This window comes from Panicum virgatum, chromosome 6K (genome assembly GCF_016808335.1).
Source record: "Panicum virgatum strain AP13 chromosome 6K, P.virgatum_v5, whole genome shotgun sequence".
NCBI lineage: Eukaryota > Viridiplantae > Streptophyta > Magnoliopsida > Poales > Poaceae > Panicum > Panicum virgatum.
The window spans coordinates 7759650-7831523 of NC_053141.1; the positions used below are offsets into that span (position 1 = coordinate 7759650).

General features: G+C 46.0%; 4 protein-coding genes and 1 pseudogene across 6 annotated transcripts in view; 1 reads left to right on the forward strand and 4 right to left on the reverse strand.

Annotated features, from left to right (window-relative positions):
* LOC120711542 (desmethyl-deoxy-podophyllotoxin synthase-like) overlaps positions 1-1318 on the reverse strand; it is a 1835-nt gene extending 517 nt beyond the window's left edge. The window contains exons 1-2 of the mRNA XM_039997098.1: positions 363-1318; positions 1-269 (exon numbers count right to left, since the gene is read on the reverse strand). The exon at positions 1-269 is cut by the window's left edge and continues 517 nt beyond it. Coding sequence (XP_039853032.1) covers positions 1-269; positions 363-1265 — 1172 coding nt within the window. The 5' untranslated portion in view covers positions 1266-1318. The remainder of the gene's footprint in view (positions 270-362) is intronic.
* A 21575-nt stretch (positions 1319-22893) lies between these two features.
* Positions 22894-26835, forward strand: LOC120711546. Its single transcript, XM_039997104.1, has 2 exons — positions 22894-26397; positions 26505-26835. The coding sequence occupies exon 1, from the start codon at positions 23195-23197 to the stop codon at positions 23942-23944; it is 750 nt and encodes a 249-aa protein (XP_039853038.1). The 5' UTR covers positions 22894-23194; the 3' UTR covers positions 23945-26397; positions 26505-26835.
* On the reverse strand, positions 24396-26726 carry LOC120711544. Of its 3 annotated transcripts, none has more exons than XM_039997101.1 (4): positions 26475-26726; positions 26091-26333; positions 25096-25898; positions 24396-25017 (listed from the first exon to the last, which is right to left on the reverse strand). In XM_039997101.1, exons 1-4 carry the CDS (start codon positions 26695-26697, stop codon positions 24433-24435), a joined length of 1854 nt encoding a protein of 617 aa, XP_039853035.1. In that variant the 5' UTR covers positions 26698-26726; the 3' UTR covers positions 24396-24432. The 3 variants fall into 3 exon arrangements, with proteins under 3 accessions (XP_039853035.1, XP_039853034.1, XP_039853033.1); XM_039997100.1 differs by having other exon boundaries at positions 26091-26351; XM_039997099.1 differs by having other exon boundaries at positions 26091-26387.
* Positions 26836-27046: 211 nt separating the features above from the next.
* Positions 27047-28822, reverse strand: LOC120711545 (desmethyl-deoxy-podophyllotoxin synthase-like). Its single transcript, XM_039997102.1, has 2 exons — positions 27920-28822; positions 27047-27826 (listed from the first exon to the last, which is right to left on the reverse strand). Exons 1-2 carry the CDS (start codon positions 28820-28822, stop codon positions 27197-27199), a joined length of 1533 nt encoding a protein of 510 aa, XP_039853036.1. The 3' UTR covers positions 27047-27196.
* Positions 28823-70868: 42046 nt separating this feature from the next.
* The window catches only part of LOC120711547, a 1798-nt pseudogene continuing 792 nt past the window's right edge, over positions 70869-71874 (reverse strand).

Genomic DNA, 71874 nt, shown 5'->3' on the forward strand with positions numbered 1-71874 from the left:
ACGTCGTAGCCCAGCACGCGGCAGGGTTCCTGGCACGCCTGCGGGATCAGGAACGGCAGTGGCGTGTGCAGCCGGAGAGTCTCGCGGATGACGAGGGGCAGGTACTGGAGCCCCGCCTCCACGAGCTTCTCCTCCCGCACCGACCCGTGCGCGGCGAAGGCGCGTCGCACCTCCGCCGTCGCCCGCTCCATGACCTTGGGGTTCTGGACGAGCTCCGCCATGGCCCACTCCAGCGTCGGCGCTGTCGTCTCGCTGCCGGCGAAGATGTCCTGCGAGCAATCATACGGAGTGTCGATCTCTAAGTAATCGGTAAAGAACTAACGGATCGGATTGAATTGATTGATGAGTTGAAGATTGCTTACAGTGATGGCGACTTTGATGACGTCCGTGTCGAGGGGGATCGGCAGCTCACCATCCTTCTGTACCTTGAGCAGCACGTCGAGGAGGTCTTCGACCTCGCCGCCGTCGCCACGCTCCATCCTCTCCAGGTGGTCCTTGATGATTTCGTCGAGGATCCCGAACGAGGTTTGACGGATCTCCTCGCTGCGGCGCACGGTGCTGCTGAGCCAGCTGACGATCCGGGATGACGGCCACAGGTCGGCTGGGTTGAACCCGGCGGCGAGCACGATGGCTTCGTCGAGCGCCCGCAGCAAGACCTCGCGGTCCTTGATCCGGTCGCCCATCGCAGCGCGCATCGTGGTGTCCGTGATGAGCTCGGACAGCCGCTCGCGCATGTTCACGGCGCGAGACTCCGCCGCCGCGGCGGCGCACACGCGCAGCATGGCGGCAGCCTCCTCCTCGCGGACGGCGCGGAAGGAGTTGACGCGGCGCGCGCTGAGGAGCTTGGTGATGGTGATCCGGCGGAGCTGCCGCCAGTGGGCCCCGTAGGGCGCCATGATGATCCCCCGGCCGCCGTCGGTGAGCGCCCGCATGGTGGGGCTCATCGGCCGCGTCGCGAACACCGCGTCGTGCGTCCTCATCACCTCCCGCGCCGCCTCCCGGGACGACACCACCAGCGTGGGCACCTCGCCGAGCTGGAGCAGCATGAGCGGCCCGTGGCGCCGCGCGAGGTCACGCATCGCGTGGTGCGGGAGCTTGCCGATCATGTGGTGCAGGCTGCCGATGATTGGCAGCTTCCATGGCCCCGGTGGTTGCCGCAGGCCGTGCTCGGGCGCCGCGGCGGAGCGCCGGCGCTTGGCGAGCAAGATGACGAGCAGCGAGACGAGAGCTAATACGAGGTAGAGGCAGTGCTGGTGGTCTTCCATTGGTGTTGCTCCCAAGTCCCAATGCAAGCTCCTGGTGATTGGTGTGGCTTTGCTAGCTTAGTAAGCTGCAACTTAAATAGCAGAGCAGTGAGTGGTGGTTCTCCGTAACCTAAAATAATAAGCACTGAGGCTAAATTGTTTATTGGTGATTGTTTGCCAGGTGGTTTACGTGGAAGTAGCAGTGTAGCACCCAACTCCAGCTATCTTGGGGTCAAACCATGTGCCAAACTCGAAGCAACGTCAGGTGGCAAAACATCCACCAAACAACACAATCACAGCGGCAAAGCATCCGCCAGGGCCAACGAACCACCATCTGCAAGCAATCCGCCACAGCCTAGGCCTTTGAGATGACAGTGTGTAAAATGAAGCAAGGCAGGTACACAGGATGAACCATCGACCAGGCGACCAGCCAAGGGGGGCACGAAGGGGGACAGAGCGAACGATTGATGCCTCCAAGGTGAGAAACGGCACCCAAAGGCATCGCCACCATCGGCCTGCAGACAGGCAAAGGCTTTCACCTCAGCTCCACCCCAGAGCAACCACGCCAGTGACGATGACCCACCACAAGCAAAGCCGAGAGGACGGAAACTACCACGTCGGCGAGGCAGAAGGACCACGACTCCCAAGACAACACAACAACACCTCCAGGGAGGGGAACGACGCCCGCAAGCGCCGCCGTTGTTGTCCCAGCACAATACTGGACATAACAGTATTGTCCAGTAATGATCTTCGGTACATAACAAAAATATGATCTTCGGTCGGCTTGCCTTCCTCCAATAATATCTCACCTTCAGTTGGTTACCTGGTGGCCACAGACAGTATGAAACCATGAGCAGCCAGATGTGCCGTTTGAAGTGAGAATACAAGGAAACCCAATTTCATCCACTGGAAGAAAGAAAGGAGCTTCCTCCAAATTGTTTGTTCGTTCACCCAACCACCAATCTAGAACGAAGCTCCCCATGCAGAGGGGGTAAGAGTGCGCAATAGCTATGTATCGCGCGCGCGCGATGCTGTCGCATGAAGGATTACTCGTGGGCTGATGGTGAGAATAATTCGGCCCATTAATTAATTTGCTGCATAGACAACAACGCGAGCGCGGAGCCCGCTGGTGGGGCTCGCTGGGCAACTGGCGGCAGCTTCATTCGTCTCTCATCTCACATTAATTAATTTTGTTTTCCATTTCTTTTTCCTGCTTTGTATTTATTTTTTTATTTTCCTCTATCCCTCTTTTTCATTCTAAAGTTCATATACAATCAAATGTTCTGTGGCATTGTTCTATTTGTTCGCTTTGTAGATTAAAATTGTTCTATGATGTTGACCTATTTGTTCGCGATGTTTAGTTTTTTGTTCGTTGTACATTATTATCTGTTTGTTATGTTTAATTTTTTGTTCGTCAAAGTAATTATTTGTTTGACTTGTTAAATTATTTGTTCCCAGAATCTAAAATTAATTATTTAATGTAAAGAAAATATTTTGAAAAGTATTGTGCAAATATAGGCGAGTGTGGTCTTGTTTTGAAAATTTTATCATAAGAAAGGCAATGATGTAGTCCAAATTTAATTTAAATTTTCAGTTTAATACTTATAGTTTTTTTTAGTTTCAAATTTGCATGCACATAGGTGACATCATCTTTGCTAAACAATCCAATTGTTGAGCTGATCACGATACATTTAATATCCTTTAGGTGATGGCTTCTGTATCTATCACCTTAAGCGATATATAGCCACTCCCGTATGAGTGCCTGGTGCCCTGAGATCGATTCGTGACACTTTGAACCAATACTCTCTGCTGAACGCACATGCTAGCAAGAGGTGGTCAATCGACTCATCATGCTCCTGGCAACAAAGGGCACAATTCCCGTGGTTGGGCAGGGCATGGCACAACAGGCGCTCCGACATCCAGCAACGTTAGTAGATTGCCAACCAAAAGAAAAAATTGCATTTTGCCAGGGCGCGTGTCTTCCAAAGGGTCTTGCCCCGTTAGGTAAGTACACACTACTAGAAAATGGGCCTTCGATCCAGCACAAAAGTACCAGTTGCCATATCACCCGGTACTAATACATGCATCAGTACCGGTTGCAACGGCACTAGTACTTTTAGCTCGGACCAATGGATCAAGGTGGCTAGGGAGAACCTTTGGTACCGGGTGATGGCACAATCCGGTACCAATGATCAAGAATTGGCACTGGGTCGTTTCACAGCCCGGGATCAATCTGCATGCTGATTTTTGGCACCGGTGAAAACTATCAACCGGTACCAATGGCCGATCTCTCGCTGGGGATATTGATTTTTGGCACCGGTGAAAACTATCAACCGGTACCGATGGCCGATGTCTGCTCCAGATATTTTTAAGTCGCTGCTGCCGACTTCTCTTATCCTCTACCTCTCATCTCTCTCGCTACCTTATCCTGCTCCCGCGCGCCGCCGGCGTCCGCGTCGCCCGGCGAGCCCCAGCCCCCGCGACGCCCCCCCGCCCGCGTGCTGCCGTCGTCCTCGCCGCGCCGGCGAGCTGCAGCTCCGGGCCCCGCGGTTCCCTGCCCGCCGTGCTCTGCGCCTGCGAGGGTCTGGGCCGCCCGCCCCCGCGCCCGCCCCGGTGAGTCCCTGCGCCTCCGCCTCCTGTGCCGGCCGCCGATTTGAGTGGTACCCCCGCCTGCTACTCCGGCTAGTGCCTGCGCCGCCCTCCACGTTGCTGACGACGTGTCGATTTTTTGTCCCGTGCTGACCCGGCCAGCTCCAGCGCCGAGCCACCCTGATGCCCTCCCCGATCCACATCTCCCAGATCGGCCCCCCTCCCCTCAACCTCGTGCTTCCTCTTCGGTTCTCTCACGCCGTCTGTAGACGATTGATTTGACTTGTTTGGTTTGGTTGCAGGCGGTGGATTACGGAGTCCACAAGCTCTGGGAGATGAGCTACCTGAGTCACCACCCGGGTTCTTCGAGGAGGAGGGCACGGTTTGGTGGCACGCGCACAGCGACTTCGACCGCGCCACCGTGCACGGCGCCATCGTCGTCCACCCCAAGCGCGGCTCCGCCTACTCTTACACCAAGCCGCACAAGGAGATGCCCATCATTTCTCTACTACTAGTATGCTGATTTGGTACTATGTGGTATTGTATTGAGTGTATTAATTTTGTAATTGATTCTTTGAATGATTTGTGAGATTTATAGAATTTGTATCAATTGATTTAATATTTTGTGGTTGATTCTTCGAATGATTGTTGGCACTAGCTGGAACGGAAGAAGATCGGAGAGATTAGAACCGGAGAGGATACATGAACGGGAGAGATTCAACGGGAGAGGTAGCTGTTGGTGGTACCGGTTGGTCTTTCCAACCGGTACCAATGGATGCTTAAGGCACCAGGTGAAAAGCCCGGTGTCTTAGACCGAGGCCAATGGTCTCGGTTGGCGGGTACCGGTTGCAAAACCGGTACCTATGGGCGTTTTCGACCGGTTCTCATGGGTTGTTTTCTAGTAGTGACAACTTGCTGAGTGCTCCCCCGAGTTCGACCATTTCAAATCATGGATGAAACTCACCCCACAATACATTATTGTTTTATGTTTGCTGTTTTTCATAGGCTCTCATCATATTTAATTCTAAGGCTCATCAAGTATTGGTAACTGTACATACATGATTTCATTTAGATGAAACTCATTTTATCTCTTTTCTTATTAAACCAGTGTCACATCATCTAAAACAGTAACATGACACCCTATTTAATATACATAAAATTCTCATGAAACCTTCACTGGAAATGGCCTAACTTTTTAATCGTGTCCCCGTTTAGCCACCTATCTAACCAAAAAAGCGCTGCCTTCCCATCTCCGACCAATATATATAAGGAGGCCTCAAACATCGCGACCACTTCCCTTTTAGAATTTGCTAACAGATCGGCCCAGCACTTTGAGGAGGCACTGATCCTCTCCTGCTGTTCGCCGGCACTGGCTCCACTAGCAGCTCCATGCCAGTGCGCCGCCCATGTGCGCCATGCTCTCCGGCATGCAATCCACGAACAGGGCCGTACCGGCAAATCTAGAGACTATGTGTGAAACTATGAACTAGGGCCCTAGTGCCTAGCGAAGTCTACATAACTCCCAAACTATTCAAGGTGGACTACTTCACCCCCAAACTATAATAGGTGGCTTTGGATTGTGGTTTTGGATCATAGTTTTGCTACACTAACATGGTTTTGTCTTTTTCTTTTTTATTATTTATTTTTTCCTCTAAAATTTTGAAAAATTACAGTAAATCGCAGAAAAATCATAAAATGAAAAATCTAATTTTTTTGGACTCCACATGAAGATATAATATGGTATTTTTAGTGCAAAATTTTTTCTGTAGTTTTAAATCTATGCTTTCCTATAATTAATTGAAACAATTCATAGGTGTAGCTTCTATGATTCAATTGTGGTAAAATTTTTATGATTGTCAAACTATTGTACTATGCCTAAACTGTCATAAAAATTTCATATTCATTCACGGATAATTTAGTTATAGATAAAGCAGAGATTTAACAAGCATAAACCTAAATAAATCTATAATTAAGCTATATGTGATCCAATAAGTATAAATTTTTTACTATAGTTCAAGTATACAATAATATGCCAACCATAAAAATTTCACCACAATTAGAACGTAGAAGCTAAGCACCGGGAGCTTACATTGGGAGCAACTCCAATGGAAGGCCAGCACTACCTCTACCTTGGATTTGCTCTCGTCGCGCTGTTCCTCATCATGCTCGCCAAGCGCCGGCGTTCTGCCATTGCATGTGTGTAAAAAAATCAAAACTCAACATATTATTGTATCATAAATTTCAGAAAAAAATCTATCATGCTTGTGTGTAAAGATAGAAAAAATAGCTTCCATAAATCTAGGAAATTATTTATTTAGAAATAAGGCAAACATTTATAGATCGAGTCCAAATTATTATATAATCTTGTTCTCATACTAAAATAGCACAACTTCATTCAAATATTTGAGGCAAACAGTGCCTCAAATGAAAAATCCACAGCATAGAGATCAAACCATGTGAAAAATCCACAGCATAGAGATCAAACCATGTGAAAAATCCACAGCATAGAGAGGAAGCCATGTGCTCAAATTTTAGATTTTTGTGAGAAACTCCATTAAGGATTGAAGCCAAATTTCAGAATTGAAACCACATACGAAGCTTATGTCGGTTGGGCCGAACCAGTGGTCGACCAAACCAGCACCGACTCCGTTTCCACTACCCTTCGGTCAAAACCTTGTGTGACGATGGCATAAGGCGTCCTTTTTCCCATGCTATCATTCCACTGCATTTTTCAAACTTCGGTGGATGACAAACAATCGATTGAAGAAGTCGAAGAGAGAACTCTTCGATGTAATTTTATTTTCTTTATGTCGTTGTCCTTCTTTTATGCCACCAATTATTTACTTGATATGAATCAGATATGAGACACCTTATTGGTGTCTTTCTAAAAAAATAAAGAAGGCGGCGAATATGAGGGTAAAGTACGTATCCATGCTGCCACGTATGCCCAATATTAATTTTGGCTTCGAAGTCACGGGCACATAAAAAGAGAATATTCTTGCCGCTGTCTTTGCATCATCCTGTATGTATACTTCTGATATGGCAGCTTCTTAACGCCCCGGCTCGAATGAGGAAATTGTTTGAGCTGGCTTCCGTTTCTCATAACTTCCTATGATATTTGTTACTTAAAGAAATATATATATAAATTTTAATTATCCGCCATTTAACTTTTCTATAGTTAAAACTATGCATCTACGTATATATTTATGCCTAGATGTATAAGTAAAATCTATGAATCCTGAAAAACTAAAGTATCGATATTTCATACACCGGCTAGTAAATACTATACCCTAGGATTCTCCGTAGCTTAATATCTAACAGTCAAGACAAAGGGATCGGTTGGGATATGTTTTGCAATCATATTTTAGGTAGCCGCCAGCACCATGTTATATCGGAAGATTCGTGTTTTGTTCCCCTAATAGTTAGCTAATTTATTTTGAATACAATATCAGAGCGGGCAACACGCGCGCTCGGCTGTTGCAACATGTGTCGGGTCTTTTCCTTTTATTACTAGCCAATGACGCGCGCGTTCATATTTGATGACAATGATTGTGGTTATCATATTCAGCAGCCTAAGAATTCTTTAATTAGGAGACGCTTTTGTACGGAAAACACATAAACGTGAAGAATTCAAAGGCACCGAGATAAACGTGAAGAGTGTAGTTATTGCACGTTGCGTTCTCCCCGACGACAGATGATACAATAATCGCACAAAGCAGCAGCAGGTCAATACAGAAAAGAAGAAAACGATTTAGAAGTCCTCGGCCCTGGAGGGGGGAGCCTATTCAATAGACGTATCAGAAGCTTGGTAAATTTTACAATTAACCATTTATTTTTGGATTGGGTACTCATACTTTTGCAAATCTCCCTCTCACTCCCCCTGCGTCCCCCTTGAATGTCGATTCGGTAGTTCAGATTAAAGTTTGCATGGAGAAATTGGTGATGTAGATATATATCGCTGAAGATTTCAAAGTCTACAGGAAGCCACTACTATACTACTGTTTCCGTTTGCTCGCGAACGGAAGGTTGCCACCTTCCTGTCACCATGGTAGTGCTTGGCTGCTTGCGATGCCTTCTCTTTACGCGCGTGGAGTGCTGGCGTGTGCTTCCTCTCATTCAAAAGCGGCGTCCCACACGTGGGCCCAACAGGAAGCAGCCAGCGTGTCGTCACTGCGACAGTGCCTGCGGAACTAATCGCTATCATCGGTGGCGGAGCTGGTGTATATCCACGGCTAGGGCCACTATTTGATGAGCGATCAAACACGTATCGGATTTCTTAAAACCTACTGCCTCGTGTACGCACCGCAGCTCACGGAGCTTCTCAGCTCTTCGCGCGCCGCCAAGTCGATCCATAAAGCCAGCTAGAGTCAGCACGCCCAAGAGCATGTCCAAATACCATGTGGTGGGCCCCATATTTGCATGCAATATTTTTATCCAAACAAAAAAAATACTCTATTTCACAAATTATTCATCTAAACTGAATTTCGATTGCACCGCTGTGTTTTTTACACTGAGATCTTCCAAACTAGACCATACTTAACTATATTTAGATGATATTTTGTATAAACTATTTTTAGTTTATTTCAAAATAATGTTTTCTAAAATATTTTATTTTGTTCTGAAATATTTTTTTAAGTCTCCGACCAACTTCTATTTTTGACAGAATACATTCGGAATGAAATTTTTCTTTCCGTTGAACCTTTTTATTTGTTTTCAACTTATTTATATTTTTAGGTGGAACAATATTTGTAATAAAATTTGTTCTAGCTTCATCAAAGTGTTTCAATTTAAAAAACATACAAATATATTTAAATATTATCTTATTTTGAAGATATTAAATATAATAATGTAATTTAAATAAAATTTTGAAAGTGTTTTTTATGTTATATGCTTCTTTTACTGAGTGCATATGCTAATCTTAATTAATATGTCCATACGCGGGTCATAGCAATTCCCGCAATACGTGCATGCAACAGTGATGGTAGTCGTGATCTGCAATAACGTGGCAGGCTAGCAGCAGGTCGTGCGCGCTAAGAATAGAAATCCTCTTCTCTCACAGTCTCACCCCGGTTTCCCATCCCTATCTATGCCACTACTCAGGCTCACTGCAATGAATGGATGGAGGCGTCGGCACGAGGTCGAGCACCAACAAGCAGCTCGTGCGGAGATGCGCGGGGGAGAAGGTGGAGGAGGGGCATTGGTGTGCAATGGCAATGCCCGGTCCTTAATCCAATGCCTCCTCCTCTAAAACCCTACACATTTAGATCTCGACGCCGCAACGGGCTTCTCCACGGTGATGCGAGGTACTCTTTTGTCCAGCATCTACGGAGTTTGCTTCTGTAACATCCTAAAAAAATTCACCAAAACAAATCACTTGCTAAAAATAATTTTCAAAACTTTTTCGTCGCTGAGCTCGACTCGTTTCAGAATCTTTTTCCGTCCGAGCTCCTAATCTCCCAAAATCCTTCCCGGCGTTTCGCCGCCCGACACCGAAATCAATTGCTGTCACTTCTCTTTCTTTTCCTCGTCCCGCGCGTTGCGCTGCGTGCCGCCCGACCGCCGCGCGTGCTCGATCAACCCCGCGGTCACCGCCGTGCGTGGTCGACCGTCGCCGCGAATCCCGCCGACAGCCGCTCTCTCTCTTTTTCCTCCCTCTCTTCTTTTTCTTCTTCTCTTTCCCTTTTTCTTTTTCTTCTTTTCTTTTTCTCCCTCCTTCTCCTTTCTTCTTCATTCTCTTTCCTCCTTCCTGCTTCCTGTCCACGCGCACGCGTGCCCCTGCTCCCACGTGAACCACACGCCCGGATGCTTGCCGCGCCGCCCGTCGCCAAGCACAGCGCCGCCTCCCCCTCTCGCGCCAGCCCGAGCCGCCCCGTCACCCTGTGCCGCCTCGCCGCTCCGCGACGCTCCGAACGCCATTAATGGCGACGAGCTGCCCCACTGGTCGCCCGACACGCCCCGTCCTCCCCACCGCCTTACCCCGCCTATAAATAGGCTCCTCGCGCAGCCCTGACCGCCATCACCGCCCTCGCCACCGCGTGCCCCCTCCCCTAGCCCGCAGCGCCGCCGCCACGCATGCCTCCGCCCGCCGCCGCAGGCCACTGTCGCGACGCCTGCTCGCTCCATCCCAGACCAAGGTGAGAAGGGCAATAGAATGCCCTCGCTCCCCTCGTCATTTCCCCCCTTGCCCTAGCCGCCACCGGGCCCCGCAGCGCCGCCGCCACGCACGCCGGCCGCCGCCCGCCACCGTGGCGCCGCCTCTACAGGCTGCCACCACCCAAATCGAGGAGGGGAATCGATCGCCCATGTCGCCCTCCGCCTTTTCCCCCTCCTCCCGGCCGCTGCCGTGCCCAGGGCCGCCGGCAGGAGCCGCCGCCGGCGCCCCCTCCTCTATTCCCCACGGGAGGGAGGAAGAAGAAGGGCAGATTTTCCCAAAACCCCCTCCCTTCCTTTCTATTATATTAAGAGCCCCCCTCTCTATTTCCTTTTAAAAGAAGCCCCCTCCATCTTTAATTATTCCAAATCAACCCTTCCACCATTCAAGATAATTACCAATCGGTCCTTGCACATTTCCAGAGTAGCTCGGATGTTTTCCAAAATTATAATCAAGTCCTTTCACTCTCAAAACTAATTACAAATAAGCCCCTAGATCCTTATTTAACCCTAAACCCCTCCCCGACCTATCATTTCATGCGCCTAAAATCCTCTAATCACCCCGAAACTTTACCACACCATTTCTAATATATTTTTAGCCGTACCATTAGAAAATCTCCTGAAGATATTATTCCCATCTCCATATATTAACCTTCTCCGATTCAAGGTCAACGATAAAACATTTATTTCTTTTTCTTTATTGTGTGTTTGTTTGTGTGTGCCGTAGATACCGGTGCGAACGAGGGAGAACCTGTCGAGGAGTTCGCCGAGCAGTACCGCGAGCCGGAGGCTGAAGAACCGTACCGTGAGCAAGAACTCCCGGAAGGCTTTGAAGACGGCAAGTTCAATCTCATCCTTTGATTACATATTTAACCCGGTTTTATAAACACAACCTATCGGCCGTTTTACAAACTTGCATATGTTTTGATTGCTGAAAACATGGTTGGATAGCCACCCCTTGATTTGTTATAACCATTCATTGGCCACCTAGATTAATGTCTAAATACGAGTTAATCTATTTGGATGTTAATCGTTGCTAGAATGCCGATTAGGATCTTGTGCTCATTTTAATTACACTAAAAAAATGGTTACAACCTGTTTTATAAAAAGGAAAATGTGTGAGTTTTCTGAAAGGTAAGTGGGTTATAAAAGAATAGAATTGTTAAGATGGGATGGGTGGATGGCATTTCTGTGTGAACTGTCATATAGGAGGCTCGTACCTTTATGGTTGAGCAAGAAGGTTGGGAGATATCAATCCCGTCATAATTAAGGACCGAATTGATGTGTCATCTTGCCTAACTCAACTATCGTGCAAACCACTCGACCGTTGTGTGTGGCAACGGCTTAGCATAAACCCCACTAGTTAGTCTGATAGCCATCAGGAGAGCTGAGAGCAACGGGTGACCAAGGAGAAGGGATAAGGTCGTGGTGACTTATGCCCCAGTTAAACCTCAGTAATAGGTCAATGGCCTCTTGGTGAAGTCCGTGTTGGCTAGTCAGGTCTAGCTAAGGTGGGTAATGGCTTTGTTGGAATCTACACCGACACTAAGGTGATCGTGCTGTGGTACCCCACTTGTGGGTAAAGTTGTACACCTCTGCAGAGTGTAAAACATATTCGAATAGCCGTGCCCACGGTATTGGGCGAGTTACGGTTTGGTCACACAACTAGACTTTTGGGAGGGATGTTTCCGTGGTGTGAGTTGTTTTGGGAAGGTGTCTGACAGTTGTGCCGTGAACTACTACGGATGGGGAGTCCGGTAGCAATAAAACTTGGATCCTTTGTGTAGGACCAACCCCACTCCTTATTCGGTTAAGTAAGAAACTGTTTTAAGAAAACTCTTTTCGAAAATAAACCCTTGCATGTGTAAGATCTAGCTTTACCTAAAATAACCCTCAGCTTTATGCTTGATTTATCCTGTGCATATCTGTGTTACCCCCTTCGTGGATGGGGTTGGACTTGTTGAGTACTTTCGTACTAACCCGATATATATTTGTGGTCTTTCTTCAGAAGAAGATCCGGACTTCGCAATTTAAGACGTTGAGTAGAGGTTGTGTCCGCGCCCAACCTTGCCTGTGGTGTTTGCCCTCTGCAAGATGCTTCTGCTAGCGCATTACTCGGAGTCCGAGCTGGAAACCGTCTGGGTCGTGCTTTGGTGTATCACTGTAGCTGTTTTATTACTTATTATCGTTTGTATCGAGTGTCCGCCTCCTCGGAGGTTTGTACGGTGACTGAACCATCTGTTGAATAAATGTGTTATCAGCCTCCTGAGACTGATATTTGTATCACATTTAGTCTCTACTTATGTGGGGACGCCTCAGGTGGTATCAGAGCCGTAGGTTGGCTGTAGGACGTGACCCTAAGGATCGAGGACCTCTTCTAAGCCATTTTCCCTAGGACTTTCCCTGCCTAGCCCATCTTTCCACACAACATTTACCTTTGGCCTTTGCCTGGTTCCAGATGGCTGACGACGAATGGAGTGGCGGAATCTGCCCCGCAGAGCCTGGCCTCCCTAAGTTGTTGCTACTCAACCTGGAACGCGTCGGAGTTGTGGACCCACCGGAGTATATCTACCGGGAGTACGACTCCAAGAGCACCCTTCGGTGCGACATGATGATCTTCGTGGGCAAGAGCACCCGCTATCCCAACGTGGAACTCTGGTTCATCTCCACCACTGGCTTTTGCTTCCCAGACACCTACCGAAAGGCTGCCCGAAAAGCCCTGCGACGTCTGCGTGTGGTTTACAAGCATCATCTCCAGCAGACTCCTATGGGATTTTTCCCACCTACTAGAGGAAGAGGACGCACATGGATTGCTCAGATGAGAGGACTTGGAAGGGAAGAAGAAGAATTTGAAGATACGGTCTCCCCACCTATGCATCTACCTCACCGGCTTGGACCAACTCTACCAAGAACAAGCGGCACAACTGAAGCACCAAATCCGCAGGGCAGAAAAGGCAATTCAAGATATGGAATTACAACGAAAAAGAGACATACAAGCCGAGAACTCCCTAGCCGCTCTCCAAGCCCAATGGCAAAACCATGAGGCTCCCAGGACAGAAGCTGGGATGCTAGAAGAAGAACCCGAAGAAACCCATTGGGATAAGGGTACTCAGACCGAAGATGAAGAGCACTGCTTTCCACCAAAGAAGCGCCGCACCAGGTTTGAGGAAGCATCCCCATGAGTAGAGAGTAGTATGTCCAGGCTAGAACCGCTATCTTAATAATGTATCCATGAACCATGTACCCAACCCTGTGATGAAATAAAGACCGTCTATCCCCTTTTGTATCTAAGTATTTGTGAAAAGCTTGTTCACCCTATCTTTGTTTTTAGATGGCTGAGGATGGTTGGGCCCAGGGCATTTGCCAAGCTGCACATGGCTTTCCCAACCTTTTGATCAATGCCCTAGAGAGCCTTGGCGTTACGAAACACCCAAGGTACTACAGCAGGGAGTACAAGCACCACGGTACCCTCCGCTGCATGGTGATCCTGGTCATCGCCAAAAGTGACCGCTACCCCGACATCCAGCCATGGCAAGTGACTGCCACGGGATTTATTTACCAAGACACTTATCCCTTGGTCATCAGGAAGGCACTCCGTTACCTGTGCCGGATTTTTGAAGGACATCTCGCCCCTACCCCAATGAGATTCTTTCCTCCGGCCATCAGAACCCCAGTTTGGGAAGCTCGCATGAGGAGCCTGGAATGGCGCCGCCATGAAGAGGATCCCCTGTACCAAGTGGCTACTTACCTAGCCTCCTTGGATCAGCTCTTTGACGAGCAAGCCAGCATCCTCAGGGAGCAGACCCTCTGGGCCGAGCGAGCAGAGCTCGCGGTAAGGATGCATCAGATTAGGGTGTCCCAAGCCGAGGCAAGAGCCGTAGCCACGGTCAGTAGCGAAGCAGTTGCCCAGGAGAGCCTCAAGCAGGCCCGGGACCGACGTATGCAAGAATGGACCAGAAGTGAAATGCCAGTCCCGGCAATTGGGGAAAACCATATCCTACTTGGGATGCCCATCATAGGATGGGGACCACTCTTGCGAAGCCCACAAGTCCCACCCGAGAATACTGAAGTGCCTACTGCCGCCGTTGAAGAAGAAGCTGTTGAGCAACCCCGAGAAAATGGAAACCTAGAGGACGGCGAGCAAGGACTATTCATTCCCCTAGAGGCACACTCCATCTCGGAAGAAGGCTTGCCCGGCGAGTAGCATGCCCCGAAGCCACCCTAGAAATAGCCCCCAGCCCTTTGGTTTAAATTGTACCCTTAGTGGTGACCTTTGTACCCAGTCATGTAGTACATGTTTCGGTCTCACCCCAGTGTTGTACCCCCTTACAGTAATGAAGTTGTTTGTGTCTGTTGTTTGCTTGTCTGTGTGCTTGTTGCTAGCTAGTGTACTTTTCGGCAGGAGAAAGATTCTGCCTTTTTTTAAAAAAATTACAAATTAAATAACTTAAACATCACTTAATCCTAATCCCAGTCTCACAAAGACTCTATCCAATCTACAGATGTCTTCCTGACGTGGTTCAAGAGCCTCTCACAGTCAGACCCCTGCAGCCCCTGGCGCAGGAGGGCCGCAAGATGAGCATGGACAAGACCGAAACCAGAAGGAGCAGGAGGTAGACCAGCAAGGAAAAGGAAGCCAAGGGGAAGTGCCACTGCCACCACCACCATCCCTTGGGGACCTGGCACAGATAATACACAATCAGACTCTCATACTGGAAACCCTGGCCAATGCCCTCGTCAATAAGCGGCCAAGAGAGCAGACCATGAATGACAAGCTGACAGCTTTCCTGAGAACCAAGCCACCAACATTTGCCGGATCCAGCAACTCCTTGGAGGCAGATGACTGGCTGCGTGTGATCCAGAGGAAGCTCGAGCCGTTCGAGTGCCAAGATCGAGACAAGGTTCTCCTGGCCGCTCACCAAATCACCGGAACTGCCTTAGCTTGGTGGGAGAATTACTGTGCCACTGTCGAAGATGCCTCCACCATCACTTGGAAGGAATTTGTGAAGGAGTTCCGCCACTATCATATCCCCCCAGCCACCATGAAGCGCAAGGCGGATGAGTTCCGTGAACTGCAGCAAGAAAGCATATTAGTAGAAGAGTACACCTACCACTTCATGAAGCTGGCCCGCTATGCACCCGAGGAAGTGGATAAGGATGAAAAGAAGTAGGACATGTTCAAGAAAGGATTGAGCCCAGAACTCTGGACCTTGCTTACCCCTCAGATATACCCGGACTTCAATACTCTGATGAACATGGCCATTCTCACAGAAAGGGCCAAAGCTGAAGAATGGAAGGAAAACAAGCGCAAGTTCCTAGAAAGCAAGGCCCACCAGCAGGTCTGCTTCCAGAAACCAAGAAGCTCCAGCTATACTGCACCAAGATCTCAGGCCCCAATACAGTATAGGACCCAGTCCCAAGTGACAGGCCCCCAGGCCCCTAACACACAGTTCAGAAACCAGAACCCCATGAAGGCCCCGTAGAGCAATGCAAGCCAAGTCACCCCCAACAACAACAATGCTGGAGCCTGTTTCAACTGCAGTGAGACAGGACATTACATTGCCAACTTCCCATATGCCAAAAATAAGCCTGCTGCATCGACATTCTCCAACTCGGTGAATGGGCCTAGGCCACCTGTATCCAGAGCCAACCGTGTCCCCATCGGCAGCAACAACAAGGGCAACAACAACAACAGCCAGCAGCCTTATGGACGAGCCCGCGTCAACCACATCAACGCACAGGAGGCTCAGGGTGCACAAGGAGTGGTACTTGGTGAGTTCCTAGTCAGCTCAACTCTGGCAACAGTATTATTTGATTCTGGAGCATCACACTCATTCATATCGTCAAGATTTGTGGATAAACATAAAATACCTACGGTACTACTAAAACACCCCTATTAACCCGAACGCCTGGAGGTGACATCAAGTGTCAACTGGGTTGTTCCCGGGTAAGGATCAATTTAAGTGGGGTAGAATTTCTAGCCGATCTAGTAGTACTTAAGTCTAAAGGAATAGATGTGATCCTTTGAATGGACTGGTTAAGCCTACACAATGGTCTCATAGATTGTGCTGACAAGGTAGTACACCTAACCAACTCAGATGGGATACAAGTGACCTGCCATACTCGGACCCCGATGTTTTCCCCGATGAACTCCTGGAATGCCACCAGACCGGGACATAGAGTTCTCCCTTGACCTTGTCCCAGGGACCTCTCCCATAGCCAAGAGACCCTATAGGATGGCAGCCCCAGAACTAGCAGAGCTGAAGAAACAACTAGAAGAGTTACAACAAAGTGGTTTTATCAGACCTAGTTCATCTCCATGGGGAGCCCCAGTTCTGTTTGTCAAGAAAAAGGATGGAAGTATGAGGATGTGTGTGGATTATCGCGCACTGAATGAGGTCACCATCAAAAATAAGTAGCCTCTCCCCAGAATTGATGATCTATTCGATCAGCTAAAAGGAGCCAAGTACTTCTCCAAGATTGATCTGAGATCAGGATATCACCAGCTCAAGGTTAAGGAAAGTGACATCCCAAAGACAGCTTTTGTCACCCGTTACGGGCAGTTTGAGTTTACCGTGATGTCTTTTGGACTCACGAATGCGCCTGCTTATTTCATGAATCTCATGAACAAGGTGTTTATGGATGAGTTAGATAAGTTTGTTGTAGTCTTTATCGACGACATACTTATCTACTCCCAGAGTTTCCAGGAACACGCGCAACATCTGTGGATAGTTCTGGAAAAGTTAAGAGCGCACAAACTCTATGCAAAATTCAGCAAGTGTGAATTTTAGCTAGAGAAAGTGGCTTTCTTTGATCATATTCTAACCGCAGAAGGAGTAACAGTCGACCCTGAGAAAGTCGAAGCGGTTTCCAATTGGCAGCAACCAACTAATGCTAGTTAAATCAGAAGCTTTCTTGGATTAGCTGGGTATTATCGGAGATTTATTGAAGGATTCTCCAAGATAGCCCGGCCCATGACAGAGCTGCTTAAGAAGGAAAAGAAGTTTGTTTGGACAGAGTCCTACAAAAGGAGTTTTCAGGAATTGAAGAAAAGATTGACAACTGCTCCAGTACTAGCCCTACCAACCGGGACTTTGTCATCTATTGTGACGCATCCTACCAAGGGTTAGGATATGTCCTCATGCAAGACGGGAAGGTAGTAGCTTATGCCTCCCGACAGCTCAGGCCTCATGAGCAGAATTACCCAACACATGATCTAGAGTTTGTAGCCGTAGTGCGTGCCCTTAAGATTTTGAGACATTACTTGATTGGAAATAAGTGTGAGATTTACACCAACCATAAGAGTTTGAAGTATATCTTCACCCAGCCGGATTTGAACTTAAGGCAAAGAAGATGGTTGGAATTGGTTAAGGATTATAATTTGGAAATCCATTACCACCCCGGGAAAGCTAACGTGATAGCCGATGCCTTAAGTCGGAAACCTTATGGACCCAAAGATGCCCATCTGCAAGAAGAAATGGGACGATTGAATGTGCACATTGTCCCTCGAGGCTCCAGCCACAAGCTGAGTATCCAACCTACCCTGGAGGACAGAATCAGAAAGGCCCAAGGGTTGGACAAGGGTTTAATGAGAATCCGCAAACATACTGGAAAAAACAAAGCACCAGATTTTCGAGTGGACGAAAAGGAAACCTTGTGGTACAAGGATAGAATTTGTGTGCTCAAGGAAGGGGACTTCCGGCAAGTGATCATGGACGAGGCTCATAACTCAGCATATTCCATTCACCCAGGGTCCACCAAAATATATTTGGATTTAAAACAAAAGTACTAGTGGAATGGAATGAAGTCATACATTGCCCAGTTCATGGCCCATTGCAACCCATGTCAAAGGATCAAGGCTGAGCATCAGAAGCCAGCAGGATTACTACAACCCCTACCTATCCCAGTTTGGAAATGGGACGAGATAGGAATGGATTTTGTGGTAGAATTGCCCAAAACCCAGAAAGGTTATGACTCCATTTAGGTATTAGTGGACCGGCTCACCAAGGTCGCTCACTTCCTACCCGCACGGACCAACTATGGAGGAGAAAAGCTAGCCCAGCTTTGTGTTGATAATATAGTAAAGCTGCATAGTGTGCCTAGCAGAATCATTTCAGATCGAGGGACCTAGTTCACCTCCAAGTTTTGGAAAAGTCTGCACAAGGCCATGGGGACCAAATTGGATTTTAGTTCGGCCTATCACCCGCATACTGATGGACAGACTGAGAGGGTAAACCAAATTATGGAGGATATATTAAGGGTATGTGTCCTGACTTATAGTAAAGATTGGGAACAGAGTTTGCCCTGTGCAAAGTTCTCATACAACAACAGTTATCATGCAAGCTTAGACATGTCGCCATTTGAGGCTCTCTATGGGAGAAAGTACAGAACCCCTCTGATGTGGTCAGAAGTAGGAGAGCGTTCATTAGTTGGACCAGCCCTCATAAAGGAAGCAGAAGAAAGAGTAACAAAAATCCGCGAAAAGTTGAAAGCAGCCCAGTGCAGGCAGAAGAGCTACGCGGACAAGAAGAGACGAGAAATAAGTTTCAATCCAAGAGACTTCGTCTACCTCAAGGTTTCACATATTCACAGGATCCGAAGGTTTCAAGTACATGGAAAGTTAGCCACCCGGAACATTGGACCGTACCAAGTACTAAAGAAAGTCGGAAAAGTGGCCTACCGACTTCAACTACCAGAAGGAATGTCAGACATACACCCAGTGTTTCATGTCTCACAACTAAGAAGGTGCTTGAGGGTACCCGAGGTAGAACATGTGCCAGTAAAGGCAATAGATTTGCAGCCCGACCTGCGATACCAGGAGATACCAGTCAAAATTTTGAACACTGTCACAAAAAGAACAAGGAACTCAGAAGTACAGATTTGCAGAGTGCAATGGAGCAGACACGGACTAGAGGAAGCCACGTGGGAACGCGAAGATGCCCTGAAGAAGGAGTTTCCCCATCTCTTTAGAAACCAGCCGAATCTTGAGGATGAGATTCATTTTAAGTGGGGTAGGTTTGTAACATCCTAAAAAAATTCACCAAAACAAATCACTCGCTAAATATAATTTTCAAAACTTTTTCGTCGCTGAGCACGAATCGTTTCAGAATCTTTTTCCGTCCAAGCTCCAAATCTCCCAAAATTTTTCCCGGTGTTTCGCCGCCCAACACCGAAATCAATCGCTGTCACTTCTCTTTCTTTTCCTTGTCCCGCGCGTTGAATTGCGTGTCGCCCGACCGCCGCGCGTGCTCGATCAACCCCGCGGTCACCGCCACGCATGGTCGATCGTCTCCGCGAATCCCGCCGACAGCCGCTCTCTCGCTCTCTTTTTCCTCCCTCTCTTCTTTTTCTTCTTCTTCTCTTTCCCTTTTTCTTTTTCATCTTCCATCTCCTTTCTTCTTCCTTCTCTTTCCTCCTTCCTGCTTCCTGTCCACTCGCACGCGTGCCCCTGCTCCCACGTGAACCACGTGCCCGGATGCTCGTCGCGCCGCCCGTCGTCAAGCACAGCGCCGCCTCCCCCTCTTGCACCTGCCCGAGCCGTCCCATCACCCTGTGCCGCCTCGCCGCTCGAGCTGCCGCTCCGCGATGCTCCGAACGAAATTAATGGCCGCGAGCTGCCCCGCCGGCCGCCCGACGCACCCCGCCCTCCCCACCGCCTTACCCCGCCTATAAATAGGCTCCTCGCGCAGCCCCGACCGCCATCACCGCCCTCGCCACCGCGTGCCCCTCTCCTAGCCCGCAGCGCCGCTGCCACGCACGCCTCCGCTCGCCGCTGCAGGCCACCGTCGTGCCGCCTCCTCGCTCCATCCCAGCCCAAGGTGAGAAGGGCAATAGAATGCCCTTGCTCCCCTCATCGTTTTCCCCCTAGCCCTAGCCGCCGCCGGGCCCCGCAGCGCCGCCGCCACACACGCCGGCCGCCGGCCGCCGTCCGCCACCGTGGCGCCGCCTCTACAGGCTGCCACCACCCAAATCGAGGAGGGGAATCGATCCCCCGTGTCGCCCTCCCCCTTTTCCCCCTCCTCCCGGCCGCTGCCGTGTCCAGGGCCACCGGTAGGAGCCGGCGCCGGTGCCCAGGAGCCCCCTCCTCTGTTCCCCACGGGAAGGAGGAAGAAGAAGGGCATATTTGCCCAAAATCCCCTCCCTCCCTTTCTATTCTATTAAGAGCCCCCCTCTCTCTCTATTTCCTTTTAAAAGAAACCCCCTCCATCTTTAATTATTCCAAATCAACCCTTCCACCATTCAAGATAATTACCAATCGGTCCCTGCACATTTCCAGAGTAGCTTGGATGTTTTCCAAAATTATAATCATGTCCTTTCACTCTCAAAACTAATTACAAATAAGCCCCTAGATCCTTATTTAATCCTAAACGCCTCCCCGACCTATCATTTCATGCACAAAAAATTCTCCAATCACCCCAAAACTTTACCACGTCATTTCTAATATATTTTCAGCTGTACCATTAGAAAATCTCCCAAAAATATTATTCCCATATCCATATATTAACCTTCTCCGATTCGAGCTCAACGATAAAACATTTATTTCTTTTTGTTTATTGTGTGTTTGTTTGTGTGTGCCGTAGATACCGGTGCGAATGAGGGAGAACCCGTCGAGGAGTTCGCCAAGCAGTATCACGAGCCGGAGCCTGAAGAACCGTACCGCGAGCAAGAACTCCCGGAAGGCTTCGAAGACGGCAAGTTCAATCTCATCCTTTGATTACATATTTAACCCAGTTTTATAAACACAACCTATCGGCCATTTTACATACTTGCATATGTTTTGATTGCTAAAAACATAGTTGGATAGCCACCCCTTGATTTGTTATAACCATTCCTTGACCACCTAGATTAATATCTAAATACGAGTTAATCTATTTGGATGTTAATCGCTGCTAGAATGCCACTTAGGATCTTGTGCTCATTTTAATTACACTAAAAAATGGTTACAACCTGTTTTATAAAAAGGAAAATGTGTGAGTTTTGTGAAAGGTAAGTGGGTTATAAAAGAATAGAATTGTTAAGATGGGATGGGTGGATGGCATTTCTGTGTGAACTGTCATATAGGAGGCTCGTACCTTTATGGTTGAGCAAGAAGGTTGGGAGATATCAATTCCGTCATAATTAAGGACCGAGTTGATGTGTCATCTTGCCTAACTCAACTATCGTGCAAACCACTTGACCGTTGTGTGTGGCAACGGCTTAGCATAAACCCCACTAGTTAGTCTGATAGCTATCAGTAGAGCTGAGAGCAACGGGTGACCAAGGAGAAGGGATAAGGTCGTGGTGACTTATGCCCCGGTTAAACCTCAGTAAAGGTCAATGGCCGCTTGGTGAAGTCCGTGTTGGTTAGTTAGGTCTAGCTAAGGTGGGTAATGACTTTGTTGGGATCTACACCGACACTAAGGTGATCGTGCTGTGGTACCCCACTTGGGGGTAAAGTTGCACACCTCTGCAGAGTGTAAAACCTGTTCAAATAGCCGTGCCCACGATATAGGGCGCGTTACGGTTTGGTCATACAACTAGACTTTTGGGAGGGATGTTTCCGTGGTGTGAGTTGTTTTGGGAAGGTGTCTGGCAGTTGTGCCGTGAGCTACTGCGGATGGGGAGTCCAGTATCAATAAAACTTGGATCCTTTGCGTAGGATCAACCCCACTCCTTATTCGGTTAAGTAAGAAACTGTTTTAAGAAAACTCTTTTCGAAAATAAACCCTTGCATGTATAAAATCTAGCTTTACCGCAAATAACCCTCAGCCTTATCCTTGATTTATCCTGTGCATATCTGTGTTACCCCCTCCGTGGATGGGGTTGAACTTGTTGAGTACTTTCGTACTCACCCGATATATATTTGTGGTTTTTCTTCAGAAGAAGATCCGGACTTCGTAATTGAAGACGTTGAGTAGAGGTTGCGTCCGCGCCCAACCTTGCCTGTGGTGTTGGCCCTCTGCAAGATGCTTTTGCTAGCGTATTACTCGGAGCCCGAGCTGGAAACCGTCTAGGTCGTGCTTTGGTGTATCACCGTAGCTGTTTTATTACTTATTATCGTTTGTATCGAGTGTCCGCCTCCTCGGAGGTTTGTACGGTGACTGAACCATCTGTTGAATAAATATGTTATCAGTCTCCTGAGAATAATATTTGTATCACATTTAGTCTCTATTTATGTGGGGACGCCTCAGCTTCGCAATGCAACCACAGTTGAGGCAGTCGTCTGCTAGATTGCACTGTTTGAAGCCTTCTCCTCCTCCAGACCCGTAACGAGAACATGATGCTTGCTTTTGTTTTGTGCCCGCTCTACTGCCATTTGCATGAGTTCGAGCGCCATTAAACAGCTCATGCCGAAACGGGCGGAGGAGAGAAAATGCGCCCGTGTATGCCCGCGGGCCGTCAGCAACATATAAAATAGATAATAAGCTACAAAGACTCAAAAGATAAGGAATCCATGTACGATGATGTTTGTTTGTGCTTCAGCACGAGATGAGTTTTTTAAACCTAATCAATACATAATTAGATATTATTTGTCAAGTAACAATAAAATGTGTTACAATATCGAAATTCAAATTTTCCATGAACTCAATAACCCTAAGGGCGTACACCCACGACGCATTTTCCGACAGAAAATTAAAGGAGCACTGCATGGCCATACACATGCATCTCAATCAAAACATCCATATCAGCAGTCAACCAAAGATCGCCTTCGTGCTTGATCATCATAGTTTCAATTCTTGCTAACATGAAATCTAAAATTTATGCCCGGGGCCTTATTGCAATAATTTTATACTCCCTCCGTCCCAAAAAGGATGGAATCCTACTGTTTAAATCTTGTCCCAGAAAGAATGAAAATATGAGTCCTCGTCAGGCTTTTAGGTGGGGCCCTAAAAAAATGGGCTGATCACCACACGGAGGACCCTATCCATTCACATTTTTTTTGGAAACGACCCTATCCATCCACATGCTTCCTGTGGCTTCACGCATGGGTAAAATAAAAAAATAACGGAACAATCGCGAGAGGCGCTCGCACCACTTCTGTTCCTCTCATCTGCTCCAGATCGAAACATTCAAGACCCCAACCTCCTCCCCGTTCTATTCCTCTTATCCAGATCTAGATCGAAGCATCCAAGACCCCAATCTCCTCCCTGTTCCTGGCTATTTGCATCTCCTCCCCAATCCCGCTCTGCTCCTCCCTCCTCCCACATCCCGCTCTGCTCCTAGCTCCTGCCATGGGTAGTCGCAGTAGGACCCCAACCTGCCGCTGCAAGAAGCGCCGCCGCATCAGTGGGACGAAGTCAGGCACCAAGATGTGCAACAGTGGCGATGATAGGAAGCTGAATTGCGGCGCCGGACACATCAACAGCCATGGTGAAGTCAACGGAGAAGTCGATGCGGTCAAGCATCCCATCGGATGTGGTGGCCCGTGTGTCAACGCGCACGGCGAACTGTACGTCCCCGACTCCGAAGAAGAGGAGCCCGATATGAAGGTGGAGGCCGCCGTCTATCCCGGCAAGACCCAGCAAACGGATGCCCTTCCCTGCAAGATCCGCCACTGCTTCGGTGGGATCCATGGCTTGAAGGTCGGTAGCGGCGTGGATGGTGAGAAGGTTCGTGGGGGGATCCAAAGCTGTAAAGGGTTCGATGTCGGCAAGAGCTGTATCAGACGGGAGGGCCTGCGCATGGACATCCACGACAGCTTGTGCGTCCCGGACTCAGAGGAAGAAGACTCCGACAGGGAGGTGGAGGCAAGCAGTGCAGATCCTGCCGCCGACCGCATTGCGGGCATGGATGGCGATAACACAGCCGCGGATCGCATGGAGCTGGCCGCCAAAAAAGCTGCCCAAATCGCGGCCGCAATGAAGCTGTCCCCAAAGGTGCAAGCACGCCTAGAATCAGTGCTTGGCAACATGGATCCGCTCTTCCACGACGAATTTGTCAGCATGTACAAGATCATGGTACCTATCTTCTTCAAACCTTAGTGTATCTATTGTTGGTTTATGTATGCTGATGAAATGCTTTTGATGTGGCTTCATGCACCCCACTTAGGCATGTGAACTAATGTTGTTGTTAGCTGCGCTGTGAACTAAAGACCCCAGTTTGGTGCGGATGTAAACTAATATGGATCCTTTGTGTGATAAATAGTGTCTTTGTGTTCATGAAATGCTGTGCACTTTCGAATTCGACAAGCCAAAATTTGTGATTGTTTTACATTGCAATAATGTGGCCACCTACTAATTATTGGCATTCATTTGTGCATGATCATGTTGCTTTATGTATGGTGAAATCATAATACAGAAAGGCTTAAATTGTAGACGCATGCCAGAATCATGTCTACTAAATTACCTTAGCTTAAGTAGTCAGCAACATATTCCAGTACAAGTATCACAGTAGCAATATAAAACCGCAGCACCTAGGCAAAATACAACCATTACATGGCTCATACCAGCACTAAATAATCCTAAACCAACTAGGTACCCAAGGACTCCATCACACTCTCATATAGTTGACGATCACAATTTAGGGATCTGGGAAGGAGGCCTAGGGCCTCTAGCCTTTCTTTGTTCATGTGAGGTATCTTGTATTTGTTTCCTCCACCAGCCTTCATCACCTCAATCAAACATCCTTGCAATGTGAGGAAGACATTTCTCAGATCATTTACATCATAATTTCGAAATTCATTCTCGACATTTGCAATCAATTCATCCAGATTTCTAGAGGTCGTTGTATCTGTCTTTGACTGAAGAGAAGCAAAAAATCCTAGATCTAAGACATTCATATCAGGGGAATTAGGAGGTTGGTTGATGAGGCGGATGTCAAAACCAGTCTGGGCTGCTGCTCTTGCAAAGTCTTCATCGTCAACTGGGACATGAGTTCTAGCGTTATCCTGTTGAATCCAAATCGTTCTCCCTGCATCTTCTGCAGGCCAACGAGTTTTGATGGCCCATAGGACTTTACCAATCAGGTATGATCTCATAGTATCCCTGTCAACTGTCATTGTCTTGGTGATGAGTGTCCCTCTTGGTCTGTTACCACTTCTCCTTTTAGCAGGTTCCTGCGTATAGTAGCACACAAGTTACCTTTGTGAACACATAACATAAAATAATTCATTGAAGCATGTAGGTTACTCTACCTTCCGTATAAAAGCCCAGATGCCTATCTTGCCATCGAATGTGCAATTACCTTCATTGTCATATCGAGGCTTAGCAACTGCAGTTAAGAACATCACCTTTCCAATGCTATTCTTGTTGCGGACAGTCCTGTGGGGCTCATCCTCATCTGGATGCAAGTAAAAGGTCATATTCTTTTTTGTGGCATTGTACCACTTCTCATCCAGGTGGATGATGTTGTCCATTTCAATAAACTTTGGTTCCATATGCAATGTACTTAGATCTAGCATTGAAATACACCACCACAATCTTTCCTTTTTGTTCTCTTCTGTTAAATATGGCTTTATAGTGTTAGAGTGTCGTCTTAAGAGTCCTTGTTTGAACAGCCTATGTAATGTGCTTTTGTTTGAACCCAGAGCTTTAGCTAGAGATCTTAAATTCGACCTTCTGCGAAGCGGAATAGTTTGAACTTGTGATAGGTCAACTTCAACCTTTTTTCGGCCACAATTCTTGGGCTTTCTAGAACTGATATCAACTGGTACTCCATTAGCTTGACATTGCTTTGCACGCTTCCAAACCCTCCACACCGCTGATCGATGGACATTGAATAATTCAGCAACCTTGTTTGTAGTGTTTTTCCTTAGTTTTCCATTGACACTTCTCTGGAGCAAAGCTTCGTATATTTGTTGTCTTTGGTTGGGGGTAAGATCCTTTGCTCTAGTGTGAACATTTGCATTTGCACATCTATGTTCATTGTTTGAGTCATGCATCTCATCTTGGTTGAAGATAATGTCCTCCTCCATGGCATCGAAGTAGGCATCTCTGACTACAAAAAAAAACTACATATTAGTTGCGTAATGCATATTGGCCACTCACATGATATATGCATTCGTGTTATGAAAAAAAATACTACATTTTCAATTAACCTAGAGTGTCCATTCGTGTTATTGATGACAAATAAAATTGTTGTGCAGAGTTATGAAAACCAAAGAAGATTCATGTAAGTTAGTGATCATACTCTGTTGCATTTCTTCGTGTTGGGCAGGGACTAGTAAATTGAGATCAAAATCATCTTGTTCATCAATAACATCAAAGGCAATATCTCCAACTGGTTGCTGATCAAAATTAGCAGGCTGCACATTGAGGTCTGGTATGGCTTCTCCATCTGGTTGGTGGTCATCATAAGTAGCCTGCACATTGAGGTCAGGTATGGCCTCTCCAACTGCTTGCTCCTCATCATCAGGAGGATGTGCATTGAGGTCTAGTATGGGCCATCCATCTCGATTAGGTTGATGTTGTTCATCATCAGCATGCACTATAGTGAGGTAAGCACAAATGTATATAGTCAATTTCATTCTTGTACTCATAACAATTATAGAGATGAAGTCACGAAAGAACTTACCTGAATTGATTCCTTCATTTTGCCCTCCAGTAATATCACTTCCAACAAGTTGTGCAAACTGTGCTTCATGGAATTGGAAGAGTTCTTCCTCATCCGGCAGCCCCATATTCAGGTCTGGTAAGGCTCCAAGCATTGGGAATTGTAGTTCACCTGGTGGCTCCACAGTCATGTTTGTGAAATCCTCTCCTAGATCTGGTGGTTGTGAGTTGAGATCAAAAACCATGGCAGCTGGAGCACTCTAAGGCGTGAGCAGCAAATGAAAGGAGATGGGAGGAAGAGTTGTCTGGTGCTCGCTACGTGTGCTTTTGTAGTCTGTCAAACTAGCGCGGCAAATGAAAGTTTGAAATGTGTGGTCATGGTTTCTTCGCTGATGTACTTTCATTTTTTTAAATATGGATGTGTATATTGTGTGGTTGTTATTGCCCCACGTTGCCTAATGTGCATTGGCTACTGCGTTGGCTCTGCTGTGAAGAATTATCCAGATTCATGGCTCAGCTGTCAAGAATTATCTAGATGTCCTCTCTCTCCTAAAGAGAGAGCAGGGGTACATGTGTAATTTCACATCTCTGAAAATCTAACATCGAAATGTGAGAATTCCATCCTTTCTGGGACGGAGGGAGTAATTAACTTCACAAGCTTTGCGCGAGCAAGCAAGCAGCGCATCCGATGCTTCTTGCATCCACGTGGCACACAGGACTTAGCATCCTGTACTTCACATCCACCTAGACGCCGGGCACAGGAACGCGAAGGATGGGGCGGAGCAGGAGCCTGGATTTCCGGTGCGCGGTGATGCCGAACGCCTCGGTCATGTCGAGCTTGGCGCCGTCGGGCACCTCCCAGTCGAAGTGGAAGAGGAGGCTGGCGAGCGCGAGCTCCATGTTGGCCAGCCCGAACCCCAGGCCAGGGCACATCCTCCGCCCGGCCCCGAACGGCAGGAGCTCGTAGTCGGTGCCCTTGAAATCCGCCGCGCTTCCGCCGCCGGCCTCGAACCGCTCCGGCCGGAACGCGTCGGGGTCTCCCGGCCAGTAGCGCTCGTCGCGGCCCAGCGCCCAGGCGTTCACCATCACCGTGATGCCCTGCGGCACGTCGTAGCCCAGCACGCGGCAGGGTTCTTGGCACGCCTGCGGGATCAGGAACGGCAGCGGCGTGTGCAGCCGGAGCGTCTCGCGGATGACGAGGAGCAGGTACTGGAGCCCCGCCTCCACGAGCTTCTCCTCCCGCACCGACCCGTGCGCGGCGAAGGCACGTCGCACCTCCGCCGTCGCCCGCTCCATGACCTTGGGGTTCTGGACGAGCTCCGCCATGGCCCACTCCAGCGTCGGCGCTGTCGTCTCGCTGCCGGCGAAGATGTCCTGCGAGCAATCATACGGAGTGTCGATCTCTAAGTAATCGGTACAGAACTAACGGATCAGATTGAATTGATTGATGAGTTGAAGATTGCTTACAGTGATGGCGACTTTGATGACGTCCGTGTCGAGGGGGATCGGCAGCTCACCATCCTTCTGTACCTTGAGCAGCACGTCGAGGAGGTCTTCGACCTCGCCGCCGTCGCCACGCTTCATCCTCTCCAGGTGGTCCTTGATGATTTCGTCGAGGATCCCGAACGAGGTTTGACGGATCTCCTCGCTGCGGCGCACGGCGCTGCTGAGCCAGCTGACGATCCGGGATGACGGCCACAGGTCGGCTGGGTTGAACCCGGCGGCGAGCACGATGGCTTCGTCGAGCGCCCGCAGCAAGACCTCGCGGTCCTTGATACGGTCGCCCATCGCAGCGCGCATCGTGGTGTCCGTGATGAGCTCGGACAGCCGCTCGCGCATGTTCACGGCGCGAGACTCCGCCGCCGCGGCGGCGCACACGCGCAGCATGACGGCAGCCTCCTCCTCGCGGACGGCGCGGAAGGAGTTGACGCGGCGCGCGCTGAGGAGCTTGGTGATGGTGATCCGGCGGAGCTGCCGCCAGTGGGCCCCGTAGGGCGCCATGATGATCCCCCGGCCGCCGTCGGTGAGCGCCCGCATGGTGGGGCTCATCGGCCGCGTCGCGAACACCGCGTCGTGCGTTCTCATCACCTCCCGCGCCGCCTCCCGGGACGACACCACCAGCGTGGGCACCTCGCCGAGCTGGAGCAGCATGAGCGGCCCGTGGCGCCGCGCGAGGTCACGCATCGCGTGGTGCGGGAGCTTGCCGATCATGTGGTGCAGGCTGCCGATGATTGGCAGCTGCCATGGCCCCGGTGGCAGCCGCAGGCCGTGCTCGGGCGCCGCGGCGGAGCGCCGGCGCTTGGCGAGCAAGATGACGAGCAGCGAGACGAGAGCTAATACGAGGTAGAGGCAGTGCTGGTGGTCTTCCATTGGTGTTGCTCCCAATGCAAGCTCCTGGTGATTGGTGTGGCTTTCTAGCTTAGTAAGCTGCAACTTAAATAGCAGAGCAGTGAGTGGTGGTTCTCCGTAACCTAAAATAATAAGCACTGAGGCTAAATTGTTTATTGGTGATTGTTTGCCAGGTGGTTTACGTGGAAGTAGCAGTGTAGCACCCAACTCCAGCTATCTTGGGGTCAAACCATGTGCGCTCCCGGCATGTTGATTGCCTCGGAATAATCGCCACCATGTGACTTCATGCGACGACCGACGAGTCAAACGTCGAGATGGTGGTCGGGAATATTTCTACAGAAAAATTATATTTCCTGATTTTATATGGCCAATTACAACCAACTGTAGACAAAGACTACCTAGCAGCCTCCCTTAATTTCAACATTTTTAGATTCGCATTGTTCTCGAAATTCTCTAATAACGGTATAGGTAATGATTTTGTGAAGCCATCAGGAAGCCATGTGCTCAAATTTTAGATTTTTGTGAGAAACTCGTTTAAGGATTGAAGCCAAATTTCAGAATTGAAACCACATACGAAGCTTATGTGGGTTGGGCCGAACCAGTGGTCGGCCAAACCAGCACCGACTCCGTTTCCACTACCCTTCAGTCAAAACCTTGTGTGACGATGACATAAGGTGTCCTTTTCCCATGATGTCCTTTCACTACATTTTTCAAGTTTCGGTGGACGACAAACAATCGATTGAAGAAGATGAAGAGAGAACTCTTCGATATAATTTTATTTTCTTTACGTCGTTGTCCTTCTTTTATGCCACCAATTATTTACTTGATATGAATCAGATATGAGACACCTTATTGGTGTCTTTCTAAAAAAATAAAGAAGTCGGCGAAGATGAGGGAAGTACGTATCTTTGCTGCCACGTATGCCGAATATTAATTTTGGCTTAGAAGTCACGGGCACGTATAAAGAGAATATTATTGCCGCTGACTTGTGCATCATGCTGTACGTATACTTCTGATATACACGACAGCTTCTTAACGCCCCGGTTCGAATGAGGAAATTATTTGAGCTGGCTTCTCACTATGTAAGAAAGGCTTATAGGAGACACGTGTTAACTCCTATAGGAGACACGATTCACTTGCGTCTCCGATGTGAACCAATAGGAGACGCAGTTCAACGCGTCTCCTATAGGGACCATACAGGAGACGCAGATGAACCGCGTCTCCTTTAAGAATAAAATAGTGTCTCCCATACTTATTAAAGCGGACGCGTATAACCGCGTCTCCAAAATATTTCATACAACGTCTCACTTGAATAGTTTCTCAGACGCGGAACAACAACCCGCGTCTCCAATGACTGCTAATGTAGGAGACGTGTGTCTTAAACTGTGTCTCCTATAATAGTTTAAGCAGGAGACGTGTCTTAGAATCCGCGTCTCCTAAGTGGGTGCTTATAGGAGACCCTGTTATATCACGTCTCCTAACTTTCTCAATCCCCGTCTCATGTTTTAGAGATAAGAAACACGGCTCGTATGCAGTGTCTCCTTTATAGGTCGTAATGGCAGACTCGTTTTTCTGACACGCGTCTCCTTTGTGTGTGATTGTAGGAGACGTTGATTTTATCACGCGTCTCCTTTCTGCCTGTTATAGGAGACGCAGTTTGTCACCATTCTGCATCTCCTATGGCCCACTGCGGCTATCTCTCAGTTTTAGCACTCACACACAGAAATTCCCAGCTAATAGATATGCTCAAACATTACAGGCAGAAGATTAAGCATTCAACATTCAGATATCACAAGTTCAAGATTCAACATTCGACAAGCATTTACAAGATCAACACTCAACAAGCAGTTACAAGCAGGTAAAAGACCATCAACAGTTTCAAGACCACCAACAGTTTCACAAGAACCAATTTTGCAGTGTTGTCAGTTAATCTGAGACCATGAAAACAAGTTTTTCTAAGCATGATTAGGCGCTGGATTGTTGCAGTGGAACTCTCCCTTCTTCGAGATTGTTGACATTTCTTAGCGCAATCATTAGGAATGGTTAATCCTTAGCAACAACGCCAGAAATGACTGTTGGCAGTCCTTAGTGCAATCACTAGAAATGAGGGCGCCGAACCCATCCTAGCAACTGCACCCAAGGGGTGCCACTCTCGTGGTATAATCAATACGATTACAGAAGGATCCGCAAGCGCACAGATATACCGTTGTAGCATTTCAACCAGAGAGTAAGGTTATCATCATTTATTTGTGTCCCAAAGGACGGCAGCGACAAAGGTATTGTACTCAACATTAACCATGACATTGTGCTTCAAGCAATAGGCAATGCTCTAACAGGGGTAAGTCCAAGTAAATAATAAGCATGGGTAATGTGACACAGCACACATCCACACTCCAAGAGGAAGGAATTAAGGAGAGAATCTATAAAACAAAGAACTACTCTATCCTACGTCAAGTCAGCTGGAGCTTAGGCTAGGTTAGGTGTCCTAGTGCTTCTATCCAAAGCTGGGGTAATGTTAGATCATGGTTAGGACTACAGGTGCCAGGAAAATGGGATAGCGAGGAGAAGGTCCCGTACTGGAGAATGTCTAGTTCCATTACCTCTTTGCATGAACTCCTACACCGAACCCGAACGTCGGGGAGTACGCTAAACGCAACACCGCTGTTACGCCGGACGGACAGGGCTATCACCACCTGCCGTCTACCCCAGTCACACCGTGGAGCACGGTCATATCCGAAGGATCCTGCATACCCAAGCACCACGCTCGTGTATGAAGTCACTACTCTAGTGCCCCCAGGTCTCCCACCCTTTGGATGGACGACTAAAACACTAGAGCAAGCCCGAAAGCACAACGAACCTCTATCCTTACCCTGATCATCTGGCCTAACCAAGACCGTAGCATAACTTATGAACAAACTAAGCATGGATTGATAAACTATCAAGATAGTAAAGCAACCATGGCAGAAGTCGATATTATGAATAGAAGTCTGACAAGTCAGATACAAAGCCATACCAGGAGCCGAGGATTGCTCAACGACCCCGAGGACAACTTGCTCGCTAAAGAGAACTAGCCTAGCTCCACTACCTAGCTAAGAGAGCAAGAGAGAGGAGAGCCTTCTTGGAGAGAATGAAATGAAGTGTGTGTGTGTGTGTGTTGAGAGGGGGGAGAGAGGCCCTATTTATACTACTTGGAGGTAGGTTTCCCGCCAATGCATATATGGAAGGTGATCAGGTGCCTTGGTCGTGACTCCTCCTCGAGATGCACCTGGACGCGTTGCAGGCCAGGTTCGGCCGACCCCACCTGTCAGCCGTCCGTGCTGATCCTTTGCTGGGTAGTTGATTCGTTGGATCTTATCCTTATCCTCTACTGCATCTTGCGTGGAGGCCCTGTTTCCTCTGACATGTGGGCCCTCTTTGTAAGGGTGTGACGCCGGATGCAATATTCTGCGTAGTTATGTGGCGTCTGCTGCGTGTTTTCGTCTTATTCCGCTCTTGCTCATCTGAAATCTACAAAACTCGAAAACAACTATGGAGCGAGGTTAGTGATACAAATATGTGAGTAAGATATGTAGTTTTCCTTTATTATTGAGTATAATTGACGGGTGAAAATGGCACTTAAGCACTGTCAACAGAGATCACCTGATCCATGATGAAGGAGGACAACTTTTCTCGAATGGGGTGCAAATCATCATCGTTGAGGGGGGGTTGTCGGCACTTCGAACTCCTGCATTGGAAGCACAAAATCAGCAAGGAATTAGCAACTTGTAGAGATAAAATAGCCATCATAGAGTATATATATTTGACTACCATTAAGCCTCTCAAAGCAAAAAAATAAAAAGGAGCAATCCAAACTGATGCAACCCTCTAACTATTTGCTCAAAAAGCAGCAGAATTTCAAAAAAAAAACTAATTTCCAACAGGCCAACATAATACAACTATCATGCCAGTCATGCCATTTTTAAGAATAACCATCCATATTTCAGTTTTAAGTCATGGAGAAAAGGAGCCATCACTTGGGAGATATACCTCAGGGTCCTTGGTCATACTTAGTAATTCCATTGCTTTGACCATGTGATGGACAACATAAAAGCCACATGTGTTGCCGGGAGGTTGCTGGTGGCACTGCAAAAAAGCAATAAATAGACCAAATAAAAATAGTGAGAAGAAAGAAACTACACATCTTCATTACTAGCTTTCATAGCAATGTATACCATACCGGGAACTTTGTGACATGTTCCAAGCTCCGGCTGCAGTCCATCTTCTTCAGTGTGAAGTATGAAAGAAAAGCCCTACAAGAACACAGTCACACAACCATGGAACATTTTGTTAGGATATAGAGATTATTTTGGGAATTAGTTGAAGGTTATGGAAGAACTCACTCATTAATGACCTCTTTAAGCACACTGTAATCCCGCGCCTTGGACCTTTGAGAATCAAAGTACAAAACCTTGTTCCACTTTGGAATGATTACTACTAGAATCTAGTGGCCACCTGTGTGATGCGCAAACATTATAATTTTTTTTTCTAGCAAATTTGGGCAAGGCCTTTCCCAAATACTCCACCACATAAGATCGGTCTTGATCCATGGTACTCATGCTCATCATCTCCGGATCGAGGAAGTCCACGGGCACAGACTTTTCCCTTGTTTCCACAATCATGTTCCTAGTTAAGAAAAAATTAGTGCCTAGACAACAAATGAACAAATGAACTAAAAATTTGTGAGAATCAGATTAGAGTAACTTACAGCTTGAAGATACGGAGTAAAGACACATCCAGCCCATCGATATTGAAGAGGTCATATAAGTCATTGAAACACAGAAGAAAATACTTGTTGCTATCTTGTCGCTAAAAATGGTTACGCTTGTACTGGACCACTACATCTATCTGTTTTGCTACACAACCTTTCATGTAGTACTTATGGAGTGCATTGGTTGCAGGTCCAGCGCTCTCAAGTTGAGCAGCTGTCAACATTGGCTGTCCATATTTGTAATGTGGGTTGGCCTTAGTCCATGCCTATGCTATTCCTTTCTGCTTAGGCTGCTTCTTATTCTCAGTCATTTTCTTTTTCTCTGCCCTAGTGTTGGCAGCAACCTTCTTTTCTCCACTAGCTGCATTTACTGCTGCACTCTTGGCTGCAGCAGTGTTGGGAGCACTCTTGGTAGCCTCTTTCTTGTCTGCAGTAGCTGCATTTTCTGCTGCACCCTTGGTAGCAGCAGTGTTGGGAGCACTATTGGTAGCAACATTCTTTGGTTCGGCTTTAGCTGTGTCAGTCTTGGGAGCATTATTGGTTGCAGCAGTGACTAGAGCAGTCTTGGGAGCACCAGCAGATTCATCAGTTTCCTTTGATGGCATAATGGTCTTGGCTGCATCTGATGCCCTCCTCTTGTTTCCCTTTGCCACAGTTTGTGAAGAAATCTGCTTTGACCTTAGCACAATATCACGCCGTCGCCACTGTATCCTTTAGAAGACAGCTTCTCCAATAGTTGAGATCTCATCATTAGGAGGGAATGGAAGCACAATATCAGGCCACTTGGCTACAAACTCGACTTTGACCACTGCACATTCTGCATTAATCGGAACTGTATGTAGCTCAAGTTGTCTTGGATAAACCGTACCCCATGCAACCTCAGATCGGTGACCACCAACAATATGCATTAGGGCACATGGTGTGGGATCACTCAAGCCATTTATAGTATCATGATCTGTATCCATCTGGTCTGGAATTTCATCTTCATGTTCATTTCCATTTCCATCTCCATCTCCCTGGTCTGAAGGACCACCATTGTGCTGTTTAGCAGCCTCAGAGGCTGACGCACAGCTCCTCCTCCATCCGAGTGCGGGGCTTGTGTTCCTAGAAAGTGGCACAATCTGCATAGCCTGTGCTACAAGCATGGAGAGGATGTCCTTGGTCAGCTCAGCCTTGAGTTCTTCCATCATTGTCTCCTTCATTGCCAATAAGTCTGCTGAGCTGATCTTTCTTCTCTTCCTGTACATATCCAAGTGCTCAGGCCATGCTTCCTTCCAGCCAGTGTAGCTGGACACACCCCGCACGCGTCCAGGTTGCTCGGGCCCCAAGCATTGAGTAAGCACATCATTCTCCCTGATCCATGTGAGACATGAAGATTCCGCATTTGCTTGCTTCTCTTTGATTTCTTCTGAAAGTCTCCTAGTTGCATCTGTCTTCCACTCAATAGTAGCAACACCTTTTGATATCACCAGCTTACTCCTTGCTCGCAGCCAATTCCGTGTCCGACCTTCAGGGTACTCCTCATATGGGTTGGGGATCCCTAGAGTAGCCAATTTTGCGTCCTCTTCATCCCATTGTGCTTGCATCCCTTCATAACTGTACGGACCCATGCAGTGCTCGTGCTTGTACAGTTCTCGAGGAAACTTGTATCTTTCACTCTCTTTTTTGGCTTCTTCAGTTTTTGTGAACTGGACAAACTCTCTCCAGTCTTTCGGTTCGATATATGGGTCCTTCTGATATGGAGTTAGTCCTTTCTTGATAAATTGTGCCTTAAGCTTGCTTTTGTGGGTTCTCCATGCCTTGGCTGTTGACTTCATGACCTACCTAAACCCAAATGGTTTCATCTCAGGCGGGAACTCCAAAAAAGGATGCACATATTTATCAAACAAAAACCACTTCTGTTTGTCACTTAGGGATTTGAAACCTGGCATAACTAGAGATAGCCTCTATCTTGCAATGAGACCAGCCAGCATCCGTAACCTCAACTTCTGGTTCCTTTCTGTTGGCATCCCCCCTCGATCAATCATAGTTACTATAATCATGTCCTTTGGCCACTTTGTTGATGTCCTAGCTCTCTTCTGTTGACCCCCAGACCCATCACCCAGCAAATCTTCTTTATTGTTGTTGCAAACATCATATTCCTCCTCTGTTTCAGCACCGTCTTCGCCAGAATTTGCCCATTCTTCGGATGAGGCCTGTTAATTACATCCAGGAAATCAAATTAGACTAGCAACATAATATTAAGAAACTTTAGTAACTTATGCAGATTTGGAGCAGCAACATACTATTTTGACAAGTAGAGATTTGCAGATTCACCGGTCGATGCAGATATTGTCAACTTCAACAACAACAAAACACACATAGAATGTGTAAATGCAAGATGACCAAGAATTATGAGTGCCACAGCCAAAAAAAACTATGAAGTCTACTAATCAAGCTAGGGTGCAAACAGTGGTAGGTGCTGAGGTTGCATGCATCGAGGGGGCCACCAAACTGGGATTACGGGGTATCCAAAGTGCAATGAATACCACAAGCCTACTCTGTTGGATTTTCGTCAGCCCCAAATAAAGACTTATGCATTCAGCACCCACCACATAATAAAGTAAATGAACTTGAACAGACTTGTGCAATTTTTTGTGATCATGTGACAAACCACTATATTGTGATCATGTGACAAACCAAATAGACACCACAAGCATACTGAATATGTGGAATGCTAATCACAAATTCTGAGTTCATAAGCAAATAAATGCCCTAAAAAAAGTTCATATGCAAATAGAAGCTAAGGTATTCTCAGTTCATCCAACTAGAAGCTAGTCACTAGTGTTCTCAGAATCCCAACAACAAGAGACTAAACCCTAGACTAGTGGCCTAACCAACAGCATGAATTTCATGCCCTAATCATCAGCAAGAGACTGAACCATAGACTAGTGGCCTAACCAACAGCAAGAATTTCATGCCCTAACCAACAGCAAGAGACTAAACCCTAGACTACTGGCCTAACCAACAGCAAGAGACTACTGCCTAATCATCAGTGTAAACCCTAGACTACTGGCATAACCCTAGATACTTGGCCTAACTCTAGACCAGCAGAGGGAGAAGGGACGATGGTGCCACTGACCTTTATCTGGATCTTGGTGGCCGGCTCCTTAATGCCACCGCCATGGACACCGCGAGGATAGCTTCAGCCATGGAGCTTGGCCATGGACCTCCACCCGCAAGCTCCACTCCGCACGAGCGCCTTCGGCCGCCCACGAGTTGCCCTGCGGCGGTGGAGCGGTGCTTGGATCTTGGACGCCTGCGCCTGCTTGGATCTTGCACTCCGACCGGATCTTGGATGCCTGCGCCTGCGCGGCGGGAGGGGAGGATGAGTGGGTCGTGCTCGATCTTGGACGCCTGCGCCGGATCTGGTGGGCGGCCGGGCGGAGAAGCGCGAGGCCGGGCAGAGGGGAGGAGAGGGTGTAAGGAAAATGGCCTCTTTTAGGGAAATGACCTCTCATGCCATGGTTGCCATATTTCCTCAATATGTGTTTTGGTGATTTGATGACAACCCAACACTTGGACTAATGTGTGTGTTAAAGACGATTATATACAACCCTTAGGTCTAAGGGATGAAAACATGAAGAAAAAGTTGAAGAAACCGACGAAGACTCAATGCAAGAAGCCATCAAGAGATAAACATAAACATTTCTATACACCGGTTAAACCGACGCTAAAGAAAATACATATGTCGGTGCATTGGCAGATGAAGACCAAAGGATTGGCTATAGGTTGCAAGTCTTTTGGTGTAAGTAGAGAGTAGCATAGATAAACCTTAGTCATAACTAGCATGTGTAGGACGTGTTAGGTTTATCTTATGCAAGTAGATTGAACCCTATGTTAGAAAGCGAATTAGCGACCCTATTCACCCCTCCCCGTCTAGGGTCGGACACCCCGGTGATCCTTACAATTGGTATCAGAGCTTGATCTCACACCTCTTACGAGGATTAGCCAATTCTATTGGTAAATTTGTGAGAAAGCTCGTAGGAGACCCGTCGACTTCACCGTCGAGTGAGTATCATGTCCGTGGAAGGGATGAGTACCGATAGGGCTCCATTTTTCGATGGCACGGGTTTTCCACGATGAAAAGTGCTTATGCAAGCACACCTTCAAGCCCGGGGGCTTGATGTTTGGTGTGTCACCGAGGTTGGCAAGAAAAATGAGACTAAGGCCGAGCGACAATATGATGCCATTGCTAAATCAATTCTATTATCCGCTTTATGTGATAGTGTGTTTAATCATGTTTATGCTTGTGAAGATGCTCATAAGCTATGGACGCAAATCGTCGAGAATCATGAGGGCACAAAGGATGTTGCCAATCAAAAATATCATATTCTCGGCGAGGAGCTTAGTAGCTTTAAACAACTTCCAAATGAAAATGCTCATGACATGTACTCATGATTAAATATTCTTGTCAATGAAATTAATGCCTTTGGTCTCAATCAAGTTGAGGATTGGGAGATTAACCGAAAGATCCTCTGAAGTCTTCGCAAGCCCGACTACGACATCATCAACTCACTCTTGCAAAAAGAAGACTTGGTCAAGCTTACACCCAACCAAGTCATCAATCAAATCATTGCCCATGAGTATAGTATGGGAATGACAAAGAAGGAGCAAGAGTCCACCTCTTCTTCAAGCCGCAAAAGTCTTGCCGCCAAGCATTCATGCAAATATCAACCAAGGCGACAAGATTCATCAAGCTCAAGTGAAGAAGAAGAAGAGGATGAGAGTGATGATGAATCAAGTTCAAGCGATGAAGAATATCCAAGGGCCGTGCTATACCCTCACCGCAAGATTACCGGGCATGTACATGAGCTCTATGAGCTTGGGTACAAAACTCTCATTAGAGGCAGTGCGGTTGGAATGGAGAAGATGGTGAAGAAAAAGAATAAATCAAGATCTCAAGCTCTCTCCGCCATCTACAAGCCCAAGAAAAGTGGTGAAAGCCCAAGTCACAAGAAAAATTCCAAGAGCTCCACCACCCATCGCCCTCGGAGATCATCACCACCTCCCATGTGTCTCATGGTACAAAGTAATAACGATGTAAGTGATGACTCATCCTTCAATGATGAATCCGATGTTGAAACTGATGAAATTAGTGAGATGATGACACTTCTTCATAATCAACAAGAACATCTCACTAAACAAAATAAAGAAATCAAAGCTCTCAAGGCTAAAGAAAAACTTCATGCTTCATTTGTCTCAAGATATGAGAACTTGCTAAACAAATTCAATTTGTTAGACAATGAGCATGAAGAGCTTAAAATGAAATATGAGAGTCTTGAATCTAAAAGTGAACCATCATCGGATAAATCATTTCCTTGCAATATTCCTTGTACAACACCTATCATCAAGGTAGATGCGTCTACCTCTTGTGATCTAACTCCTTGCAATGAGGATGTGATTGTAGAAACATGTGATGATTTCATTGCTAAGGAAAATGATGAGCACAAACAAGAGGTAGAAAGGCTAATGGCGGACTTGAGGCGGCTTAAAGGAAAGTACACTCAAGAGCAAGTCCAACCTTCTCAAGATAACCCCCTTACGGGCGTGAAGAAGCTTGAGAAGGGAGAAACCGTGACTTGCTTCAAGTGTTGCAAAGAAGGCCACAAGTCCTACCAATGCAAGGAAAAAGAGGGCGAAGCAAAGGGCAAAGAAAACGGCAAGCCCAAGAACTTGAACAAGAGCAAGAAGGAACACAAGAAGGCTAAGGAGATCAAGAAAAACACATCTCCATACTTGAAGGCCTTATTGGTGTACACCAAGCCCACCCACAAATTCAAGCAAAAGAGTGACCGCTACATTCTCAAGAAGAAGGAAAATGGGAAGGTGGTTGCTCATGCCATGGGGTGGAGAACATATGGATGGAACCGGCCTATTTGGGTGCCAAGGATATTTTTCATACCATGGATGGATCCCAAAGGGTTTGGGTTCCAAAGACTTAGAAGATGAGAGCGGTAACGGGGAATTTGGAGGCTTGGCAAGGTTTGGGATGCATGAGTAGGGATGCATCATGCAAAGTTGAATTAAAGCCAAGTTATGGATTAAAGATTAGTGACCCAAATTCCCCTCCTCTACATATGAGGTAATGAGCAAGGTAAAAGGATGATCTCAATTTCATTTGATATCCTTCATGCATCATTGTAGCTCAATGCCTCTCTAGGATTGCATGATCTTATCTTTACTATTGGTATCTTTTGATATGCCTTCCTAGAAATTTCACATGGTAGGTTATCCATGCCTTATTTATATCTTGTTGTAACCTACATGAGCTTAATTGACTCTCTCACATGGCATATGTCTTTCATAGCATATCTTACAATTTGATATCTCTCATATTTGTGGTAAAAATGCTTTTGATATCAATTGCTTGCTTATGATGCCTTGATTAGCAAGTTATAAAGTTAAATCCCCACTATGTGTAATACAAGTGCATACATTTGTGAGTGATTCAAACACTAATGCACACATTTAGGGGGAGCTAACTCTATAGCTTGTGTTTGTGTGACTAATATGCTTTACAAGTGCTATTTGTTGTAGTCACCTAGAGCTATCTCCATGAGTTCAAATTTCTTTTGAACACTACCCCTACAAGTCACAATTGGCATCACAATTGGTGTTAAGATGAGAAGTGCCACAAGCTTTGAAAAAGGGGGAGCTTGTTCAAACAAAGGGAGATATGCCAAATTTAGTGGGTATAACACTCTATCACTAGTAAATTCCTTTCGCTACTAATCATCCTTGCTGTTAGTGGTTATGAAGCTTTTAGGTGTTTGATGACAAAGGGAGAGAAATGTACCATAAAAGCAAGCAAATAGTCTGGAGTAAATGATGCCATTAGCAAGGAGGAGGAATGGAAAATGCAATGCAAAAGGAAGCATGGTGATAAGGGGAGGTACTTAGTCAATATGGGGGAGAAGTGCAATTTGATGATCCCATGGACTAAGGTACAAAAATTTTTCATTGTTCATATGGTTCAAATCACACAATTGTCTTACATTGGCCACAAGCCATTGTTTCGCAATTGCTATCAAGCCGGAAGCATCTCGTCCTAAGGACTAATCAAATGCCGGTGGCTTTTAAAATGAGCATTGAAATGTCATCCGAGCAAGCTAAGTAGTTTCTAACTTTTCAATTTGGTACCAATTTCTTATTCTTGTAATTCATCTTGCTTGCTTTGGTTGTGTTATCATCAATCACCAAAAAGGGGGAGATTGTAAGGAAAATGGCCCCTTTTAGGGAAATGGCCTCTCATGCCATGGTTGCCATATTTCCTCAATATGTGTTTTGGTGATTTGATGACAACCCAACACTTGGACTAACGTGTGTGTTAAAGACGATTATATACAGCCCTTAGGTCCAAGGCATGAAAACATGAAGAAAAAGTTGAAGAAACCGACGAAGACTCGATGCAAGAAGCCATCAAGAGATAAATAGAAACATTTCTATACACCGGTTAAACCGACGCTAAAGAAAATACATACGTCGGTGCATTGGCAGATGAAGACCGAAGGAAAAACTATACACCGGTTAAACCGACGATAAAGAAAAGACATACGTCGGTGCATTGGCAGATGAAGACCAAGGAAAAACATACACCGGTTGAATCGATAAATCACTGGTCAATTACATCGGTGTAGTTGTCCAGAGAGTTGGTTTTTCGGGAATTCTGGGATAGATACATTCACCGGTTAAACCGGCGATGAAGTTACATTCACCGGTCAATTACGTCGGTTGATTAAGGTAGTCATTGAAGTATAACGGCTAGTTGGAAAAAGGTGTTCACCGGTTAAACTGGTGATGACACAAAGTGAATCATCGAATTAACCGGTGTTTGCGCTTTTTTGTCAGCCACTTTTCCAACGGCTCTTTTGGGGTTTGTGGGCTATATATACCCCTCAAGGCCGGTTGCAGCAAAGTGTTGGAAGCCTCAAGAGCTGAAGAAACTGCTGCCCAAGCAAAGATCCATCACCAACCATCCTAAAAATGCTTAGTGTCATATCTAGCTTGTGAGAAGTTTTGAGAGAGTGCTTTGTGCATTTGTATATGCTTAGTTCTTGAGAGAGCTAGCTTAAGAGAAGTCTTGCCAAGGCAAGCAAAGCATTCCCATCGACGACCCTCCGACTTGGTGTGGAGCGGTGCCGACACTTTGTATGGGGGAAGAGGAGACCCCCTCCTTGGTGGAGAAGCTCCGTAGTGGATTTCGGCCGGGTGACCGAGAGAGACGGTGGCGGTGCACGAGACTCGGTGTCTTGTGGGCACTTGCCTTTGCTTGCCGGTGCGCTTTGGTGGCCTAGTGCAAGACGGTGATTGGAAGAGTCTCGGTGTCCCGTGGACGTAGGTGTTTGAGCCAAACCATGTTACATGACCGTGTCTACTCGGGAGTTTGCATCCCTCTTACACTTACCTCTTTACTTACCGCATTACGTTTCCGCACTTACTCTATCTTGTGTGCCTTTACTTTCCTAGTTAGTTTGATTAGGATTGGCTATAGGTTGCAAGTCTTTTGGGATAAGTAGAGAGTAGCATAAATAAACCTTAGTCATAACTAGCATGTGTAGGACGTGATAGGTTTATCTTATGCAAGTAGATTGAGCCCTATGTTAGAAAGCGAATTAGTGACCCTATTCATCCCCTCCCCCTCTAGGGTCGGACACCCCGGTAATCCTTACAGAGGGGAGGAGGACTGGAGGAGTGCGGCGCCTACGCTGGTAGGGTTGGTTATACGCCCAGCGTCTTGGGCCTTTTGGGCCCAAAACATATAGGAGACGCGGGGCGCTCTAAACGCGTCTCCTATGCCCAGAACCCGATAAGTTATTGGGCCTCTTGTCTCGAAAGCCCAAAATATATGGGAAAACCGCGTCTCCTATGACTCATTTAATAGGCAAAAAATTGTGTGCCAGTTCGGAATCGAACCCCGCGACCTGGCACACTGGAACGAACAGCTATACCATTGCACTACTCAAGAATTTCAGTTCAAGAGCCAAATTGTTTTCTTTTGTACTAAACTTATCGCACTTATTAATAAAAACCTAACCCGTGACCCCTCCGCTCCCAAGTCCCCTTCCACTTCTCCCCATCGCCATTGCAATCTCCGCTCCCTCCATCGCCATCGTTACGTCGCCATCGATCTCCCCATCCCCTTCCACTTGCGGCGGCGCTTGTCCTCCCCTTCCACTGACAGGCGGCGCACGGCGGAGATGGCGCACGACGGCTTCTTCTGCCGATCTACGGCAGCTCGCGCACAACCACGCGATGGCGATGGCCGCTTCTGCTCCGCCGGCGGCGTTGGCAAGAAGACCGGCGGCGCTGAGAAGACGGCGGGATGACGACTCCACCGTGCTTCCCCCTCATGGGGTGGCGCCCACAACGACAAGGCTTTGGCGAGCGGGCAAGCGTGCTCGGTTCCAGCCATGGAGGGTCATGGATTCCGGCGCGCTCCCACCTCCTCGAGCGATGGCTCCGACGGCGACGTGAAGTCGGCCATGGCGGATCCAACCGGCGGCCCGAGCTCTCGCACCAGAGGATGGGCCAAGGTCGTCATCGATTTCACCCAGGATGCCGACAAGGGAAAGGGGAAGCAGCCGGTTCCAGCCATGGAGGGCCCCGAGATGCGCACTACGCGCGTTTGCACGAAGCAGGTTCTGCTCTCGATCCTAGGTTTGCTCTCGAGTAGGATGGTTACTACCTGAGGATAGGGATTTTGTTAATTCTGATTAAATGTAGTGATGATTTGCCCTTGCTATTACCTTAGGATAGGGATTTTGTAGATTATTACTTGGTATTAAGTGACGATTATTACTATCTAGTCAGTAACCTACCAATGTGTTACTCTTTCTTTGTTTGCCAATGAGCTAAGGCACTCAAATGCTAAGAAGGACTCTAGCACTTTATAATTGTAATTTGTAATATGGAATTTGTAATCTGGACTCTAGTTCTTGTAGTGATAGTATTCTTAAATAAGGACTCTAGCACTTTCTTTTTACTTGATATGGATGTGTCAATCTGTTGGCTTTTGGATGTGTTAACATGAAGCCCTAGTTATAGTTGGTAATTTTTAGTGCATATGTTGCCATTGATAATGTTCTTTTGCTGAAATGGTGCTGAGCTCTTGTAGTGATAGTATTCTGAAATGGTTGGTAATTTTCAGTGGATATGTTGCCTAAGAACATTAGCCCTGAGCTTCTTGCTTATGTAATGTGCATGTTTTGATGTGAAAAAAATGGTTTGGGGGTATATATATGTCCAAGTTAACTGAGATGCACCCGAAAGAACTTTACCTTTAGTGATGATAGTATTTAAATCTTGGTCAGAGTTGGTGTTCTTTTTTCAGAAAATTATATGCAGCAGAGCTATCCCATAAAGAAACTAACATTCTGAATTTGATATGTAGGCAATCCCTTCTGAGAATGCAAGAAAATCACTGCCTTGCACAACAGACTACAAACACAAGTCAACAAGATCAGTGGACTAGTCGACCAGCTTGCAAAGGAACAAGCACATAAGAACATGATTGAACAAGAACTGAAGCAAGAACAGCTGAAGATATCCAACAAGTGGAAGGTGGTAACGCGGATGATTGCTATCACTGGTGGGACTGCCCCAACAGGTGCTAATAGCTGAAGAATATGCAGGAAGTCAGCAAGATCAATGGACTTCATGCAGGATAGGAATTTTGTTGATGCACTGTTTATGTGCCTAGATGATGCATTGTGACATCTCTTTTGGTTTGTAAATAAGTAGGTTAATGATACTGCTGGTTATGTGCCTGGATTATGTAGTGCTGATGAACCTCTAGTTATGTACTGCTACTTATGTACTGCACCTATCTGTGTAAATATGCCTGTGCCTATATATCTGTCTCCTATATACTAGTATGTGTGCCTGTCTGAATGATATTTGCAATCTTGCTGCATATTAAATATATTTGGGTCCACTAAATTTCTCCTATCAGTCTCTCCTATTTGAATAATTATATTATGGAGCTGTTCAGAACAGAACAATAGGAGACGCGGGTCAACAAAACCGCGTCTCCTATATAGACAACAGTTTCAGTTTCAGTTTCAGTTTGGGATGTGCCAAATTACAATCTTACAATCTTAAATATTGCACATAAATTATCTTACAATCTTACAAGCATAAATTATCTTACAAGCATCATATTGCACATATAATTTATACATAAATTATATTACAATCTTTGGGACCTAACTTATCTTACATAAATTTATACATAATTAGAATTTATACATAAATTATCTTACAAATATGAGACCAAACTTATTACAACTTATATTACAATTTATCTCCCATTTTTGACTTGCCATTTTTGCATTTTTTTCCTGCCTTTTGCCTTGGTGACTCCTTTTATCCTTGTGGCTGCTCCGCAAGTAAGGGTTTTTTTTCGCTATCCAGGAGCACAGGGAGGTTGCAAGTACCAAATGGAGGGACTTCATCGAACTGATTGTACTCCTCATCCACAACATTTTCAACACCCACTACCCGTCTTTTTCCAGGGAGCACCACATGCCTTTTCTTGTTTCTCGTGTCAGGAACATAAAAGACTTGGGATACTTGATCCGCAAGTACAAATGGCTCTTCCTTATACCCAACTTTACCCAGGTCAACAGTTGTGAACCCATACGGGTCTTTCATGACACCCTTTGCGCCCTGAACCCAGCGGCACCTCAAAACTGGCACCTTAAAGTCCGAATAGTTAAGCTCCTATATATCCTCTATTTGTCCATAGTATGCTATCTTCTCGTCGTCGTTGTTAACAGCCTCTATTCGCACTCCACTGTTTTGAAAAGTGCTCTTGTTGTCTTGGCCGGTGGTGTAGAAAGTGTAACCATTAATATCATAACCTTGGTAGCTAGTTATTGTGAACAAAGGACCGACCGCCAAACTTCTAAGAGCATCATTTGTGCTAGAGTCTGAGTTTTGTATTCAGTCTCTAAACCAAATGTTGAATCCATTCATATGTGCCCTCGCTAGCCAAGCTTCGCTCTGGTCTGGATTTTCTATTCGCAGGTGCGCTTTATGCTCATCAATGTATGGGGACACTTCCGTTGTGTGTTGCAACACAAGAAAATGAGCTTACCGAAATGCATCCGCGTCTGGGTTGAGTGTCTTCTCCCCAAGTATACCCGTCCCTGCTAACCTTCCCTCATGGCGAGACTTCGATATGCCAATTGGATTTGTAGGGTCAATGAAATCTAGGCACCAGTCAACCACCTCCTCAACAGAGTACCCCTGAACCATACTACCCTCGGGATGAACCCGGCTCTTTATATACTTGTTCAGAGTGCTCATGAATCTCTCGTATGGATACATATGATGTAGGAACACCGACCGAAGATCTTATCTCCTTAATCAAGTGGACAATGAGATGCACTGATACGTCAAAGAATGATGGTGGGAAGAATGCTTTAAGGAGAACAATTGTCTCAAACAGTCTCTTCTCTAGCTCATCGAGTGACTCCTCATCAATCACCTTCTGAGATATTGCATTGAAAAAGAAACACAAGCTCATGATAGTCATTCGTACTTTTTCCGGCAATATGTTCCTGATAGCAACAGGAAGCATTGAGGTGAGCATGACATCGCAATCATGAGCTTTTATGGGAAGAAATTTCTGCTCCTTTGCATGCACAAGTTTTCGGATGTTTGATGAATAGCCGGAAGGAACTTTGACACTACGAAGAAAATCACACAATTCCTTCTTCTCTTTCACAGTTAGAGCTATGGCAGATGCTAGGAGTTGTCCTCCGGTGCCGTCGCGACGGAGCTCAGGTCTTATGCCCAACTCTTCTAGATCTTTTCTTGCATTTTCATGGTCCTTGGTTTTATGTTTGTCATTCATGAGTGTACCAAGTAAGCTGCCACAGACATTCTTTTTCACATGCATGGCATCGATACTGTGGCGGACACGTAAGAATGACCAGTAAGGTAGCTCCCATAAAATTGACTTCTTTTTCCACATTTGCTTCGGCTCAGGTAATTCATTCTTTTTTTCGCTTGCATTTTCTAAGGGTGGTCTTGCCTTTCTTCCCTTGGGCAACGGGGTGATCCTTGACATGGTCATACTCATGCTCCCCATCGAAATTCCTTGGACATTTTCCATCTCCCTTGTGCCATCAAATTGGCGTTTCATGTTTCGATACGCATGGGACTTGGGAAGAAAACGCCGATGACGCACGTGCACCGGTTTCTTTGAGTTGTTCAACCAAATTGTCTTTGTGTCATCTAGGCAATGAGCGCATTCCTTTTCACCTTTACACTGTCCAGACACAGAACGGCCACCCGGTAGATCAGTAATCGTGCAGAACAACAAACCATGTACGGTGCAGGGTTCCCTCTTGTATTCGTCGTACGCATCAAAACCATGTGACCACAGTGTTTTGAGATCATCCACAAGAGGTCTTAGATACACATTGATGTCAATCCCAGGCTGATGTGGACCTGAGATAAGAATCGACATCATCATGTATTTCCTTTTGTTACACAACCATAGCGGAAGATTGTAGATCGATAACAACACCGGCCAAACGCTATGCGAGCTGCTCATCTGACCAAACGGGTTCATTCCATCTGTGCTTAGTGCAAACCTAAGACTCCTTGGGTCATCACCAAATTTTTTATACTTCCAATCAATGAGGTGCCACTATGTTGAATCCGCCGGGTGGCGTATATTAGTATCTATCTTGCGCCCTTCCATGTGCCAACGCAAAAGCTTTGCATCCTTGCTTGATGCAAACAAATGCCTTAGGCGAGGTATTAATGAAAAATACCATGCTACCTTCTGAGGAGCTCCGTGCACCCTTCCCTCATCACCCCCGTCATTCCTTCGTTTGTAACGAGGGGCTCCACACTCTGGGCATTCAGTGAGATCTGCATGGTCACCACGGAATAGGACGCAGTCGTTCTTACAAGCATGGATTTTCTCAACTTCCATCCCCAAAGGGCAAATAGTCTGCTTCGGCTCATAAGTGGTCTTGGGTATCTCATTCTCCTCCGGAAGCATGTCGCTTAGCAAATCTGACAATGCCTTGAAGCCGCGATCAGTCCAGTGATGTGTGGCCTTTAGCTGTAGAAGTTTTAGTGATGTGAAGAGTTTTGACCACTTCTCCTTGCAGCCTGGATAGAGTGGGGTCTTCATATCTCTCACCATCTTTTCCAATTTCCCAAAATCCCCAATACTGTACCCATCATATGACATTGCATCACGCACCATCTCCTCCATTTTGTCAGCAATACTAGCATAATTGTCACCAATATCAACAAGCTCATCCTCACTCATATCATGTCCTGCTGTTGTCTCATTATTGTCACAGTCCGCTTCATCATTCTGGTAGGTTGGATTGTCAGGGAGCCTTTCATCGCCATCCAGGCTAGCGGTTTGCTGACCGGTAGAGATTTTCTTCACCCATAAGATCACTGCACTACAGATCTCGATCATTAACACCATCCTCTCCATGCTGGTTCCAACACAACTAGTCACTCATGAATCCCCAAATGATCAGATGAGCCTGCACATGCAATGAACTTGGGAACTTTCTCTCATTCTGACAATCAATGCATGGTCAACAAATGGCAGACATATGCCGATCCAACTTGTCCGCATCTGCTGCGGCAATGAATGTCTTTATACCACTTAAATACTCTTCACATAGACGGTTCTCCAGATACATCCACCTCCTGTCTGCCATCTGCATTGTTAAGCAAGAAAATTATCAATATCCAAGCAAAATGAATACAAGTCATGACAATATTGAAATACTTATAACAACACTGAAAGACATACAAAAACATGAACAATTAAATAAATGACTTGCCTAAAACTGCATTTGGACCTCCATTAAGACAAGAAAAGCCTCACCTTTGGCCTCCAAAACACCTGCTGGCCGGCAGGCTCAAAATATGCTCAATGGATCATCAATTTCTCTCTGCACGCACACACAAAGGAATGAAATTTAGCACGCACACACAAAAAAAGATGCATTGTCAAGCATCATAGAGAGCTATAGCACAAAGCTCACCTTTTCGAAACCACCCATGGCGGAGCAGGATGGCCGGGCCGGCCAGGATGCTGGCGGTGGTGCACGCGGCGGACGGTGGCGCGGGCCGGAGGGCATGTACGGAGAGGCATTTGCGTGGCACCGGACCACACTGATCTTCCCTGCTCTCCACCGGCGGCCGGGCGAGGCGTGTGCGTGGCGCGCGGGCGGCTTGCCGCGCTCGGCGAGGCCGCTGTGGCGTGCACGCAGCGGTGGCGCGGGCCGGAGGGCGAGTAGGAGAGGCGTGGTGCACGCACGGAGGTGGTGGACGATCCTGAACACAGCTCGCGCGCCACCGGCCGGCGGGCGAGGCGTGCCCGTGGCGGGTGGCTGGCCGGGCGCGTGCTGCTGATTTGTGCCACGCCAGCCAGTGGTGGCGATGCCGGCCGGCCGGCAAAGCGAGCGCAGCTCCAAACCAATGCAGGAGCCTCTGGTGTAAGCGGCCGGCTGGCCCGCGATCGCGAGCGGACGTGCGGACGTGCGGGCGCGCGGCCGGACGTGAACAGAAAATGAATGTGCCCTGTCCGAGACAAAAGGCGATATGAGACGCAGGCGGTTAAGCAACCTCTCATTTCAACAAAATCATGGGAGACGGGGATTAACAAGCCGCGACTCCTTTGATATCTTCTATCAACAGAGGTATAGGAGACGCGGGTTCTTATAGGAGACACGGCTTCTACGTACGCGTCTGCACTGTTGGAAATATAGGAGACGCGGCTTGTCAGAACGAGTCTCCTTTTCTGTTAGAGACGCGGCTTGTACACCCGCGTCTCCCATTTTCAGACACAGGAGACGCGGGTTATCCGGCCGCATCCCTTGGCGCTGGGAACGCACCAAGAGTAGACGCGTTGTGTCTGGTGGACGTGTCTCCTATTACGTATAGGAGACGCGTCTTATTTCCTTGTCTCCGAATACTGTGTCTCCTTTGTCTGTTTCTTACATAGTGTCCGTAACTTCCTATGATATTTGTTACTTAAATATATATATTATTAGTCATTTTAACTTTTCTAAATTATAGTTAAAACTATGCATCTACATATATATTTATGCCTAGATGTATCGTACAATCTATGAATCATGAAAAGCTAAAGTATCGATATTTCATACACCGGCTACTAAATACACCTTAGGATTATTCCCCGTAGCTTATAATGCCTAACAGTCAAGACAAATTAAAGGGATCGGTTGGGATATGTTTTCCATTCATATTTTAGGTAGCCGCCAGCACCATGTTTTATCGGAAGATTCGTGTTTTGTTCCCCTAATATCAGAGCGTGCAACATGCGCGCTCGGCTGTTGCAACATGTGTCGGGTCTTTTCCTTTTATTACTAGTCAATGACGCGCGCGTTCATATTTGATGACAATGATTGTGGTTATCATATTCAGCAGCCTAAGAATTCTTTAATTAGGAGATGCTTATTATGTACGGAAAACACATAAACGTGAAGAATTCAAAGGCGCCGAGATAAACGTGAAGTGTAGTTATTGCACGTTGCATTCTCCCCGACGACAGATGGTACAATAAGGTAGATTTCATGGAAAGTTTCATGACATTAAATATCATCAATTTTGCTGACGTGGCAAGAAGAGAGAAGGATAGAGTTTCATGGGATGTGAGGAGAGTTTCATCACCATGAAACTCATCTGGCACGGTTACCTAGCTTCTAGTCTAGTCTAGGGTTCTGTGTCTATGAAACTCCCGCTGAGACTGGCCTAATCGCACAAAGCAGCAGCAGGTAAATTTTACAATTAACTATCTGTTTTTTGGCTTGGGTAATCACACTTTTGCAAAATCTCCTCCCACTCTCTCTGCGTCCCCGCTTGAATGTTGATCCGGTGGTCCAGATTAAAGTTTACACAGAGAGCTTGGTTATGTAGATATATATCGCTTGAAGATTTCAAAGTCTACGGGAGGCCACTACTATACTGTTTCTGTTTGCTCGCGAACGGAAGGTTGCCACCTTCCTGCCACCATGTAGTGCTTGGCTGCTTGCGTTGCCTTCTCTTTACGCATGTAGAGTGCTGGCGTGTGCTTCCTCTCATTGAGGCCTTATTTAGATGTATAAAATTTTGGGAGTAAAGTACTGTAGCATTTTCGTTTATATTTGATAATTATTGTCCCACCATAGATTAACTAGGCTCAAAAAATTCATCTTGTAAATTATAGACAAAATGTATAATTAGTTATTTTGTTTAGCTACATTTAATACTTCATGCATGTGTTAAAAGATTTGATGTGATGGAAAATTTTGTAAAGTTTTGAAATTTTGAAGGGAACTAAACAAGACCTGAATATCCTAATTGTCATCAGTGCGACAGTGCCTGCAAAACTAATCGCCACCGCAGTGGCGGAGCTGGTGAATATCCACGGCTAGGGCGATCAAACAACTCATGTCCAGCCACGTATAGATAGTTAAAACCAACAGTAACCTGAGCTCTGTGCGGCCTAGCAAACTCAAACTAATTCTGCTCACAAAAAAAAATACAACACACATGGTAGAATTATTCCTAAACGATACATGCTCTCGATGTCCAAGTAAATTGCTTCAAGTTATTTGTGTTGTAAAGTATTTTTGTCATCAAATACAAGATCTTTGTTGCTATCGAAAATCCTCGCTCCAATTTCTGCCGGTTCATGTTCAATTTGGAATATTATAACAAAAATATTATTTTTTTTACGAAAATACCCGGTGCCTGTTGTCTTCAACCAGGCCGACAGGTGCGTGGGACGGTAGCGAGCACGTTGCCAAGCAGACTGGGCTGCGATGTAGCCAGGCCTTTACTGCTGCTGTGCTCGGCCATGTCTAGGGCAGGTCACGGAAAACACAAACTGGGCTGTGGAAAAACAAGAGGATATAAAGGGAATTTTTTCTTTTTATATTTAAAAAAATCAAAATTTCAAAAATATATGTCCGTTTTGAAAATTTTCAAAAATACCCCCCGGTCGCCACCCATAGGGCGACAGGCCCTAAGTGTAATTTTTTTTCTTTAAATTTGCAATGAGGTCCCTAGCAAAAATAAAGGGGCATGTCGCCCCCCATGGGCGACAGGGGCCTGTCGCCCCGGCCTGTCGCCCACCCCTGGGGCGATAGGGTCACCTCCCCCAAGCCCTGATCGCCATTCCCTTGTCATTTGAGCCTAAAAATTCAGGAAAAAAGAGAGGGTTGAGGAGAAGAAAAGCGGCGAAGCTCTGCCGAATTCCGCACTTGTGATCTACCGGTAACTTCCGTATGAATCCGTTGATATTGTATAACAATTTTATTTAATTAGCGGATTAGCTGAATTAGATTTGGTGCTTTAGAACACTCGTTTAGTATTACAATTTGAGTACTATTACAGACTTGTTTTTAAATTAATTGTGCATTAGAATAGAATTATGAAAGTACCTTATTGATATTGCAGCATAAGACAATAGAATTATGACAGTACCTATATTTTCACGCATCGATTTGGTATACGATATGTGCATTATTTAAATCATTGTTCATCATTTGGCGCACCACACTATAGCGCCAATGTCTTCGTCAGAATCAACCTACATTCCGTGGAGCAAGTGTGTAGCCACCGTACCTGAAGGAATTGATGTGCCAATGTGCTTCTGCGGTTCGTTATGCAAGTTCATGCAATCTGAGGTTTTAGGAGATGACTACGGCATGAGGTTCTTTATGTGTGAGAACTACGAATATGATCCACCTAAGCGATACGGCAAAGACCGGGCCAAGGTAGCAGGACAACATACACTATTTTTCTTTGTGACCTAACATTGAGTTATGATTCTAACTTTTGTTGGACAAAGTCTCCTCCGCCTCTTTGTGATTTTATGCAGTGGTTCGACACCGTGCAGTCACAGCAGGCAAAGGACTTTGTGGAACAACAAGCAAGGTGGGCTGCAGAATGTTGGCGCCGAATGAAGCACGAGGAACAGCAAGAGGAGAAGCGCAAGAAAGAGCAAGAAGAGATCCGCAAGAGGATAAAGGAGGTGGATCGTAAGGCGGCGGCCGAACGTGAAGCTGACAGGGAGAGAAAGCGAGAGAGGGCACGCCGTGCGAAGGAAGCCGGCCCCGAAGCAATTAGGAAGGGCAAATATCCTTGGTGCACTCAGTAGAGTAGTACCATGTAATCCCGGCATTTTACATTTCATAAGGCATGGTAGGTTTAGATGCAACAACAAATTACCTTGTCGCGTGCACATGCCACTGCAATTAGTTGTTTATGTTTTCAGTTGAGAGCTTGACTCTGTGTGTTGTAACTTTTACCATTAATTTGCAGTTGTAGCCGGGAATCTATGAAATGTTTGAACTTGTTCTTAATATTTTCAGAGCTTTTCATGTCACTAGAATACTAAAAAGCACACATTTAATTAATATAACGATAAGAAATAAGAACTAAGAAATGCATTACATGATGTGAACCATCAAATTTTACATCATAATACAACGATAATGAAACACACATGACACATGCAGTGGCATGGCAGAACCCGTTGCAAACTACGGTAAACAGATTCCGGACTAACCTAACATGCCTTAGGTAATTTTAAAAAAAACACAACAAACAAAATGATGCAGCATGTCACTAGCACTAGGGTAGTCCTAGTAGCCGTACCCCCACGTAGCAAACTGCGTTGAGCCTTCTCCGCAGTATCCACCCATTGCAGGTGGTGCAGGCGGTGGTGCCGGAGGCGCAGGGCCCTTCTTCTTGTGACAAGGGCAATTGCAGTAAGGAATAGTGCATGGTTCATTCTGTGAACCGGCAGCATTGCAGATCAAAGATCTTTATCTGGAGGTACTCGATTAACTCTTGAACAGAATCAATTGGTGCAGGATCGACCCACCTAGTAAAACCATAGTTTTCTGGAGCATCGGAAGACTGCAAAACAAATTTCATGTAAGTTGTCTCCTTGAAGATAAAGAAATGAAACAACCGAGTATTACCCCATGCGTGTGAATATTTCGAGGTAGGTTATCATATGATGTCTCGTATGTGCCGAACCGCATCTCGAACACCCTTTGTTTAGCCTGTCATGCCTTCAAATAACTAATGGTGTACTGGTAAGTCTTCTCAATGTGTCGAACAATCATTTTTGGCTCATAATTTAGGTTGTCCATAATCAACCCATATATTTGCTTTGCAACAAAGTCGCATGATATATTGTGATGCGAGGGAAGAACTTCTGACAGCAAACAAATGTGCTCTGTCACAATGGAACATTTCCAGTTCGACTTCCATTTTCCCTTGAATGCATGTACTCGCCATGGACATCCATCATTCACACACTTCACCTCATATTCTTTACTGCCAGACTTTACGACTCTGAATTCTCGTTTCAATGATATTGCCCATAGTCTCATAGCATCTTTTACGGCTTTAATGTTTGGATATGTTGCACCTTGCACTACCTCATTCCCTCAGTACTCCCACTATTGATTTCGTACGACTTCTGCGACATGACTGCCAAAACCATGCTCCTTCCACTCTTTTGGCAATAAGTACTGCTCGTCATCAGATGAGCCCTCATATTCTTCCATCTCTATTGCGGTTTGGTCTTCTGCCTCCATCTCATCCACAATGCTATGTATCCTCTCTCCCTCATCAGCAAGGCCCTGTGGTCCTATGTTTTGGTTCTCTGTCTCTTCTGACTCATCTTGCTCAACATAATTGTTCTCTCTTCCAATACTCGGAGTTGCTTGATCTGCACCATGTTGGATTTCATTTTGTGTCTTCTCCCGGATTTGAACAAGAATGGCCAGAGGCCACCCACGCTCTAGAGCTGCTTGCATGTACTTCTGCCAGTCATCAGTGCTGTGTATCATCATCAATTCTCATAAATCACTTTCTACGTCCCAATTAACAAGAGACAGGACAGTGATCACATGTGTCAACGGATCAACACGAAACACACGCTGCAACCACTTACATATGGAACCAAAACTCCTTTCCAGAGGTTTATCTATGGCGCTAGATGTGCACTTAAAGGCAGAAAGATCTACTCCATTTGGCCCATACAAAATATTGTATTCACCATAAAATACTTGAAACTGCATCTTGCTCGACATATATGTATATCACAGAATACTTATCGAGTTATACTCTTTACTTCACTACTCTATTCAATAATCCGTAAAAACTAAGTATGAAATTCAACTACAACGTATAAATATTCATAACTACGTGGTGACACTCAAATTCTATACTGCATATGCCAAATTCTATTCTAAATCATAATTAATTTATAAACACATCTCTAATAGTACTGCAATTGTAATAATAAATGCGTAGTACTAATTTTCTAAACTAATTTACTACTATGTAACTAAAAACTAAAGTATCATTAAACTCCTACTTAAATGGTTCTACTATAGTACTAATTAAATTTAATTACTCTACAATACCAATGGAAAAATACATAAACTAAATGTACTAACCTGCAGATCACAAGTGCTGAATCCGGTAGGGCTTCGCCGCTTCCCTTCTCCTCACCCCTATCTTTTTTTTCTGGATTTTTGGTGGAATTTTCAGGCTCAAATGAGGAGGGAATAGGGTCGGATGCTTATATAGGGGGTACCCCGGTCGCCCGAGGGGGGGGGGGGGCGACAGGCCCCCCTGTCGCCCGCGGGGGGGGGGGGGGGGGGGGGGGCGACAGGCTCCCCTGTCGCGCCTGTGGGCAGGGCCCAGTGGTCGCCCGAGGAGGGCGAATGGCCCCCCTGTCGCCCGTTGGGGGGCGACAGGCCCTCTTTTTTTTTTTGACCAGGTCCCTCGTTGCAAATTTGAAGAAAAAAAATTACACTTAGGGCCTGTCGCCCTATGGGAGGCGACCGGGGGGTATTTTTGAAATTTTTCAAAACAGACTTATATTTTTGAAATTTTGATTTTTTTAAATATAAAAAAGAAAAAAAGCGTGGATGTAAAGGGATTTCTGGGCTACGCCCAGAGCCGTGATCCTAGTGTCCCTAGGCCCATATCCGTCCCTTGCATATATATACATAAATATTTTTAATATTGATACTAAATTGTGGATTACTATATATTCTTATTTACAAAATTCATTTTGGAACTATATATGTTCTCTATGCATGAACACTTTTACTATAAAATATAAATATTCTTATTTAATATAAAATGAATATAAACTTCTTATTTAATATTTTTATTACACGTGCGTCTCCACTAATTTTATAATACGAAAGCTATATCCATCTGTTGGCGACCTGGGAGGTATCCCGGATGGTGGGTGGGAGAAGAGACTGAAGGATGTATCTGGCCAGCAAAGCAGGGAATGGATAAACCCTAAACTCTAAACCCTTGCGACGAGCAAATAGCTGATACATTTTATGTCGCTCAAGAATATGTGAGACTAACGTGTGGATCCAATAATATAAAATAATTTTTTTATCTCTTACCTTCACATAAGCAGGATACGTTACCATTGTGAACGCTCTAGGGGTACAACCCACGACGCATTTTCCGAGAGAAAAGGAGCACTGCATGGCCATACACAGGCATCTCAATCAAAACATCCATATCAACGGTCAGCAGTTAGCATTTATACCCTGGGCACACCACATTGGACTGATTGCTGCTTGGGACCAATCAACGTTTGCAGATGCAACAAATTTCTCTCCCAGTTTGCCACACTCAGGAGTGCCCAACATGGCCTTGGGATCTTCCGTTGGGATTAAATCAGAACCACACGCCTAACTCAAAATCCACTAACCAAATAGAAGATAAGAATCATCTCTCTTTAAGCTTCTCATCGCAACCAAATCAAAGGGATTGTGAAAAAAAAGTTCAACTCCCACCCGAAAAAAAACTCTTTTTCAAATTTCACTATACATCTCATGGTTCTATCTATACATAGATACTACACGTGAACATATGCCTCGTCTTCTATAGTTCCATTCTTCTGGTATATATTATCCTTTGGCGAAAACAAAGACTTCGACACCTTTTGAGTTTGACGACCAAGGGATCTTGGTGAAGAATAAGTCGGAAAGTTTTTCCTCTTGCTTTGATTTGAAGTCTTGATATATCAAGTACTTAAAGATTGTCACAAGGCCATCAACTGAAGCCCTACCAAATGCATGTGACAAGAAGCCAAGACCACAACTAGGAATACTAGTACAGGGTACCAGACTACCTGTGCGGCTTTTCAAATTTCAACAGTGCTAGGTGCTAGGACAAAGACAAGTCTAACTGAAATAGAATGCTGCTACTCTTCTGAACTCTCAAGGATATCTTTAAATTTGGTGGCAACTGCAGAGCAACACTTCCACACCAAACTAATGCAGGGTAGCATATCTCAACGTTTAGTCCACATTCTTTCCACTCGTCACTGTTGCCGATGGCTAGTGTTGAAGACTTGAAGTACTTTGACTGACAGGGTACTGAAAGTGAGAATTCGAGGGAAATTAAACAAAGTGATTGGTCATCAGGTTCTGCAATAGAAGGATGGAAACAAAGTCAAAGTACGGGACCACTGGCGGCTTCGGAAGCTCTCGGACAACAAATTTCACAGCCTTTTTTTCACGGAAATATTCATCTTAATATGCTGGAGCACGTGGACATCACGCAACAACTTCATTTTGAAGAATGAAGACTTCTCCATTGAAGGATCGGAGGTGTATTTCACACGTGAAATTTGTCATGGTTAGTTGGTTACCCATAGGGCAAAAAGAAAAGTATTTCCCAAGAATTGTACAATGGCTATTGGCTCATTTGTAATCTGGTCACTTGTCCTGTTATATAACAAAATATGATCTTCGGTCGGCGTGCTTTCCTCCAATAATATTAATATCTCACCTTCAGGCCGTGTTTGTTAGTTTTAATTATCCATGAACAGGATCTTAGCTTAGTCTAATCATGATCACTAATTACTTAATGCGGAATTAATTAGATTAATACTGACCAGAACCTTTGAATCCATGAACGCCTCTGTAGTTGTAGTAGTAGGGCTGATGTAGATGAAGTAGAGTTTAATCTTCACCAATTAGAGAGATTTGGATCTCTTGTTGATGAAGATCTTGATGTCGATGATGACCAGCAACTCCCGCCGGTGCCTGCCACGAAGTAGATGAGGAAGTCGCGCTTCCAGTCCCTCCAGTGCCCTGATTGATTGGTGTTTTGCTAATCGTGAGATTAGCTGATTAGGGTTAGAGAGGGTTCCCCTCTACCTCATATTTATATACAGCACTGTGGGACCGGGGCCGACTTATAGATGGAAACGTTAGGTGTACCTGCCAATCACGATACATGACTTATTTGGTATGTTATCTCTAATTTGTGGAAATTATTTGCCATGTAGATCTAGGTTGTTATCCTCAGATCACAAAATTTCCAACATTCTCCCACTTGATCGAACGGTTAACAACTTAGGTTCGCTTTAAACTTATGTTCACACTCAGTACAATAGTAAGACCAGACCAATGCGTCGTCAGTAGTATTTAATTCACTACCGGGACTCCATTACCCACAGTTCACTGCAATACCTCGATAGAACACTTATTACTTATTTGGGAATAATCATGTATCCAGAATCAGGTCCAAGACTGTTCACAAATCCCATACTTAATTTCGTGAAAAATTAAATGGGATGAGTGACAAGTCTTGAACAATATTTGCTAGCATAAACTCAACTTATTTCTTTAACTTTAATAAGTTGATTCTGGGACCTTTCTTTCACAACATAATATTTAATCATCAGTAGTCTAGACATCATCAATAATTATGTTGTTACTCGAATGAATACCGCAATCATAGCAGTATCAATTTGCTGTCCATAAACTTAACACCGGAATATAATTCTAAAGCTTGATAACTTAAAACATGCCTTATGCAATCTCAACTTTTCATTATGACAAGTTTGCTTAGAGCTCTCAATATTATTGCTCTTTTCTGCAAGAATGAAGGACATAATCTAATGTGCCCTTTTACATCCATACACTCTTATAGAACTCTTAGCTAAATAATTTATAATAAACAAGCATGCTATGGTGTCTTTACATTATCCAATGGACCTCTTTTGGATAATATTAAACACATAAGGATTTCCGGCTTACAAATGCAAAGTCAATCACTTAGAGACTCATGCATAAGCTTCAAAAGATTGAAGCATAAGGAACGTCTTCCTTAACTTTATCTCAACTTTATTCTTAGGGTATTAGACATAATTTACTAATAGAACATCATATCTTAATATTTATTCTTATTGTATCACTTTAGACAACTTACATCTCAAGTGATGATCCTAACACTTTCTTGGTCCAATCTTATTGTACATTGATGCCCAAAAACATAAGAGGCTTTCACCAAGATTACTTTAAATTTAATTTAATGATGATAGGAAATCTCACAATATTAGTAGCATATTCTAATCACCACTTTACTTAGTAGAGCATCATCCACTTAAGTATTAGGATAGTAACTTTCCACCTTAATCTCAGTACATACCTTTATCCATGAACATTTAATCATGGTAAGCTATAAGCTCAGTATTTTTAATTTTCTTTCGGAATCATGATCATGGCAAGATACTAATTTGATTCCATCACAAATTTATACTAAAGCTCATAGACTCAATTTATGGCCTCCTTTATAGTGACCTTCAAAACGAATGAGGTCATTCTTTTATGCCAACATCAACCGTTATTATATATCACATATTCATGTTGGGATTAATCAACTTATGAGAATCCTCAACAAAATATATGGTAGCTTAAGATGGAGGTTTGCTTAACTAATGGCATGAGTTAAATATTACGAGATTCTGCTACTTGAATCATCGATGCGGGGTAACTAAGCCCACATCTCTCCAAATCATCTCTTCCTCCTTTGTGAGTTCCCACTGACTCCCACTAATCTCTGCATTCTTTTAAGAACACAACAGTTGAAACAACTGATCTTTGCATTCCTTTAGAAACACAATAGTTGAGACAATTATAGTGGTAAAAATGATACCCTCAGACTTATTAGGATATCCATAAATGGTAGCTCATCATGACATAAGTTCTTTATCTTTAGTATACCATTGATCAATTTCCTTTACTAATCAAGCTCACACCAGCGATGGCTAGAAATGAACAAGAGCAGCAAAGTTTATGGTCAAATATTTACCAAACAGCGATGGCCAGAAATGATAAATATAAGCCATACTTCAAAAGTCTCGAGCTTCATTGAACTAGTCAAATAGCGATGGCTAAAATGAACTAGAGCAACAAAACTTTGTGAACATGTATCCATTAATCAGCGATGGCCAGAATAATGAATAAAGTCACACTTAACTTTATTTGAGACAATTGGCTTTATGGAGTAATTCTCCTGTCACAATGGTTTTTTTTAGCGTTCTCCATCATATTCACCCTTTATATGAGCCGATTTTCTAATTCAGCCTTTTGAATATCAATCTTTATGTGCAAATAAAATATGGTGATAACTCTTTATAGTCTTACATCTAATGACTGGAGTATCTCTCATTCTTATGAGACATTACAACGGGAGTATCTCTCATACTTGATGAGACATTCCAATTCTCCCCTTCAAAATGTGATTTAACTAATAATATCACAATTTCGACAAGGTCTCATAAACAACTTATTGAAGCATTACACAATATGCAAGAAATAAATAAAATAATTCCTTGACAAGATAGCAAAATCAACAATGATGATATACTTATTATCTCAAAACTTAAAAATTGTTCAGAATCACTTATTACTGAAAACAAATATGACTAAATATATAAAACTAATGCGAAGCATTTAACATCTTCTTCATCATCATCATCATTAAACTTTGCTCCCCTTGAACTCCCTAATCTTATGGGTCAGACTTAATGACCTACTGGGAATGCATCTCAATCAATCCACCAAAATTTAGGGGAAACTTTAACTTAAAAGAGCTTATGAGACAACTTTATTATCCTTCCATTGCACTTGATGAAGTGACTCACATAACTTATATCATACTGGAGTATCCACATTTTGAGCATGCTTATTATAATTCTCTAGTAGAGAAGCCATAAGATATGGCACCAGTAGATCATCAGAGATGAACCTGCCAAGTGCTTTCAACTCCGCAGCCATATTGTACATGCTCTTAATGTGTATACTTAGTCCATTGCGCCCATCATAACGTGAGGTAGACAACTTATTTATGAGGAAGTTGGAATAATTAATTTTATAACATTCCTTAATGGAGTTCATAAACTCCTTAACATTTAGTTCCCTATCATCCTTCCTATAAGGAAATGCTCCCCTTATGGCATCTCAGATCGAATGTTTTATAACTAATTTTGCAAATTTGTTGGATTTTTACCATTTCTCCAACTTAATTGCTCATTATGATTCTCAGTACTTATAGAAGGATTGACAGGTTTATACTCATAAAGTGCGTAATCAAAGTCCAGAACTCTGAGAACTGCACACACCTCATTATTCCACTTAGGAAAGTTGGTGCCATTAAAGGCTCAATGGTACTTAGTAAGTCCTTATAATCCACTGAAAAATCATAAAATTGAAGTCTCAATAATCTTAAACAACAAGATGCACATAAAGGCACAAGATTAACCCTACGATGGTCTGATTAAAATCATGCCATAAGTTTCAATTTGCATCACCGATGGGGAAAACAAACGAAACTTATCATTAACTCATAATTAAAACAACGATGGTCAGAATTAATTACAAGTGTACTCTAATCAAACTTCTCGATGGTTCCATTTGATTAGAGAGCATCTTAATTGTATATGGTGGAAAATATATAATTTTTCAGCTTAAACAATGCGAACTAATGCAATATTCATCAATAAAAGCATAATGGAAACATTAAGGCAAATACACTTATTCTGGAATTTTAAACTTAAATTTAAACAGTGAAAATGACACATAAATCATAAAGAGATTAAATTTCACTGTAGATATAAGCCTTATAAAATCTTAAACTTGCATTATATAATCAGTGCATAAAACCTTATTAAACTTAATTGCACTGAAAATTTAAACTTTATTGCACTTACATAAGATAAGGCTCATTAATCTTTAGATTCTTTCTCATTTAACAAGCACATCTAACATTATGAATTAATTGTGCTGAAAAACAAGACTCATCAATAGCCCAAAATAAACTCATTATTAATGATAATTCTCATTATCAGTGATAATTTCCCATAGTTACTCTTTAAATTAATCTTATAATATCAAAACTATGGAAAATATCACTATTCATACTTTGAGAAATATTTATCATAGATAAAATCAAGCAATAAACTTATTTGCAAAATTATAAACAATAGACATCTCAAATATGAAATAAATACTTATGGGCATTAGATAAACATAAGGCTGATGATTATAAGTGCAATAGTAATTAATTAAAGCCTTTAATCCTAAACAGTGAGGAAATAAAACTTAAATCATTAAAATAGTAAATGCAAAGGCTTTAAAACATAAATTGGGCTCGAAACTAATTAAACAGAACAAAAACTCAATTCAGCCCGTGAAACGCTCCCCTTGCGCGCGGCCCATTTGCGCGCATTGGCCCAATTCGGCCCAACCCACGGAAACCCTAATACGGAACGATTTGGACCGTTCATCAAGATCCGGAGGCCAGGAACTAATCTGGTGCCGTATATAAACGTGGAGGCGGTCTGAAAACACTACAATCCAGCCTCACTTCTCTTTTCCTCTCCACGGGCAGCTCATGCCCAGCCGCCGCTCCTCACTGACCCTGACGCGCCGCCGCCGTTGGCGCTCCGCATGTGCGGGCGCCGCTGCACGCGCTCCCTGATGCGCGCGAGTAGCGCCTGAGCGAGCTCGTCAGGCTCCGTGCAAGCCGCGCGCCATAGCGCTGATGCGGGCCCGCCAGGGAGCCGGCCGCCGCTGGCCTGCAGGCCGCTGGTTGCCGAGCGCCCCGCCCGATGATGGTGTGGGTCTGCATCGCGCCTGCGTGCCTCCGAGCCGCGCGGTACGCGCGTCCTCATACGCGGGCCCGTGCCACGAACCCCACCGCCCCGCCTGGGTGCGCCGGCCCCATGCAGCGGGTGCTGCGAGGGCCTGCGGCGCCAGCGCCGCCTCCTCATGGCGTGTGCGCGGCTCGGGCAAGGCAGCGGGCCTCGGCCGCCGGTCTTGGCCGTGCTCCGTGCAGGGCCCCTCGCCGGTGGGTGCGTGTGTACTCATCGCATGCACGACCGTCGAGGGCTCCTCGCGGTGCAAACTGGTCAGATCAGTGCACTCCTGATGCGCACGACTGGTGAGTTTTAGGTAAGAACTCATCCACTAGGGTTAGGGTTCATGAGATTTGGAGATTTCTTGATTCGATCTGAAAGTTTGTCATTCCCCTTCTTCTAATTGCTGACTGATGCATCTTATCTCTTGGATTTGGGCTTTAATTTGCGGAATAAACATTAACCAGTGGGCTAATTTGGGGAAAAACAGTAAGCAATCTTAAAACCTAAACTTAATTACTTAACTTAATCATCAATTAACATGAAAGTGTATCAGCCTAAACATGAATTAACATAAACATAATTGTTTAGATCTAATCCGAGGTACTTAGCCTAATCAGATTAAGATTTGCATTACTCAGAATCTAATCTGAATAGGATAAGGCTAATGACTTCATAAACATTGACCTTAATTTAATTAGCCCATAAAACCTTACGTGCAAGGACTTAATCTTAGTTTAATCAAGTCGATTACTTTGCACATTATAATAGTACGGATGAGGAAGCTTAGTCGCACTTATATGCACAAGGTAGAACATTAATCAGCATACACATCACGCTGGACATCACTAATTGCACATAACAGATCAAATATGTGTTTATTTCACGCAAACAGAATAGTAGATCCAATCTACTAATTGCATTGCACTGATTTGCATATAGCACTTAAATGATTAGATCCATATCAGAATTAATTACCCATGATTAAGCACCAAACAGATCTAAATTGACATTAATCAGAGGCTAAGAACTTGATGGCTCTGGATTAGGATCATGACAGATCTAAGAAAGGTTCTTGATACCGATTGTTAGTTTTAATTATCCATGAACAGGATCTTAGCTTAGTCTAATCATGATCACTAATTAATTAATGCGGAATTAATTAGATTAATACTGACCAGAACCTTTGAATCCATGAACGCCTCTGTAGTTGTAGTAGTAGGGCTGATGTAGATGAAGTAGAGTTTAATCTTCACCAATTAGAGAGATTTGGATCTCTTGTTGATGAAGATCTTGATGTCGATGATGACCAGCAACTCCCGCCGGTGCCTGCCACGAAGTAGATGAGGAAGTCGCGCTTCCAGTCCCTCCAGTGCCCTAATTGATTGGTGTTTTGCTAATTGCGAGATTAGATGATTAGGCTTAGAGAGGGTTCCCCTCTACCTCATATTTATATACAGCACTGTGGGACCGGGGCCGACTTATAGAAGGAAACGTTAGGTGTACCTGCCAATCACGGTACATGACTTATTTGGTATGTTATCTCTAATTTGTGGAAATTATTTGCCATGCAGATCTAGGTTGTTATCCTAAGATCACAAAATTTCCAACAGTGTTTAGTTTCAAAAAATTTCCCCCAAAAAAAACATCACATCGGAAGTTTCCCCCAAAAAACTTCCGTTAGGATTAAATCAGAACCACATGCCTAACTCAAACTGCACAAGTACACTAGGGTTGATAGGGACAACTGTCGGATTGCGATTCCGGCAAGTCCACCAGGGGTATGTCCGCAGGTAGATTTGAGGTGAAGGATCACAAAACAATTAACTTGATGGTAACACAAGACAACGATTTAGACAGGTTCGGACCGCTCGGAAGCGTAATACCCTACATCCTGTTTGGGGTGGATCTGTATTGCCTTGTATTCGAGATGTGGAGCCGCCGAGGCCGGGGCCGTCGAGGCTGGTGTGGTATGATGTGTTGTAGATGGATCCTGTGGGTACCCCCAAAGACTCCTTTATATAGTCCAGGAGCCTTGGGTTACAAGTAAGGGTTTAGATCTAGGGTTGTTTACAAGGAAGCAGGTCGATTATAATCTCTAGATATATGGCATTTATGTTGAGCCTCCATCCTGATCCGTTGAGGACCCTTTCGTCGTCCAGCCGAGTGCATGTCCGCCGTGTAGTCTGAGCAGAGTAGTCGAGCAGGGTAGTCACCTGGACTAAGGGACCCAACTCGGCAGGGAGGTACCCAGGTCTACCTCCGTCACGCCCCCTAGTGCTAAAGGGCTGAGCTGAATCTTGATGTTGCTTGCGAAGTCGTTCGGTGCTCATGACACACCTTTCTGGGTTTAAATTCTTCGTTGAAAAAAATGTGCACCTAAGCGCACCCGTTGGGTGTAGCCCTCGAGCCTCGGAAGGTTTTGAAGAAGCGTTTTGAGGGTCATTAAGTCGAGCTCCTTTTCTTGTACTTAGAATGCTTGAGCATCCCTGAAGGATTATGTAGCTTCTGGCCATCCCTGTAAAACAGCCAGCCGAGTCACAGAGACTCATCAGGTCATGTGGCGGCAATCAGCCCTTGGAGGTACTAGCAGGGTCACGAAGACATGCCGAGCGGTGCCCACCACCTTGAGGCACTGGCAGGGTCACGGAAACACGCCGAGTGGAGTGGCGGCACCCAGCTCGCGGAGGTGCTGGCAGGGTCACGGAGACATGCCGAGCATCACCCAGCACCCTGAGGCACTAGCAAGGTCACGGAGACACGCCGAGTGGAGTAGCGGCACCCAGCCCCCGGAGGCACTGGCAAGGTCACGGAAACATGCCGAGCGACACCCAGCACCATGAGGCACTAGCAAGGTCACGGAGACACGCCGAGTGGAGTAGCGGCACCCAGCCCCCGGAGGTGGTGGCAGGGTCACGGAGACATGCCGAGCGGCGCCGAGCACCCTGAGGTACTGGCAGGGTCACAGAGACCCGCCGAGTGGAGTAGCGGCACCTAGCCCCTGAGGTGCTGGCAGGGTCATGGAGACATGCGGAGCGGCGCCCAGCACCCTGAGGTACTGGCAGGGTCATGGAGACACGCCGAGTGGAGTAGCGGCACCCAGCCCCCGGAGGTGCTGGCAGGGTCACGGAGACATGCCGAGCGGCGCCCAGCACCCTGAGGTACTTGCAGGGTCACAGAGACACGCCGAGTCGAGTAGCGGCACCCAGCCCCCGGAGGTGCTGGCAGGGTCATGGAGACATGCCGAGTGGCGCCCAGCACCCAAAGGTACTGGCAGATCTACGGAGATACGCCGAATGGAGTAGCGGCACCCAGCCCCCGGAGGTGCTGGCAGGGTCACGGAGACATGCCGAGCGGCACCCAGCACCCTGAGGTACTAGCAGAGTCACGGAGACACGCCGAGTAGAGTAGCGGCACACAGCCCCCGGAGGTGCTGGCAGGGTCATGGAGACATGCCCAGCGGCGCCCAGCACCCTGAGGTACTGGCAGGTCCACGGAGACACGCCGAGTGGAGTAGCAGCACCCAGCCCCCGGAGGTGCTGGCAGGGTCACGGAGACATTCCGAGCGGCACCTAGCACCCTGAGGTACTGGCAGGGTAACGGAGACACGCCGAGTGGAGCAGCGGCACCTAGCCCCCGGAGGTGCTGGCAGGGTCACGGAGACATGCCGAGCGGCGCCCAGCACCCTGACGTACTGACAGGTCCACGGAGACACATCGAGTGGAGTAGCGACACCCAGCCCCCGGAGGTGCTGGCAGGGTCACATAGACATGCCGAGCGGCGCGTAGCACCCTGAGGTACTGGCAGGGTCACGGATATACGCCGAGTGGAGTAGCGGCACCCAGCCCCCAGAGGTGCTAGCAGGATCACGGAGACATGCCGAGCGGCGCCCAGCACCCTGAGGTACTGGCAGGTCCACGGAGACACACCGAGTGGAGTAGCGGCACCCAGCCCCCGGAGGTGCTGGCAGGGTCATGGAGACATGCTGAGCGGCGCCCAGCACCCTTAGGTACTGGCAGGGCCATGGAGACACACCGAATAGAGTAGCGGCACCCAGCTCCCGGAGGTGCTGGCAGGGTCACGGAGACATGCCTAGCGGCGCCCAGCACCCTGAGGTACTGGCAGGGTCACAGAGACACACCGAGTGGAGTAGCGGCACCCAGCTCCGGAGGTGCTGGTAGGCTCACGGAGACATGCCGAGCGGATCCCAGCACCCTGAGGTACTTGCAGGGTCACGGAGACACGCCAAGTGGAGTAGCGGCACCCAGCCCCCGGAGGTGCTGGCAGGGTCACGGAGATATGCCGAGCGGCACCCAACACCCTGAGGCACTGGCAGAGTCACGGAGACACGCCGAGTGGCGCTCAGCACCCTAAGGTACTGGCAGACCACATAGAAAGTTGGGAACATGCATGACATATTCGGCAGCAGTCGCGGAGACTTGAGAATATAGTCGCAGAGTCTTAAAAATATTTAGTAACTAACGCTTATAAAAGCACGTCTTAGCTTGATCGATGGATGAGTCGAAGTAGTCGATACCCCGAGCAGGCGGCTGTCGAAGTAGTTGGCGTGACCGCTATAACCGAGCAGGTGGTTGTGCCCGAGCGGGCTGCCGTCGCGGAGGTCGGCGTGGTAACTATTTAGAATACTTGGAACAAAATATTTTTCAAAAGAACATCTCGGAAACATAAGGTAAACAAAAAAGACTGAAAAAAGAAAAAAATACAAATATTAAAGGATCCACATAAAGGAAAAATTTATATATATATATATATATATATATATATATATATATATATATATATATATATATATATATATATATATATATATATATAGATTATGCACATAAAGGATCCACATGAGTACAAATATTAAATATTGCAATGACAAAAAAACTAATTGAATGGAAAAGTGAAAAAAAACAAAAGGAAAAAAAATCAAGTACGTACCTGTGCAGGGCGGGAGCGGCTGCCGCGGTGCAGGGTGGGAGCGGCTGCCGGCACGTGGACCGCTCGTCCGTTGCGCGCCAGCAAGGGTTGGGGCGAGAGTCCTCAGAATTGGATTTACGCTTACATATATGGTGCGCGCGGTACACCGTACACGCACTGGACTCTTCCGCGGACGCTCCCCCACTACAAAATTGGTCTCAAACTATAGCCAGCATTTTTTTTATATCTTTCTATCCATTTGAGTAGGGTGACTGCATCATGGGGAATGAAAGTGATCGGGTGCTCTCACCTAAGAGGGGGAGGGGGTGAATTAGGTACTAATAAAAAACTTGACCTATGGCTCAAACTAGTTTGCACAAAACTTAAACTAATTCAACCTATCTAGATGTGCAACTAGTTTGTTCTAGTGTGAAACCCCTATCCCAAAAGAGTTATGCACCCTATAGCTTTTCCTAACAAGAAACTATTCTATGAAAGTAAAAGCACAAAGGTTGCAAGTATTAAATGCGGAAGCTTAAAGAGCGGGATAGGAGATAGCAAACTCTTGACGCGGGTGTTTATCCCGTGGTTCGGTTAGCCACAAAGGCACACCTACATCCACGTTGTTGTAGCACTCACTAAGAGTATTTCTACTCGGCCACCAAATCTCTTCCGTGAACACAATCACGGTCACCTTGGCCCCGGGTTCCACTAAGGAGCTTCTCCACAAAGTTTGGGGGTCTCCACATCCCCGTACAAAGTGTCGTCGCTGCTCCACACCAAGTCGGAGGGTCGATGACGTTGCCGGCGAGCTTCACGCTCCAAGGTGCCGGCGCACCAAGCTCTTGTTTTGGTTCGCTAATGAACCACAGCACAAAGGCTCGAAGCCTTGCAATCTCACTCACTAAGAGCTAATCCTTTACACACCACTCTCAAAGTGTGCTAAGGGCTAAGGATATAATCTTGATGCTCTTGTATGGCTTGGAGATGTTCTTGGGTGTGTGTGGGGGTGAGGCGTACATATAGACCACCAAGTCTTGTAGCCGTTGCTCCAATGGTCAGCAGAAAATCTGTGTATCATCGGATGAACCGATGCCTCTGCTTGGGGTAGCGTCGGTTCATCCGGTCACTCTCAGACCCGAAGTAGCCATTGAGCTTCTGTCAGCTGACACAGTGACCACCGGTTCATCCGATGCTTAGCCGTCGGTTAAACCGGTCACTCACAGCACTCAACTCTTCTGCTGACGTCATTACACCGGTGCTTTGCTCCGATGCATCACCGGTTCATCCGTGCTGAAGAATCTTCTTCTGGGCACTTTACATCATCTCTGGAACATAGTATGCCCAATGCACCGATGCCTTTCGTGGATGCGTCGGTTCAACCGGTGCCTCACAGACTTGCATCAAAAGCCAGGCCATCGGATCATCCGACAACCATCGGATGCACCGATGCCTATAGCATCGGTTCTTCCGGTGCTACTGAAGTATCTCTGTCTTGATTTCTTTGACTTGGATTTCTTCACGGTCTCTTCAATTCTTGTTAATCGAAATGTTCACTTAACAACACGGAATCTAGAAATGTTCACTTAACAATAGTATTAATCCCATTGATTGCGTTGTTAATCGATCACAAAAATCACTCGAAATGGCATAAATTGTGCCATGTTCGTTTCAGGGAACCTGAAGGCCCACCTTTACTTTCTCCCCGTGGATGAAATTGGGTTCAGTTTCTTGTATTCCTCACTTCAAACGGCACATCTGCTTCTCATACTGTCTGTGGCCACGGTAACCAACTGAAGGTGAGATATTATTGGAGGAAAGCACGCCGAAAGAAGATCATATATATGTAATTTTCCCATCGTTCTATTGCAGAACCTGATGATCAAGCACTTTGTTTTCCTCCAACTCTCATTTTCAGTACCTGTCAAAGCACTTCAACACAGCCAACACTTGGCATGGGCAACAGTGAGGACGGGGAAAGAATGTGGATTAGACATTGAGATGCTACTCTACATTGGCCCTGTTTGGATACCAGGGTTAGAGTTGGAGTTGGCTTTTTTGCCACTCTAACCCAAAAAAATTCAAACAGGGTGGGTTAGAGTGTATCTAACCCACCCCAAAAAACTATCCCCTCCAAGGGGTGCTTATTTGGGTTTGTAACGAATATAACACCATTTAGGCAGCGGAGGCTAGGCCGAAGGAGGGCGGCGCCGTCGAAGAGGAGCCGCCGGAGGGGATATGCCGGGGAGGGAGGGAGAGGGAGAGACTGGCACTGGGAGGAGGCGCAAAGAGAGAACAGTGGAGAGAGAAAGGGAAGAGGGGAAGAAAGAGGTGGCCACACCAGATCTGGCTAGAAAGATGATTTAAAAGAGCCAAATGATTGAAAAAGTGTTTTTATTGTAGTCTAACCCTTGCATCCAAACACCATTTTAATTAGAGTTAGTTCAGAGTTAGTCATGAGCTAGAAACTAACTCTAACATGTAATCCAGTTAGAGTATCCAAACAGGGCCATAGTTGTGGAAGTGCAGCTCTGCATGCAGCCACTATGAAAATTATAGCTATCAAGAGAAGAAGATATCCTTGGGAGTCCACAAGAGTAGCTGCATTCTATTTTAATTACACTTGTCCTGTCCTAGCACCTAGCACTGTTGAAAAGCTGCAAGATACTCCTGGTTTGGCTTCTTTCCACATGCAGTTGGCCAGGCTCCAGTTTTTTTTTAAGAAAAGGGGTGCCTGAAATTTTATTGCAAAAGATAACAATGTCTTTACAGGTTACAAGAGGCTAGTAAACTACGGCAAATATCGAGGCAAGGCTGCACGGAGGCAGCTTTACTGCCCTTCTGCACGAAATTTTACATATCGATAAATTTGTTGCTTACAACAAGATCTATCGACCGCTGAAAAAAATATCGGCTTGGGAACACACAAAGCAAAACATATGTACTCCCTCCATATAAGAAATAGATGACGTTTAGAACAGCGACACGGTCTTCAAAGTATAACTTTGACCGCTTATTTTTATAAAAATATTTGTTGAAAAGTGATATATGTATATTTTTATGAAAATGTTTCTTAAGACAAATCTATTAATATAATTTTCACATTTTCAAACTCAATAACTTAAAAATTGTTCATGATTTATATTCTCAATGTTTGACTCAAATCTTGTCCAAAACGTCATCTAAATCCTATATGGAGGGAGTAAGGTGTAAATGTCTTCTTATAATATATATTGTTCCCAAAAGTTAATTTATTATGAAAAAATGATGTGTGCTCTTTGTACATTTATTTTTTTGCTAGAATACCTTTATCTATCGTTTGGAACATCAGGAATCATATAGATTTTGGCAAAAAAAAATCGACTCATAAATATTGATTCTCCACAAAAGATATCAAACTAGTATAATGAAAGAAGATTATTCGGCACAAAAACAAACCATAAAGCACATAACATGACAAAAGTTTACCACTACACAGTACATCACAAACATGATCAGGACCTAGACGCCTGGCACAGGAACGCGAAGGATGGGGCGGAGCAGGAGCCTGGATTTCCGGTGCGCGGTGATGCCGAACGCCTCGGTCATGTCGAGCTTGGCGCCGCCGGGCACCTCCCAGTCGAAGTGGAAGAGGAGGCTGGCGAGCGCGAGCTCCATGTTGGCCAGCCCAAACCCCAGGCCAGGGCACATCCTCCGCCCGGCCCCGAACGGCAGGAGCTCGTAGTCGGTGCCCTTGAAATCCGCCGCGCTTCCGCCGCCGGCCTCGAACCGCTCCGGCCGGAACGCGTCGGGGTCCCCCGGCCAGTAGCGCTCGTCGCGGCCCAGCGCCCAGGCGTTCACCATCACCGTGATGCCCTGCGGCACGTCGTAGCCCAGCACGCGGCAGGGTTCCTGGCACGCCTGCGGGATCAGGAACGGCAGTGGCGTGTGCAGCCGGAGCGTCTCGCGGATGACGAGGGGCAGGTACTGGAGCCCCGCCTCCACGAGCTTCTCCTCCCGCACCGACCCGTGCGCGGCGAAGGCGCGTCGCACCTCCGCCGTCGCCCGCTCCATGACCTTGGGGTTCTGGACGAGCTCCGCCATGGCCCACTCCAGCGTCGGCGCTGTCGTCTCGCTGCCGGCGAAGATGTCCTGCGAGCAATCATACGGAGTGTCGATCTCTAAGTAATCGGTACAGAACTAACGGATCGGATTGAATTGATTGATGAGTTGAAGATTGCTTACAGTGATGGCGACTTTGATGACGTCTGTGTCGAGGGGGATCGGCAGCTCACCATCCTTCTGTACCTTTAGCAGCACGTCGAGGAGGTCTTCGACCTCGCCGCCGTCGCCACGCTCCATCCTCTCCAGGTGGTCCTTGTCTCC

Coding starts and splice junctions, on each gene's coding strand:
- LOC120711544 (XM_039997099.1), bottom strand. CDS start 26,697: ATGGTTTTTGATCTCAACTCACAACCACCAGATCTAGGAGAGGATTTC. Junction 26,388..26,474: donor AAATGAAGGAATCAATTCAG/GTAAGTTCTTTC, acceptor ACCTCACTATAG/TGCATGCTGATGATGAACAA. Junction 25,018..25,095: donor TCTGGGCTTTTATACGGAAG/GTAGAGTAACCT, acceptor TACTATACGCAG/GAACCTGCTAAAAGGAGAAG.
- LOC120711545 (XM_039997102.1), bottom strand. CDS start 28,822: ATGGAAGACCACCAGCACTGCCTCTACCTCGTATTAGCTCTCGTCTCG. Junction 27,827..27,919: donor TCATCAAAGTCGCCATCACT/GTAAGCAATCTT, acceptor GATTGCTCGCAG/GACATCTTCGCCGGCAGCGA.
- LOC120711546 (XM_039997104.1), top strand. CDS start 23,195: ATGGGTAGTCGCAGTAGGACCCCAACCTGCCGCTGCAAGAAGCGCCGC.